Source organism: Fusarium coffeatum, assembly GCF_003316985.1.
Source record: "Fusarium coffeatum strain FIESC_28 chromosome Unknown BRIP53273_contig_276, whole genome shotgun sequence".
NCBI lineage: Eukaryota > Fungi > Ascomycota > Sordariomycetes > Hypocreales > Nectriaceae > Fusarium > Fusarium coffeatum.
The window spans coordinates 1-56,246 of NW_022158067.1; the positions used below are offsets into that span (position 1 = coordinate 1).

General features: G+C 49.1%; 16 protein-coding genes across 16 annotated transcripts; 8 read left to right on the plus strand and 8 right to left on the minus strand.

The window, feature by feature from the left end:
• Positions 1-1,147: 1,147 nt before the first annotated feature.
• FIESC28_09990 (uncharacterized protein) lies at positions 1,148-2,093 on the minus strand (the record flags this gene model as incomplete). Its single annotated transcript, XM_031164125.1, has 2 exons — positions 1,148-1,473; positions 1,529-2,093. The coding sequence occupies 2 exons, from the start codon at positions 2,091-2,093 to the stop codon at positions 1,148-1,150; spliced, it is 891 nt and encodes a 296-aa protein (XP_031011801.1).
• Positions 2,094-5,275: 3,182 nt separating this feature from the next.
• FIESC28_09991 (uncharacterized protein) lies at positions 5,276-7,271 on the plus strand (the record flags this gene model as incomplete). Its single annotated transcript, XM_031164126.1, has 5 exons — positions 5,276-5,501; positions 6,039-6,449; positions 6,500-6,860; positions 6,909-7,166; positions 7,223-7,271. The coding sequence occupies 5 exons, from the start codon at positions 5,276-5,278 to the stop codon at positions 7,269-7,271; spliced, it is 1,305 nt and encodes a 434-aa protein (XP_031011802.1).
• Positions 7,272-14,326: 7,055 nt separating this feature from the next.
• FIESC28_09992 (uncharacterized protein) lies at positions 14,327-16,438 on the plus strand (the record flags this gene model as incomplete). The annotated part of the gene is made up of 2 exons (XM_031164127.1): positions 14,327-14,702; positions 14,760-16,438. 2 exons carry the CDS (start codon positions 14,327-14,329, stop codon positions 16,436-16,438), a joined length of 2,055 nt encoding a protein of 684 aa, XP_031011803.1.
• Positions 16,439-18,567: 2,129 nt separating this feature from the next.
• Positions 18,568-19,677, minus strand: FIESC28_09993 (uncharacterized protein; the record flags this gene model as incomplete). Its single annotated transcript, XM_031164128.1, has 2 exons — positions 18,568-19,209; positions 19,276-19,677. The coding sequence occupies 2 exons, from the start codon at positions 19,675-19,677 to the stop codon at positions 18,568-18,570; spliced, it is 1,044 nt and encodes a 347-aa protein (XP_031011804.1).
• Positions 19,678-20,396: 719 nt separating this feature from the next.
• On the plus strand, positions 20,397-22,117 carry FIESC28_09994 (uncharacterized protein; the record flags this gene model as incomplete). The annotated part of the gene is made up of 3 exons (XM_031164129.1): positions 20,397-20,987; positions 21,044-21,672; positions 21,721-22,117. The coding sequence occupies 3 exons, from the start codon at positions 20,397-20,399 to the stop codon at positions 22,115-22,117; spliced, it is 1,617 nt and encodes a 538-aa protein (XP_031011805.1).
• Positions 22,118-23,149: 1,032 nt separating this feature from the next.
• On the plus strand, positions 23,150-23,428 carry FIESC28_09995 (uncharacterized protein; the record flags this gene model as incomplete). Its single annotated transcript, XM_031164130.1, has 2 exons — positions 23,150-23,170; positions 23,228-23,428. 2 exons carry the CDS (start codon positions 23,150-23,152, stop codon positions 23,426-23,428), a joined length of 222 nt encoding a protein of 73 aa, XP_031011806.1.
• A 380-nt stretch (positions 23,429-23,808) lies between these two features.
• On the minus strand, positions 23,809-26,826 carry FIESC28_09996 (uncharacterized protein; the record flags this gene model as incomplete). The annotated part of the gene is made up of 3 exons (XM_031164131.1): positions 23,809-26,574; positions 26,624-26,729; positions 26,810-26,826. The coding sequence occupies 3 exons, from the start codon at positions 26,824-26,826 to the stop codon at positions 23,809-23,811; spliced, it is 2,889 nt and encodes a 962-aa protein (XP_031011807.1).
• A 766-nt stretch (positions 26,827-27,592) lies between these two features.
• On the plus strand, positions 27,593-27,848 carry FIESC28_09997 (uncharacterized protein; the record flags this gene model as incomplete). The annotated part of the gene is made up of 2 exons (XM_031164132.1): positions 27,593-27,619; positions 27,687-27,848. The coding sequence occupies 2 exons, from the start codon at positions 27,593-27,595 to the stop codon at positions 27,846-27,848; spliced, it is 189 nt and encodes a 62-aa protein (XP_031011808.1).
• Positions 27,849-29,224: 1,376 nt separating this feature from the next.
• Positions 29,225-31,190, plus strand: FIESC28_09998 (uncharacterized protein; the record flags this gene model as incomplete). Its single annotated transcript, XM_031164133.1, has 3 exons — positions 29,225-29,434; positions 29,503-31,096; positions 31,162-31,190. 3 exons carry the CDS (start codon positions 29,225-29,227, stop codon positions 31,188-31,190), a joined length of 1,833 nt encoding a protein of 610 aa, XP_031011809.1.
• Positions 31,191-31,955: 765 nt separating this feature from the next.
• FIESC28_09999 (uncharacterized protein) lies at positions 31,956-32,694 on the minus strand (the record flags this gene model as incomplete). The annotated part of the gene is made up of 3 exons (XM_031164134.1): positions 31,956-32,249; positions 32,351-32,509; positions 32,674-32,694. The coding sequence occupies 3 exons, from the start codon at positions 32,692-32,694 to the stop codon at positions 31,956-31,958; spliced, it is 474 nt and encodes a 157-aa protein (XP_031011810.1).
• A 2,406-nt stretch (positions 32,695-35,100) lies between these two features.
• Positions 35,101-36,382, plus strand: FIESC28_10000 (uncharacterized protein; the record flags this gene model as incomplete). Its single annotated transcript, XM_031164135.1, has 2 exons — positions 35,101-35,172; positions 35,240-36,382. 2 exons carry the CDS (start codon positions 35,101-35,103, stop codon positions 36,380-36,382), a joined length of 1,215 nt encoding a protein of 404 aa, XP_031011811.1.
• A 247-nt stretch (positions 36,383-36,629) lies between these two features.
• FIESC28_10001 (uncharacterized protein) lies at positions 36,630-37,448 on the minus strand (the record flags this gene model as incomplete). The annotated part of the gene is made up of 1 exon (XM_031164136.1): positions 36,630-37,448. The coding sequence occupies one exon, from the start codon at positions 37,446-37,448 to the stop codon at positions 36,630-36,632; it is 819 nt and encodes a 272-aa protein (XP_031011812.1).
• Positions 37,449-38,318: 870 nt separating this feature from the next.
• FIESC28_10002 (uncharacterized protein) lies at positions 38,319-40,790 on the minus strand (the record flags this gene model as incomplete). The annotated part of the gene is made up of 1 exon (XM_031164137.1): positions 38,319-40,790. One exon carries the CDS (start codon positions 40,788-40,790, stop codon positions 38,319-38,321), a length of 2,472 nt encoding a protein of 823 aa, XP_031011813.1.
• Positions 40,791-43,650: 2,860 nt separating this feature from the next.
• FIESC28_10003 (uncharacterized protein) lies at positions 43,651-50,051 on the minus strand (the record flags this gene model as incomplete). Its single annotated transcript, XM_031164138.1, has 4 exons — positions 43,651-43,731; positions 43,786-44,034; positions 44,092-45,934; positions 45,979-50,051. 4 exons carry the CDS (start codon positions 50,049-50,051, stop codon positions 43,651-43,653), a joined length of 6,246 nt encoding a protein of 2,081 aa, XP_031011814.1.
• An 878-nt stretch (positions 50,052-50,929) lies between these two features.
• On the minus strand, positions 50,930-52,393 carry FIESC28_10004 (uncharacterized protein; the record flags this gene model as incomplete). The annotated part of the gene is made up of 1 exon (XM_031164139.1): positions 50,930-52,393. The coding sequence occupies one exon, from the start codon at positions 52,391-52,393 to the stop codon at positions 50,930-50,932; it is 1,464 nt and encodes a 487-aa protein (XP_031011815.1).
• Positions 52,394-54,043: 1,650 nt separating this feature from the next.
• FIESC28_10005 (uncharacterized protein) lies at positions 54,044-55,969 on the plus strand (the record flags this gene model as incomplete). Its single annotated transcript, XM_031164140.1, has 2 exons — positions 54,044-54,502; positions 54,656-55,969. The coding sequence occupies 2 exons, from the start codon at positions 54,044-54,046 to the stop codon at positions 55,967-55,969; spliced, it is 1,773 nt and encodes a 590-aa protein (XP_031011816.1).
• Positions 55,970-56,246: the final 277 nt, after the last annotated feature.

The following is a 56,246-nucleotide window of genomic DNA, read 5'->3' on the forward strand; positions in this document are numbered from 1 at the left end:
TTTTTTTTTTTTTTTTTGTTTGTTTTTATTATACGCCTCAGCTCCATCGAGAAAAACGCAACGACACGACAAAGGTCACAGTCACTTTGGACTATTCTCAGACTCAACGTCTTTAATTATTCCGTTCCCAACAAACCCCGTACATACACATTGAACGATCAAACAGAAGTAGCCTATCTTTGGTAATACCGCATTGGAATCAGGGATCATATTCTGGTGCCTTTTCAGCATATAATCGACTTTCCGTTGTTGCCAGCCCTGTTGATAACCCTTCCGGGTGTAGGGACACCACAGGGCAAAGCTTGTATCAACGGATTGGAATATTAAAGAAGGCCGAAGCCCATCTTTGGGAGGGCGATTTGGGAATAAGTAATGGAAGGGCCGGTAGCGGGTGAGGAGGTAGATGGACAGAACCAAGGCATTGCATAAGCCAAGCAAGTCTTTGTTTTTCCCCATCGATTATCGGAGCGCCCTCCTAGATGTTTGCGTGGGTATGTCATGAAAAAAAAGTCGGATGGAGGCAGCAAACGGGAGGGGCTACGATAAGCATTGTTTTCTTGGTGGGATTACACAAGTAAATTAGACTATGGATGGTTGTTTCTTTTCTGGTTAATCTGTTCATTGCGAGAAGTCATGGAATGTCAGCAGGAAACTTGTCCATAAGGCTTGCGTGTGTTCTGTTGGAAACATACATAGATACTCAACAGTGGTAGGAAAGAGACCAGTGATGAAATACATTGAGACGTTCTATTTTGACCTTTGGCCGCTCTATACCTTCTTATTCAGCATGCTTGTGAATGAAGTCCTGTGTCTATAGACGTCCGTTCATTGACATGTGCCCAAGTAATGGGAGTCGATTGAGTTAAGAACATGAGCCCTGACTGATAATTTGCTTAGGGCCCTATTTCGACCCTATGATGGAACTTTATATCACACAGCTATTAAAATACGTGAAGAGAACAGAGAAGTGCAGGCTTAGTATTTGTGGTAGAGGACCATGGTTATCATTGCTGTATCGGATTTTGTAAACCCAACGGAGGTTTCAGGAAATCTTCAATCTAAGCCCTAAACTCCTACATATATATACATTGTGTTAGTCAATGAGGACCTATTGTGAATGTTTCATCTATCTCCGTGTCCAGAAGACTTAGTACACCAGCAGAACTGCAGCTAACATGGACATACCCAGCGCCATGGGTGCATGAACCGCTGCTCTTGTACCAGTATTGGGATCCTCACTTCCTTCTGTGATGTTCCTTGTACGTAAGCACAATAGTGTAGGCTGCAAGATATCATCTGAGCTCCAAGAAAACGAATTACGTCGGCCCCAGTTGATCATAACCGTATAAACACTACGAATCGCCTCACTATAAGCTTCCTCCTCGGTCTGCACGCGTTCGCTGTCTCCTACCAGCAGCGGACGCCCACTGAACATAGTGCTGCCGTTGAATATACTGCTGAAATTTCCACTGACTGTATCAAGGTTAAGATGGTATTACGAGAACAGATTCTGAAAGACTAGACTTACTGGTGCCACTAGGTACGTCGCCTGACTCCCCATACCACTTCTTGCATACTTCAGGGATGGAAGGGACAGTGGTACATCTCTCGCCATCGAAGTGAAAGCCAGCTGCTGAAGCTTTAATGGCATCAATACATTCATCCGAAAGAAACGAGCTACAGTCTCCATCGTCGTGTTGAGCATCGCTAGTAGCCCCGGAAGTTAGGATTCCAGGAGTCCAGACTGCCATGCAGGCCTGCCACTCGGTAGAGTTGGACTCTGGCATCTTCATCCCATCCGGAGCTTTGATACTGATGTCGGTACCTGGGTACGGGACGCTCCCTTCTTCGGGGTCGTCGGTGATGTTGGCTACTCGAATGGTAGCCGACCAGCCACTGACAGTCTTGTTGGGTGGGAAGCTTTCCGAGACATTGTAGGCGTCGAAATAGTATATTCCTGTTGCGTTGGCATCCTCGAAGCGAGCCTGCCATTCTGTCGTAGAGAAGTCGCCAGGAGACCCGTCGAAGCCCCAACCGCCACGAAATGCGACGGCCGAGGAAGCCAAGGCTGTCAGGGAAAAGACTTTCTTCATGCTGAAGTGCGACAACAAAAGATAAGAGTTGAGTAGTATCACGATTAAGTGCTGAACTGATCAATGACCTTTTGGGGAGCCCTCAAAGCCTTGTTATATAGGCGACATTGACATCTTGATCAACACCTGTCAGTCTGTGTCTCCAGGAGGATATTCACTGCCAAGGCTTGGCACCAAGACACTATCCAAGTTGATTTGATCACTCAGAAGGCCAGGTGCCCCGCTGGTGCTACATCCGCATCCTTCGTGTCTGGGCCAAGTTGGGCTGAATGAGATGCCGCCCGCTGCTGAAAGCTGTTGGTGCACCTTGGATATATTGTGACGTGAACCATTGGCATAACAGGGATGTATTATTCCGATTTCGTCATCCCGCATACCAAGCATAAGAATTTAAGTATTCTTTTTCTTCTGTCCGTTCCTTTATATATCTTGGTAGTGGAGGTTGACTTCTTCTATGGACTACCGACCATGGTAGAGATGCGTCTTTGGTCCTGCAGCGGACGAGGATCTAGAGCGTCCATCTACAACCTAACAAAGGATATATTATCCTCTTAGCTACCTATTCAACTTGTATTGCCGCAACTTCTGTATAATAACCGATGGAGGCATACTTTACAAAGTTCAACGTTGCCTATAGTCGGACGAGAGAGACACAGCTACAAAATCCCATCTCATTCTCCACGACAGTAGTAAGATGTTCTGTCTGACACCGTTTTGGGGCCAAGAGAGCATGAGATTGCTTTAGTTCGAATTGTGTGGTTGTAAATGAATGTTGATAACAGTCACCTCATCTGATCACTTATACCAAGGCTGACTCCTGTTTCTTTGGTGGTAGTGATCCGGCGATTACTAGATCCAAAAAGCAAGCACATGGATATCATGATTGGTGCTATAGAGCGCTTACATACTGTACTGTCCAAACTGTTAGATTGGTGTGCACAATGGTTTCAAGGGTATTGAAATATGGATGTTGTTTGTGAAGCCGTGACCAGTGATCAACTCTGGTGAAGGCCCAATGGCTATTGAGTGCATGCATGCATGGGTCAGCTCAAGCGGCCCCACCTTGGATATGTAGGTAAACAAACCACTACCAATGTCAATCACCCATCAGGTACAATACAATACAGCACCATTCAGCGTACAAGCACTTTGAAGATTCCAGAGCTGAAGACCACTTCTTATTCAATTCTCGTCCTCAGTCTTTTCTAACTAAGGCGCAACCTATTCTCTCGCGCTATTTACCAAGCTTAGCTAATGCCCAGTCGTAACAACGCACCAAATCCTACCGCTACGTCTTTATATCGTCCATAAACACCCAGGCAAGGGATTAGATAGACTTACTATGGCTACACGCAACGTGACCGGTGCTCATGTGCGACAGAGCATGGTGTCGAGTGGGAGCGCTGTCAAAACCAGGCAACTTGTGAGTTTCCCATTGCCTTGTTCTGAAGTATCTTGTTTCCGGTTATAGCTTTGCCGTGTACTTAAATCCCATCATTTCTTCTAACATCTGCGTCCTCTTAATAGGCACAACTCAACTCACAGCTTGCTCAACTATCATCCAATCTTTCCGATACTGAAAATTTATTACGCATGACGAGCGTCCAGGCGGAAGCCATGCGGGGACTGGGCAGCTGGCACGGCGGATTGTAAGTATTGCTCAATATTGTCCACTCGAGGAGAACACATTAGCTTACAGAAGACAGGTTCATGGCGGCAAGTAAGGTTTTAGGGGAGGAGAGTGTCAAAGAAGCCGGGCAGCCAGGAAAATAAGCACTGGAGTGCTGATCACACAGGATAGCAACGAAATGTTTATTAACGGAAGGAAGAGAAGATACAGCGTGGGCCGTGTTCTATCAACAGTCCCGGTTCTCTCTAATAGTTTTAACTGCAACAGTTGGGCTGTTCGTTGGTTGGCGTGAGCGCCAACTCAGCTATTGTATGACAGCGGTCATGCCCGGCTATGCTGCAACATACCTTCACATACAAATGATCCCAGACATACAGTGCTTTTGATGACCGTATGATATTGTTCTTCTGGCAGATGAGGATCAAGCGTGACCCGTGAGTAGAGTGATTTCTCAACCACGCACTTCTCATGGAGTGTTCGGTGCGGACCTGTGTGTTTGGCCGTTAAGACCACTTCTGCTTTCATCTCATGGGCCTGGCGTTTGAACTGGTGTCTCATTCGGCGTCGTCTGTGTTGTAGATTTGTATTCCCTGATTTCGTTGCTGCTTTCTTCTGTGCCTTCTTGCCGATCCAACTTGCGCAGAGTTTTCCTCTTTTGTCTCGGGGCACTGACAGGGTATCTCTTAACATTGCCGCAGGTTCTGCACTCGATGGTCAGGACGTCGGCCCAGGATTTTCTGCCTCCTCTGCTAGCATTCTCCACGGATGATGTGCAGGTGTCACCGTCAATCTGCAGAGTATTGCAAAACTTGCACATAGTTTGTTTCATCGCCGGGCTTTGTCGAATTTGCGCTTTCTGTGTTACAGCACGCAAGTCTGCCACGGCTTGTCGAGACATGTTCAGTAGCGCTTTCTGTTCGTTCTTTGTTGGCGCAGGAACACTGTTGCCTTGGTCTACGGTTGAGAATTTCGATAGACCATCTTGCCCGACTGAAGATTGCTGCTTAGCAAGATATGAAGCTGCTTGGTAGAGATATGATGCTCTGGAGTATATGATGCGGTTCTGGACGCTCTTATTCTCTTTTCCTTTCGCCATCAAATTTTCTCTAGACTCGATGTCTTGGACGGCCAGAATGATGGTTCAGGTTGAAGCTACAGTTCAGTTCATATGTTAGTGCATCCTGTAGATTTAGCACTGTGTTGAGCTGACTCACGTGATACGGTGCGCACGGGCCTCCTAGCCAGCAGCGACCTTGCACTGCTCCTGCCTCTTTCTAGCACCTCCCTTCTCAGCCTCAACAAAGACTCCTTCAAGTCACTCTTGGAACGAGACTGGGTTCGATTCATCTCCTTCCTCCTCACACTTCTCGAAATTGCTTCATCCATCGTTTTTTCCTATTCCAGCGGCACATCTACGCCACTTTCAACTTTCCACGGCGACGCGACTCGGTTCGTAACCGCGTCAGACTCGTCATCACAGCTCCGCTGCAAAGAACAGCTTCAGCGACAGCTTCCGCATCAACAATCTAACAGCTCGTGAATCACAACCAGCATGTCTCACGAGGAAGATCTCATTGATTACTCCGACGAGGAGATCGGTGGCAACGATACCGCCGCGACCACCTCCAACGGCAAGAAGGGCGAGCTCGCCGCCGGTAACAATGTCGACAAGAAGGGCAGCTACGTCGGTATTCATTCGACCGGTTTCCGCGATTTCCTCCTCAAGGCCGAGTTGCTCCGCGCTATTGCCGACTGCGGTTTCGAGCATCCATCGGAGGGTCAGTCCTGATATTCTAATACCCTAAGTCATCATATCCCCTTCCTTCAAGCGTCCGTCCATCTCGCAAGCAAAACCAAATGGCCAATTCTTTCCGCAATCGTTATCATCGTCGTCGTCAGAGGTGGTTCAGGATAGATTTTGAGGTGGTCCGAGCATCCGGGCGGAATAAGCCCACGGTTGAGAGACGTGGCTCTCCGCAGAACCGCAACTTCGTTGTCAGACTTATCTCGCGAAAGCGGATAAGACATTATTTGTTGTTGCGGGCGGATTTCTGGCGAAAAAGCCAGGGCGAAACGAGGAAAACTTCAAAGAACATCGAGGAGCTCTTGATACTTCTCTGCCACGGTTGCTTGCGCAATCATTTGGCTTTCAAAAGTTGACCTTCGGGTTGCTATCACGCCCTTCTGTATCACCACGTCGGTGGAAAGTGCGAGAAATCATTATGGCTAAGCTGCGACGATGGACGGACATTTGACATTACACCCGTCGTTCGTTTGCTTCTTAGAACCCGCTCTAACATCGATTCGATCGACAGTCCAACAAACCTGTATCCCCCAGGCCCTCCTCGGTGGTGACATTATCTGCCAGGCCAAGTCCGGTCTAGGAAAGACTGCTGTCTTTGTTCTTGCTACCCTACAGCAAGTCGAACCAGTGAACGGGGAGGTCTCTGTGGTCGTTATGTGCCACACTCGTGAGCTCGCCTACCAGATTCGCGACGAGTACAACCGTTTCAGCAAGTACATGCCTGACATCAAGACCGGCGTCTTCTATGGCGGTACCCCCATCAAGACCGATATGGAGACCCTTAAGAACAAGGAGACTTGCCCTCACATCATCGTCGGTACTCCCGGTCGTCTTAAGGCTCTTGTTCGTGACAAGGCTCTGCGTCTTGGTAGCGTCCGTATCTTCGTGCTGGACGAGTGTGACAAGATGCTTGACCAGCCTGGTGAGTTCTGCTTCCAAATTTTCCCCAACAATAGATACTAATCAAACCAGACATGCGCACCGATGTCCAGGACGTCTTCCGTGCTACCCCTCAGCAGAAGCAGGTCATGATGTTTTCGGCCACCCTCTCCGAGGAGGTTAAGCCCATCTGCCGAAAGTTCATGCAGAATCCCACTGAGCACTACGTCGATGAGGACACCAAGCTCACTCTTCACGGCCTTCAGCAGTACTACATCAAGCTAGAAGAGAAGGAGAAGAACCGTAAGCTCAACGAACTCTTGGACGATCTCCAGTTCAACCAGGTCATCATCTTTGTGCGCAGCACTGTCCGCGCTACTGAGCTTGACAAGCTCCTGCGAGAGTGCAACTTTCCTTCGATCGCTGTTCACTCCGGTGTCAGTCAGGAAGAACGGTAAGTGACCGATCTGATAAGTGTCTAATAATGTCTAATATCACATAGTATCCGCCGTTACAAGGAGTTCAAGGAGTTCAAGAAGAGAATCTGTGTTGCCACAGATGTTTTCGGACGAGGTATCGATATCGAGCGTATTAACCTGGCGATCAATTACGATCTATCCAACGATGCTAGCTCCTACCTTCACCGAGTGGGTCGTGCTGGACGATTCGGTACCAAGGGTCTGGCCATCTCATTCGTCAGCACCGACCAAGACCAGGAGGTGCTCAAGGAGATCGAGAAGCGATTTGAGGTCGCTCTTCCGTAAGTCAAACTGCCATATATTTGTGTCGTTTCCGTCGACTAATGTCCCTTGATAGTGAATTCCCTAAGGAGGGTGTCGATGCCAGCACTTACATGGCTTCCTAAAGTGTCTGACACAGCGGTGATGGTCATCACCACGACAAGAGCCAACTCCTTTCGCTGCTACAGGCCGATATTAAGAAGCTGGGAAATTGGAATTGAGATATTAAGCCAGCGAAGGGCAAAAGTTGCAACCGTTTTAGTCTTGGTCACTTGTATTGATTATGTATTCAAGATTCGTACTACACTTTGGTGTATTCACTGTTTGACAAGTATGTGACGTATCCGCCAACTCCCGGGCCTTGAACCATTCGCGTAGTGTCAACAATACATCGATGGACCTGCCCGTATTACCCTCGATGTCTTGTTCTGTGTCTGATGATGCTGTTCACGGCTGATCTGCCGGGCTGCTATCGCAATATTGCAAGTCACTGAGTGACGAATAAGATGAGTTCGGAAAATTCCTCCTGTCATCCGAAATGCGATGCTCTCGTCAGCCCGAGTAATACTCTGGTTAATAGTATGCATCGTTGGTGGCGTGTTTGTCCCTGACATGGAGTCAACCTTCTGCTTTGCAAGTGCTTATGTTGCCCAGGCTATTCCAAGGCAGATGAGTTGCTCAGCTCAAGACACTAAACGTAAGCTTCCGAGGTGACTGGCGTTTGCTTATGTATTTGCCTGAATGGTATGGTTCATATCGAACGTGCACTCGCCGGGATCATGACATGGAATCAACGATCGTGGCAAGACTGCCGATTGTGTGAGTGAAAGGCTGTCGTTGGACATGAGTATGTCACATCGATGGCCTTCTACGTCTGACTACTTCAGACACGGCTGTATCGTTGGTGCGTGACTGTTCTGTCCCTGTTTTCTTTGTTTCTCTGTCTGTGTTGGAGAGGACATAGTACCCAGAAGGTTCTAGCATTCATACTTGATTCAGCCTTTCATGATCATCTTTTTTTGGTGCAAAGCCTCTCCACCTGATCAACACTTGGAGTTGCCTGACAGGGTGACATCCCCTCCTTTGAATATTCACTCTTTCAGGGAACCTTCAACATGTTTCTGAAGAGCCTTCTGTGTCTTTTACCGTGGAGTATCTCAGTATACCCGCTGTTCCCCATGACTTCTCGAACGGTGCCTAATTTGACAAGGTTTTGTTTTACACTTCACGATTCGGTACGGCGATGACGATTATCTGAGCAATTACAGTAGGCAAAAGGCAAGATCTGATTTGATTCGATGCCCGCTTCATGTGGCAGGAATATGAGAGCCAGGATGATGCATGTGCAAGGCATGAACAGGGTTAGGCAACCACGTTTTCGTAGGTGGGCAGATGTCCTAAGATCTGACGGTGAAGAGGTCGAGAGCCAGGGTAGGGATAGAGATCCATCTGGATGGAACTTTGGAACCCGGAAGGCCATCTCGGATAAGATAGCTGCAGTTTAATCAAGTTCGTTGCTGGACTGTCTGTACAGTAGTTCTGACAAACCCTACATACGTAAGCAAGTGGTTGGCGAAACACGGCATAGAGAATCGTAACCTCGTACCGCATGACGAACTACCAGGGAGAGAAACCTATGTACAGTAACATAACCTTGTGAGAGCGGTCGGGGCACCGAAGCAGCCGGCCGGGGTCCGGAATGTGGGGGCAGCTTGGCAAAGGGTTCACCGGAAGTTCGAGTAAGGCTCGAACATAATGGATCCAATACAACTCGTGGGTGACAACGCACTCGGTTAAGCAGTATGTAAATGGATGAATGATTGGTAGCTCTCGTGAGTTGTTTCGACTCTCCCAGGTCCCGTGAGAAGCAGCAATGCGGTGCGTCATAAGGTCCCTCAATGAACTCTATGCTCAGCCATTCACTCGTAGCTGAGGTCAAGGTGGGCGGTGCAACAGGCAACCTAGCAGCGAAGATGGACAACACCGCCTTACACAAGAATAGAAATTATTTGCACATAGCATAACGCTGTAATGTAGTAGGTAGTTCTGGCGATCAGAATACCCTACTATCACTGGAGAACCTAAGCGGTGTTGTGACAGCTATTGTGTTTATCTAGGGTAGGCTGGCGAAGTCGTACTTGCTGTGACTCAGATCTCAACTGTAGTCGTGTCCCAATCCATATCTGGTTCTATTCTATACGTTACTCTGAATATGTGAGCTTGCGCTCCAGAGGGGCCCGTGGTAGAACAACATGCTGCGCTTGACCTTAACCCATATATTGCGACAAGCTCAAGCGCGGACGTGAAAAAAACAATAGTATTCCACTGACTCATCCAACATTTGTATGAACCAACCGGAGTACACGCTCTCAAGCGGGGTTTCGGCTACGGAAGTAACACCATCAGCGCACAAAGAAGGTCGAGAAAGATACATCTACATCAAATATATTGGCCTTTTGCTTAAAGACACAGATTGCTGCGTTGATAGAGGGAGACTGAACAACCCTCAAGCTATCATATCGTACACGCGGACAAGAGCATGAACTGGCAGGTTACTTGGAAACGCTGCGAGTCACACCCAGGTCTGTTAAGGGTCTGCCAGTTGACCGGGGCCCCATCTCTAAGCCGAAATAAATGGTCACGGCTGAGGTAATGGTTTGTACAGGCTGGACGATGCGTAATGAGACGGAACAGCACAACAGGCTACATACAGTAGTACATGGTAGCGGAGGTTGGTACGGCGGACCATAGCGAAAGATACATGCAGTCAAGCACAAAGAAATTGGACTCTGTTAAGGGGCTGGAAACTGGAAGCGCTGCCGCCACAGATGGTGGGCGCACGAGCCAGATGAAGGAGTGTCTATCATGTCTACGAAATTGAGATGCGTGATGAAGAAAGCGCTCATGTTTCACCATCAATCAAATATAGATGCCTACAGCACGGAGGGCAAAAGTGGAAGAGACCAAGCTCAGGCAGAAGACAACAGAGTGTTCGCACATCGTGCACAACTAAGAGAAACAGTGTGTGTAAGTAAGCATAGTGGGACCAAAGTCATGATGGCGCCTGTAATATTGTTATTCTCATGACACCAGGCTGAAGAGGGATTATTCATCATCACACAAGTGCGACGAGAATCGTTTGTTGATCTGGCAAACTATGAAGAAGAGACACTATAGAGGAAGTTTGTGTATTTGTTGAGGATCAAGCCCAACCAAGTAAAGTCATGTTCAGTATTGACCCAGTGAGCAAGGGATCAAAATATTACAGCCACAAAGATTCAGTGAAAGCGAGTGTGTAATGAGCAGTAACGGGTAACTAATAGCATCATCTCAAATGTAAACAGACTTGATGCTCTTAGACAGACATTGTCTATGCTCAAGGCTACCACAAAGGCATAAAATATGCGCATGACTGCAGCACTCGATACACCTTTAAAGCCTGAAGGCATTTGAGACGCAACACTGTTTATGTGTTGATTATTAGACGGGCCGGATCGGAACCGTTGAATTGCAGTGAGGTCATTGTGGGACGCCTGTAATATACTGTAGACATTAGATTAAGATCATTCGAGGGAGAAATGGTGACATTTTCCAGGTATGTCTCTGAGGTGATGAGAGTGTTGAATGGCTTGTGAGGGAAAATCACAGCACAGTGTAGCGGCATCAGTTTGGAAAGTGCCTGATAATTTCTTACAAGCTTCCGTAAATACCTCGAAAACTCTAACGAGACCAGTACGATGCAACTTAATAAGGGGGTTGTGGTGTTATTGGAGAGAGGTTGAGCGAGTCACTGTCTGATACTATGTACGAGTCTACGACAAAACTAAACCCCCAAAAAGCCATTCCATCATATCCACATAGTTCAAGACCATTGGATGGTCGGATATTAGTGTGAAGCATCATTGGATGGTTTGTTTGTACATACTGTACTGTACTGTCAGTACAGGGCGAGGAGAGGTGAGTGACAGTGAGGTTTCAAAATGCTGAGACGACACAAAGCCAGTAAGACGTGGGCGATCATGTACGGAGCCAACACCGGCCATAATAAGGATCTTCTTCTGAGTTATCATGAACATGTTGTCATGTTCGAAATCCACGAAACGATGGCGGACAAGGTGAAGGTGGAGGTGGAGAATTGAACAATGCACTACACTACCAAAGAGCTGAAAAAGAGTCATCGTACATCAGCAGCCAAGTTTTGGAGGGCTATGCTGACCCCGAAATGGTCAAGTCTGGAGAATAGTACCAGTTGAAGTTTCTTTCTCTGGCAGTTTGTTACTGGGTTTTGTTGTGCATGAAGCTCTCAGTGCTTTCAGGGTTGCACCAGAGCTTAGAGTCTCAAACTTTTACGATCTATATCATCCATCTTAAACCAGATCACGCACCAAACCCTGCCTCGAGCATCAGCTATTATGGGTAAGCCAGGAGCAACGAGCAACCTGGAAGCAAGGAGCTGATTATGAGAACCTAAAACGAGCCCACGAGGGCGGCTTCATCTCAAGAACAGACAACTCACAGTGAAGCCAGAAAGGGTTGGGTGGGTGACCAGGGTGATCGGGACGGCAGGGATACGCGAGATGCACGAACCAAGCCAGGTTTGGGTTGGCGTTCCAGTAACAGTAGCCAGCGGCCAGCCAAGTGAGGTGTTCAACGATGAGTCGAACGGAGTTGTTGGTCATCGTCACTCATTTCACTCATCCGTTCAGGAAAACACCAGTTTCATTCATGATGCATGCATAGTATGAATGAATCCAAGGCAGTTCATCTTCAGCACGAAAGCCTCCAGTATAGAAAAAGCTCCTTCAAGACTTTCATATCTGCCTAGGTACTGTATTCATTCAAGTCTGTCAGGCTCCTGATGCGTTAATCACGCATAATTTGACTCAACCTTATCCATTCCCTCACCGTAATCTACAGCACAGAGCAGAACAAAACAGAACAGAAGAACAGCAAAGCAAGTCACTCTTGGATGCCTTGAGGCCTTGATAGAGGTCAGGTTGGGAAGTGGAAGGGCAAAGGAAGGTGGAGGTGGAGGCGGCCTGGAAAGGGTGGAGGGGAGGGGAGGGGAGGGGGAGGGACAGGAAGAAACACGCGCTGTCGAGATTGGAGAACCAATAGGGAGATGCCAAAAGGCAGACACGCTTCAAGGTCCATCGAGGAGGGCCACAACCTTGTACAGAATGCGCGATCTAGACACGGTATCGCACGGAGCTTGAAAAGAGGGGCAACACGTAGTCCAGTGGGAGACAGCAGCGCGAGATCCAGCAGTTCACTGACTGGTTAAGCTTCCTACAAGGGTTCGACAAGACAGTGTGATTAGATGGTGCGTTTACTGTAATTAGGTACAGTACCTCGCGTCCTGGGCACTCTTTGCAGCGCGCCGTAGGTACCTGCGTTCAACTCGTCTCTCGTCGTGGTCTTGCTCACGCTGTCGCTGTCCAAAGCATTCAAAACTATGCCATAGCCCGCCACTGCCATCTCCCGCCTTTTCCCCCTCCCCCCATCGAACAGACATCGTCGCCATCATGTTCGATTTCACCCTTTAAATCCGTCCCAAGCGACTCACTGAAGTCTGCTCTGGATCGTGTACATCTCCACTCTCCACGGCGTCTTGTCTTGAACTTTCTTGAACTTTGTTGTTTTCACCTTGGTAATATCCCTTCCCTGAACAAAAAGAACAAATCAACCACGACCCTCAGTCAGGCCGCAGCGGCATTCACTTGCACCTTGCGACTTTTGGCTTAAAAAAAAAAAAAAGCAGACTCATTCTCTTTGCCGCCCGACGGTGCAAAGAGTCACAGTTTGAACTCTCCTACCGATTCCCACCACAGCGCAGCACTGCCTGGGTCCAGTCCAGCCCAGTCCAGCCCAGCCAAGCCGAGACGAGCCCAAGCCCGAAGGTACCAACCTTGCCTCCCCCCGGCCTTTGCCCGCCCGTCCTTGGCCTTGAACCAGAAAGATCGCCTTCTCAGTGAGGTGACTTTACGGAAAAGTGTCCTGTCCTTTCTACTTGAGTGACTCTTCGTGTCAGTCAGTCAATCAGTCTACCAGTCTCCGGACTTCGCTGTATTGCTCACTTACTCCCCCATCATTCTCACTCATACTTCCTTCTTATCATCAACATTACCCATCTCCTTACCGTCTGATTCATTTCCTTTTTCACGTTTCTTCTATCTATATTACACTTTTACTATATACGAATTCTATTTCCGTCAACGTTGTTGTACCTACTACACCCTACCATCTGTATACACTTTCATTGTCACTGTTTCCCCTGTCAGTCCAGGCTACAGCCCGCTATTAGCTCCTTCGCCACACTCACTCACTCACTGTGTGTGCCTGTGACGAACCGGTTGTTAGTCATCCTTGCTTTGCCTCGCACTGCAATTGCACGCACCAAATCAGGCACAGGCTACCGCCGCGCACACACTCTCTCACGCTCTCTCCGAGATCGCCAACTGGCTACCACCTGCCACACGCCCCCGCCGACGTTGCTCGGGCTCGCCACCGTGCAAAACGAGAAGAGTCACATCCCACCACGCCAGGCTGTCACTCACCTCAACGCCTCACGCCTCGCCCCTTAGGCCACTTTAAACAAGAGTCACCCTCTTTCGGTCATCTAATAAATCCTCCCATCACCTCTTTCAGGTCGTCTCATCACCTTTCAGCCACACCTTCAAATCTCGCCAAACGTTGTACCTTGCATATCAACTCGACAGAACAACACCGGCTTGATCCCCGTCACTAATCTTCGATCTCGACCTCCGACTTCCGACCCCGAACCCCATCTACTATCCGCTCACCCGCTCCGATGGTAGCCTTGTTCTAAGACTACCATTCGCTTCTAACCTCAACTTCGAGATTTGAAGCATTGTCGCAATGCCTGTTGAAAAAACACATCTTATTTCAGTCGCCGTCTCCGCCTCGTCTTCCGGTCTTATCGCTTGTGTTTCTGAGTCGCTTCTTGGCTTCCTTGTCTAGACGCCCCTTGTAATCACACCTACGGATTTACTTTGAAACAGCACTTACACGCTGTTACGAAGTATAGCTACTCGATCTCGACCCCGCGAACTACTGCCGGTAAACCACGATTTGATTGGTTGACATAGCCCTTGACGGCGACTGGATAATCATCCTGGCTTGAATATAGTATTCGGGCCTGTTACAACTACCACCCAAGATGAAGTGCGACGCGATTATTTCGCCCGCCTCTATACACACCACTCGATATGCTCCCTACAACACATCTTTAGCTTCTTCCGCCTCAAGCTCCCTCTCCTCTGTTTGGTCCGACACCACCTCTCAGACCTCCGACGATACCTCTATTTCCACCCTCTCTTGCGACTCCGATTCTTGCGATTCTTATTTTTCGAGAAAGGCTGCTATCGTTGAGAGCGCTGTCAACTTTCGATGCCGCGCTCAAAAGACACAGACGGACACGCTCCCTACCGAGCTGCGCCAAAATCCTCGAAGAACATCTGGTGCACGCGCTGCATGCCCTCCTGCTCTGGTCCGACAGTCTGAGCGAAAAGTCAACTTTGTCGATAGCCTCGTCGGTATGTTTTGACCGGATCTTGATTTACTGTTCAATCGCTTAACGTTTAACCCTCTAGATTCGTCGACACAGATTGTTGAAGCCATTTGGCCTCTGTCATCTGTCGCCTGTCGAAATGTGTCCTCAGACAACCCCGTCCTGCCATTGCGCAACTTCATCCAGGAAACCTTGCGCCGCTCGCGGACAAGCTACTCGACTCTCCAGGTTGCTCTGTATTACTTGATTCTCATCAAGCCTCATGTGCCCAAACACAATTTCACAATGGAACAGCCCGTGGACCGACATGCTGACCGCGCACTTCAGTGCGGCCGTCGCATGTTTCTGGCTGCTCTGATCCTTGCCTCCAAGTATCTTCAGGACAGAAATTATTCTGCGCGCGCCTGGAGCAAGATCTCGGGACTCAGAACTGAAGAGATTAACCAGAACGAAATTGCTTTCCTGCTTGCCGTCAACTGGAAGATGCACATTGCCGATGAGGTCTTCCAGCGATGGACCGATATCGTTCTCAAGTACACACCACCGCCGTCTGGTCCCTCCTCCCCTGGGGGAGTTGCTCAGACTGTATCTCAACAGGTCTTGGACTGGAAACGCATTATTTTGGGCCTCAACCCTGAGTTGACCAACCTCGCAACCTTAATTCCTGCTGCTCCCGTCATGCCTCGGTCAAGTGACCTCTGCGCATTATCGCCTCGCAGCATTCTCAACCTTCCCCAAGAAGCCCAGCCTACAACTGGTTACGAGTCGGCTGAGGCCACCCCTACTCCTAAGTCGTACAACACTCCCATGGTTATGGAGCCTGTGCATATAGGATATACTTCTGGCCGTTTGGCTCCTGCTTTGGGAAAGCTGCCAACTCCCCGACTTACTCCTCAGAGCACTGGACTCTGCACTCCTGCCGCGAGTGCCGCCTCCCACATGCTCAGCAAGAGTTCTATGGGTCTGGCCATGGCTCAGGCCAGCAACACGGCAACTGCCCAGTATCTCGATCGTCTTCCTTCGTCCATGACCTCGTCACCACAGAACTACTGCCCTGTTCGCCGATCTTCTCTTGCCAACTCAGTGTCCACTGCCTCCTCACCCGAATCAATGATATCGGATACCTCGCGCTCCTCGCGCTCATCCTCCATTTCTTCGACTTCAACGCTTGCTAGCGCGACCCTTGGCCCTTCCAGGCTGGGTGTTCCGTCGCGATTCCGAGCGCAGAAGCTTTGCAATGAGAGACTGAGCCAGAAGCCGACCGTCTCTTCGGTTCCCGAGAATTATGATGTGCACTGCTACACTTCGTCCCCTGAAGCTTGCGCCGGCCCGGCTGGCAAGCTTGGCGATCTGTCGTTGGATACTCCGTTGGCGAGAAGACAGCAGGAGCTTGATGACATGGCTCGTGATTCTGACGCCGCCCGCGCTCTGCAGGAACTTCAGAATTACCGTGCTACGGCCCCTAGAAGTGGCACAAAGCGAAGTCGAACTGCTTCTATGGACAACTGCCTCCAGGAGAACGTTCGCGAGATGCTTGGTGGTCGCTACTCTACTCAGCGACCTGCCTGGCCTGATACGTTGGTTCGGACTCGGGGCATTACTTCCGAGTCGAACCTCCAGGTCCCCGTCCGACCCAGCCTGCCCGGCACTGGCAAACGCGTTTGCTGTTCTGCTGAGGCAGCACAGGGCTACGAATTCTCGTCTGTCCATCCTGCACTTGGTATCAGGGGACCTGGTATGTGGGAGGGTATCTTGAACTAAACCCATTACAAGTCGTTGGTCACACTTCCTCCTTGACCAACTTGATACCCTGTCGAATACCGACAAACTATATCCATCACTACAATGCGAAGAATTAATGTCGAATCAATAACATTTTCTATGTCAACTATTGAACTGGGTTGCTGGCAAGCAAGGAGTCTTTTGCTAAAAGGCCTTTGATACCACAGATTTTGGCGAATTGGGTAATGTGCCGAGGAAGTACTCTGCTCTTCGTCAAGACTGGGCCGAAAAGCGTGTTCATTTGCGTGCATCTCTAGGATTGGACATCGGGGAAAGGGAGCGGGTGGCGAACGTCATTTTCTGTTATGGGATGTAAGAGACGATCTGCAAATCTTGTATGACTAAGACGTCGCTGCATTTTGATTTACTTGTACATGCTGTTTTTCAAAGCGTTGCTTGGTGGCAAGGAGAATGGATAGTATAAGGGGAGTAATAGGTTTCATTTTCTATCTAAACCGAGCAGGGAAACGCCACCGATGGACAACAACTCGCGTCCAACATGGTATCCGTGAGGCAGCGGGGGATTCGCATCAAAGCGAGTCCAATCTGCCTTTCTTTTGCAACCAAGACAACTGAAGCACAAAATAGTGTCCTTGAGGACACAGCCAAAGTTTGATTCCACTCGACCTCGTCAAAGGCAGACTTTTGAAACTTCGATGGCAAATAACCAGTCGATTTCGGAAACGGATTCGAGCAGCGAAGCCTCAAACATGAGCTGCATTGACGAGAGCGATAACGCTATGGCGAAATCTAATAGCTAGCTTGAAACAGTCCTCGCGATAGTGGACTCGTGGCAGTCATTTCTGATCCCTTATGGAGCCAATTCATGGTTAGGAAAAAGACGCACGAGCAAAGCAAGACAAGCACCAAATTTAAAAAAAGAAGCTTTACGCTGGAACACTTAATCATTCTCGTTTACGCTGACTTCTTTACATGCAACTGAAGCGAATACCTTCACCCTAAGTGACTACGTGATACGCCAGAACCGAAGTTGAGCATATCACCTTAAACCACGAGTCCAAACCCATGACAAACCCGACCTGTGTTGTGTCCAACAAAAGTTTCTTCACGAGATACAATCGTGTGATATGATGCATAACCGGACAATATGCATAGTACACACCTCCGCAAAAAGGCCTTCCTTTTTCGGAAATACCAGGAGAGGTCTACAAAATCAAGGCCGTGAAATCCCGTTATCGCGTGGTTCGCTGGGTAGGTATGGTGTGCTCACGGTGTGTGAGTCATCCTTCTCTCCCTCTGACCCCCGTCCGCTTGGCGCAAACTTGACAGGATGATAGCTTAATCCCTCTTGAAATCTTTGTTCCGGGAAGTCGGAAACTATTTTCATTGGGTAACGAATGGCAAGGTCACCAAGCTGTGTGTGTGGGCTTTGGGAAAGCTCAAGTCCTGGTTGGTGTTGCTTTGTGAACATCGTGAAGATGAATGGTGCTGTGGCAGGATGTTGGTCTGGGTGTAGATGAAGGAATTTTGAATGGTAAGCGAGAACAGAGGTGAGTCAAAGGACTAGGATCTCTTCATTCATGATACTGGCGTCTGTAAGAGTTGCAGTACTGCCCCAGCTGCATGTGGCCTTGCTAAAGGGGTTCCTCTGTTATGCTGAGGCACACAATGCTCGCACTCCATAAAAACATTACTTAGATCTTGCATGATGTTATTAAAAAGCTACCCACTGCCTACCGTAGGCAGAAGTCTATAAGAAAGAAGAATAGTATACCTCTAATCGTTATGAGTATTGTTTCTTGTCTGTACATAAGATGTGACATACTGTAAATAGGAGGCCTGAGCTACCAGACGGTCATTCATGCAAGTAATGTGATACATGATGAGCCATGACGATTCAGAATGAACTTCCACGAAGGCATCCGTACTCATCACTCACCCCTAGGAGTAGACTGAGCTCTTGAAAATCCTTGAGCTGTTCGTGATCCTTTGTTCTGTGCTCGGATCCTTTTGATAGGACCGGCGAGCTGAATTCGGTAGGCCGAGAGAGAGAGTGTGTGCTTATTTCTCATGTATCAACCCATAACGACAGTAGAGACGAAGTGACTAATTGAAGGGCGACAACAGGGCACCCGGCATCACTTTGGTCAGCCTGGGGCATCAAACCCATCGTGGAACATTCCGATCCTGCTGTGGACTTCCCGAAGAATCTCTTTGGCGACAATACCATCTCCGCCCCATTTTAGCCGCTGGTCGATTCGGCGCCTCTCTTCCCGGGCAACGTCCCGGGGCAAGCCACGACAGAGCGAAGTGAGGTCAAACAGATTCGTGATGAGAACGCTCGGCTCAGAAGCATCGATGAATGCATTTCGAAGACAATCCACCTGCAACTCCCAAGATGCTTCACTTTCCTCAACCCCGTATACTCTTCCAGCTCGCCGGAGCCAAAATAGAAGTCGCAATCCCTTCTCATCCCATGGCCCGGTGATGAGGGTTGTGGGTATGCGTACTCTTGGGTGAATATCACATCCACCCCATTCCCCGACCTTCTCAAACGGTTTCCAGGATAGAATCTCCTTATAATCAGCTTCGAAGCATTCTTTGGACTTGAAGTGTCCGACACCGCCTTCGAACTGGTGGTCATGACTATACATGAAGGGGTCACCTTCTGCGTCCAACCGGGGAAGATAATGGCCGTAATGACGGTTCCTGGCATAAGTGTCTGCCCAAGCCTGTTGCGCTTGGACGATAAAGTCAGCACTGATCCATGGCAGATCTAATATCGTCGACTATAAATAATATCATGTTAGGTATCTTGCGTGAAAACCGCAGCAAATTCGAAGGTGCCACCGTACCTGAAGCTGCCGATCACCGCTTACATCACTCTTGTCCTTCTCCGCGCTGGTCGAAATATTTCCAAATGATTGATCCCAGGTCTCGTGAAAAGCCCAAATAAGGAATCTTATGAGAGTCGCACGTCCAGATAACTTGGCGCCCATGAGCAATGAGGCGCCAGGCAAAGCGACGTTGGCGCTGTAAAGGAATATGCTCTCGAGAATCTCTGCGGGAAGAGCTTGAAGAGTTGGTCTCCATCGTGTTGCCCGGGAAGCGAGAACATTGGATAGCGAGCGTCTCATCTTTTTGAGAGGACGGATGTCGTGGGTGCCAGGCGTAGATGCTGAAATGGCTAGAGGCAATGGCTTGTTTATAGATGGATATTTTCGCTTGCCCCGAATGCGAATGGGTGTGAGACCCATCGTATGAAGCTTACGGCCTGGTTGGAGAAGTTATGTTCTCTCGAAAAATGCGACTCCTGCGACGAGTATGCAGAGATAAGCCTTCACGCCAAGTCAATAGCAATGGGTCTGAGGCTCATACAGATGTGCAGAAATAACGTAGCTTTCAGTGCCTAGCACAGTCATGCCTCGACAAGTCCCACTTTGTCGTATGAAGACCCATTGACGTCGTTATTGAGAGTGCGTGCGTGAGGTGTCTTTGGCAAAGCTTGGATCCAATGTTTTGGTAGAGGGGAAAGTTTATACCTAGGTAATTAATTGGTGAGTGAGTGAGGATATGAAATGGATGCTAACTTTGATGAGTAAAGTTTCAGGTATTGAGCAAAGATTCATGTATAAAAAAATCTATATGCAAGATTCTAGGTCTATGTATACTGATATCCTAAATATTCTATCGGAATTCTTCATAGTAGCTATAAACCATATGCACGTTTGCGTTCCATACCCAGATATCTTATTATTGATATCGAGTCTGGTGTTCCCCGAGATCCGCCGCAGCGCAGCGCAGAACCGGGCTCTTGGGCCTGATGACTAAGGCATTTTTTTGTGACATCGACTTTTCCTAGGGTACCTACTATATCGTCAACGATTGATAAGAGCTTATTATTACCTACCTAATTTCCTTGAGTGGTCTCGAATCAAAGCCAAGTCCAATGCCGGCGTAATATCAATACTTAGTGATGCAGTCAACTCTGTGTCTTCCGGTCCCGTCCCGAAGCCTTTTACGATTCCTTCGGTATCAGTCCAAGAGGGCCTTCGCGAGCGCAAATCATGGTCGAGACACAATAACTACTCCAGCTTTATGCTGCCGCGCTCGATCATTGACCACTCTGGCGACACGAAAGCAATCCTTAGCATTGACTACGATATGCGAAAGACGAGTCACAAGACTAGAACCATCACCACTCTTCGACACAGACCCTGTTACTCCAAGGTTTCAAAACCGAAACCAACCTTGGACACCACAAAGCTGCTTCAGCACGAGCCGCAATGCGCGTGGTTTCTGGAGAGGCCGGAATTCGAACTCAAGTTACACGCCGACATGGAATAGCTTTTTCAGGTTCGCAGGAAAGAAGGACGACAAGGCTCTGAAGCCAGACGACCTCCCAAACCATGACGAGTATGGCGACAACTCGTCTATTTTCAATAATCGACGAACACTTGCAGCCAAGGCGGCATCCGAACCCCGCCTGCGTTGCACGGAAGTTGACGAGAATGGAAGAGTGATTCTTGTCGACGGGGAGTTCAAGAAGACTGAGCTCATTGCCAAGGTATGGACGAATATACCAGCTTGCATCCTACAATACTGACAATGCTTGTCTTCTAGTTTGGCCTGCTGCCCCGGGATTTGCGAAAAATCGATTCTTCCAACCTACCTCACATCCTCATTCGCCCTTCGGCCATCTTGCTCAATTTGCTTCATCTCAAAGTGTTAATCAAACATGACCGAGTCCTCCTCTTCGATATCTACGGTTCCAAGACGTCATATCCCCAATCGGCCTTCATGTACGACTTGCAAGGAAAGCTGCAACAAAAGAATGCTCCGGGATCAGCCTCTCTTCCCTACGAGTTCCGTGCGCTAGAAGCAGTGCTGACTTCGGTAACGTCCGAGCTTGAGGCTGACTTTGAGGCGGTACGTGAGCCCGTCATGCACATTCTCAGCGAACTTGAAGACGACATTGATAGACACAAGCTGCGCATGCTTCTTATCTTGTCTAAACGAGTGAGCACTTTCGAACAGAAGGCCAAGCTCGTCAGAGATGCAATTGAGGATCTCCTTGAAGCTGATGACGATCTTGCCGACATGTATTTGACTGAGAAGACCCATGACTTGTATCGAGGAGAGGATGACCATACGGAGGTCGAAATGCTCTTGGAGTCATACCACAAACTGACGGACGAAATTGTGCAAGAAGCCGGCAACCTTGTCTCTGGCATCCGAAACACGGAAGAAATGTAAGGTTACCCTTGACTTAGTACTGATCATATGGCTGACACTCGCAGCGTTCGTGCTATTCTAGATGCCAATCGTAACGCTCTCATGTTGCTCGACCTCAAGTTCAGCGTTGGGACCTTGGGCTTGGCAATGGGAACATTTTTGGCTGGCCTCTACGGCATGAACCTGGAAAACTTTATCGAGGAGACCAACTGGGGCTTCGCTGGCGTCACCGGAGTTTCAGTCGTCTTCTCGCTTATCGTGTGCTGGTACGGCCTTACCAAGCTCCGCCGTGTACAGCGTATCAAGATGATGGACGACGAGCGACCGGCGATCGCCCGCGGACAGGCCTATTTCCCCGATGATCGATCAGCGTTGGGACTTCTTGATAACAGGAACCGCGAGATGCTACGTCGAATCAACATGCAGAAGGCCGTATCTCAGCAGAAGAAGAAGTGGCTGTGATGAGCTGTTGACACATGTACAAACACGTGTTGAAGCATGAGCATTTCCAACAATAGATTTGGATGTCCCTGACTTTTCCGTGGCACAACAAGCCACCTGTACTGTATGAACTAGAGCATTTTCTGGAAACTACATAGATACCTACTTATCTCAATGAGGCTGGAGTTGAAGCGAAAGATACCCAAATACGGACAGCAGACACATCATGACAGGCATCATCCATCGTGCAATTCTAGAGCTTAATGCTACCCAAGAATGACGGCCAACGAAATTGCCTCTGTTGAATCCTGTGAGCATCCTGTTTTCTCTCCGATGTCCAGCTTCGGGGTTGATCGTCGCGGTGACACATACTCTCCTATGAATTGATCTCATCATGACACCGTGACGTCAGAAGTATTTCCTTTTTCGAACCCTGCTTCAAGGTTGTTTAATCAAATTCACCACGCCAATTGATGTGACAGACAAGGTGGTGTCGCACAATCTGTAGGGGTAAGGGCGGGAAAATCAGCGGAGTCATGATTGCAGGGAATCATCACGAAAGATCGATTTCCCTGACGTCGCGGCTGTAACCTCAATCAGAGCCGCAAAGGCTACAGCGGCAGCAAATATTACAGACCTTGTTTTTCGTTGTAGATCAGCCACATCTTGTACGTCATGATCCGGGCCATGGCCAATCAATGACCAGCTTTCCTTTAGCCACAGCGTTTAGTGTGGCTGGAGTATGGGTCATGAGGAAATCCGAGATAGCAAACTGACGTCAGGAAATAACATGATGAAAGGGAATAGGCATGGCAGGTATGATCAAGAAAACCATCCCTGCACAGTCCCGATTGACAAGCAACGGTTTTTTTTCTCAGATATATAAGGCTGCGAAGAGGCTGTTAGGAGACAGAACTTTATTCCATCACAACAACAAGAACAAAATCAACAACTCTTCCTACAACTTCCTACGATAATCTACTAGTCTTGACCAAGACTATCTACACCTAAACACAAACCACCTGAATCTCGACACTAAACAAATCATCCAAAATGGGCGGTGTTGTATCTTGCGTAAGCCACCACAGCCACAACTTTATCTTCAACTTCCACTGACAAACGGTTCAACAGATCAAATCTTGCCTCCAAACCATTGGAGATGCAATCATGGCTGTTATTGGCGGTATCGGCCGCATCCTCCAGGCCATTATCAGTGCCGTCGTCCGCTTCTGCGGCATCATCGTCAGCTTCCTCACCTGCGGCTACTGCGGTAGCAAGGGCGGACGCACCAAGCGACGAACGGGCAACCATATGAGGTCGACGAGAGTATAGAAGCTCCAACACTCCCTCTGAACGCCAAAGAATCAAGAAGCGCTTTGTGATACCAATTTGAGAGAGAAGGAAGGGGAAAGGAGGATGGATAATGATACACCGGTACATGATGGAGGAGTTTTGCGACTGTCACGATAACGGCCGTATTTGGTTTCTTTTGTGATTCCCTTTGTATTCCTGCGATAGCATTAGGATACCCAATCCGAAAATCTTTCTACGAACATTTGCTACCGTTGTGAAAGTGACTGTTACCTACTAGCATGAATTAACTCCCCAGCCGACCCAGTTAATTAAGTTAAGCATGAGGCTAAAGTCCTGTCAAGACATGCACGAGCGTTATCTATCAAATTCCGCCACAATTTAGTAGAGCTGACATTAATTTAATCGTCCTCTTCCATTACATTGCGGGTGAAGAACCCGTGAATCTGCCGCCCAGCTGCTGCGCCTACCAGGGGCGTCAATTCTTGCACCGACATATTAGCAACCTCGCGAATACTCTCTGTTTTGAGCACCAAGTTCTTGATGTTCTGTGGTGTAACACCTGGCACAATGGCAAGCATATCCTGCGGCTCCTGGTTGAAAGCCTGCTCCTCGGCCCGGGTGTCCTTATCAAGACCCGCTCTGACAGCAGCAACCGGGTCCGGCTCCTCTTCCTGCGTTTTGAGAGACTCGAAGATCTCAGCTGTTTGGTAGGGCGAAGATGACCAGATAATGCGTAATTTGGGAAATGCCAAAGTAAGTAGCACTAATTTGGATTGGAGGTCGGATGACATGTTTGTTGGTGCGACACTATTCAGACTCCCCGAGAGATCGGCAAAGGGCTCGAGCGTGAAGGACCTATTTTGGTCAAACTCGATCAGAAGCATCGCACTCTTGTAGTACTGAAACATAGTCTCGGCCTGGCTGTAGAGTCGACCATCTTTGAACGACGAGATCAAATCACTAATGGACTTGCGTTCCACACAAATGTTTGGCGACAGGATGTAATCGCCAACCGTGAGCATGCATGGAACGATAACCATGGAGCGACCATGAAGAAGGGAAGGTAAGGAGGACCTAAATTCTCGTACATCTACCACCACGCGTGGTGGCTCAGCTGTTGCTGCCAACCTTCCACCGCCAGCAATTCGAGTGTTGACAGTGCGGAGGAACGCTTCTTCAGGATCCTCTGTTGGGTCGACCGTCATAACGAGTGACATGCTTGCCCTTTCTTTAATGAGTTTAGTAAATGCATCTTTCTCTCGGCGGACGGACGATAAATATCTCTGTTCTTCCACCGAGCCTCCGTAGTACATAAAGTATACTCTCACATTCCTGTCGTTATGCGAGGACCTGTATACTTCGACTCGACGGATGAAAGCTGCGTCGGGCTCATACATGATGATATATCGCGGCTTGGTTTCTTCTAGAACATGCTCGTCCTGGTCTCCGTCGTATGCATGGACAACAACGAGGTCTTGCATGTCGTACATCTTGAAGTACTCTTCCATGTTGTCGAGCGGGTCCGATACAACTTCTTCTTTCTGTTGAGCTTCCTCTTCCGTGATTTGAACCTCAGCCATAAGATCGGCAACTTCTCCTGGCTTCTCGATATACTGCATGATGCTACCATTCTCAGCGCGGCCCATACTTGTACCGGCGTTACCCCCACCACGCACTCGTCGCCTCTTGTTCGCAGGAGCCTTTCCACCCCTCAATCCTCCAAAGCCTGGGCGGGTGTCGGTAGCACCATTGAGAGCCCTTTGATTTTCAGAAAAGAGGGTTGCGCTGACTTGAGCAAATTGTCTCTTCCATTTCAGGTAGTTTCGCAGCCGCCTTCGCATCATGAAAGCCGCAGAAGGCTTATGTTCGTCTTCCTCGTCTTCACTAGCACGCTTCTCTGCCTTGGGCTTAACGTGCATTGTCTGCAAGAAGTCTCGTAGTTGGCGGCATGTATCAGTGTTTGAACACATCACGAGAATGGTGCCATTGGAGTCGTCTCGAACGGGGGGCTCGAAGTATAAATCGCGATCGATCTCCTCCAGGACCTCAGCCAATAGTGCCCATTTGGGTAGTTCTTCAAGGACAGGCCTTAGGGAATCAATATTATCTTCCCGAGCGGCATCCCTGGCACTAGCGGAATATACTCGTCGTCTTGCAGTATCGAATATAGTTTGAGCAGCATCAAGGAAGAGCCATGGCGATTGGTTTTGTCGCGTCGATCCTGGAGGTGGAGAATGAGCTGCATGAATGGTGTCGAGATGTTGGAGAAAGGAAACAGCATCGTAAGATAGAATTGAGTTAAGCATGCCCCGTAGAACAGTCAAATCATTGACAATCTGTTTAGTCTTCCAGCTCACACGATGCCAGTTGGGATCCAGTTGTCGTCGTACAATGACGTCAAAATTTTTGAGAAGAGCACTGTCGAGGTTCCAATCGTCCATTTCCAGGCCGCTGTTACCTTTCTTGAGCTCGTGGATGCTGACTTCAACGCACTCCATAATTGCGGTCTGAATGTCTCGCATCGAGTCCGTCATAGGGACTTCGAGTTCGATGACCTCGGCCTTCTTCTTTCCTTCCAAGGATTGTGCGACTGTGACATGGAACCGGGGCCATAAGGAGGCTTTTCGAAGAAAGAGGTTCCTCATCATAGTAGCTAGAGGCGAGAAACCGGTTGTGAAAGGGTCCGGGTTATCAGAGAAGGCTTTCAGGAACCCAATCTTGTTCTTCTGGCGGTAAACCCTGAGAATGAACGCCTCAAGCGATGTTGCGATGACACGGTCAGCGTGGAGTACAACGAGACCAGTGATGGACTCAGGATTGAGCAGACTTGTGAGAAGATCGACGACTAAGATTCGCGACGTGATGCTGAATATCCCACCTCCGGCGTACATCTTTTCTCTTGCGCCAACGCTCTGGAAATCGGTGTTGACCACTGTCAAGCCACGCGCTTTGGGGGACATGCTGATGGCCGCATGCTCGGCCAGTGCTTCTCCGATCCATCCATTTTCTCGGTCGTCAGCACCGACTATTACAATCAAATTGTTACCAGCCGCGTCGTAGGAGTGGAGGAGATTGTTGACAAGGCGCATGAGCCCAAGTCCGCGGGCAATCACGACAAGCTCATCTTCGGCGCGAAGCTCCTGGAATAAGCTCTGCTGATATTCCTGCAAAAATTAGACGAGTCCGATGAGCCGGATTCTTCAACTGACGTACAAGCGGGAGTGAAAGCTTCACTGGTTGGGGAGCATTATTTTCAGACATGCGGGCCACCCAAGTGTTGGTGCTGGTAGGGAAGGTGTTGTAAAGGAAGGGATGGTCACTGTGAATGATGCATCGAAGATCTTAGTGGGGAGCCCCAAGCGATGGCGGGGACTATCTAAGTAGGTAGGTCTCAGTTACCTATGCAGAGTAACCATGATATAGTCTAAATGAATAATGGCGGTCATGATACTCATACCGGACATGAAGGGATCTCATTCAATAGCCAGGAAACTCTACATGGTAATAGTGCAATACGTAGAACTTGGAGGATTTCTCATAAAAGTGACGGAATGGGTCAGGTACTGGTGCAGTAGCTGGAGGTAGTAGCTACTAACCTACCAGTACTAATGTACGTATTGCTATTTGGGCTTGATTAACCATGCTCGGTAGTATTACATCTGGATATCATGCCAACAAGACTACTGCAAATCATCTTGTATAGTATAATGTCGTGCAGCTTGTTATTGTGTGGATTGTTACTAAAACCGCGACTGCCGGCAGCCTTGATTTCATGATGGAAGGTTGTCAACGGATGTCTAGGACATGCCCACTTATACGTTGTGCACACCTCCAATTGCTATCCACGTCATTTCCAAGATCATGCAGAGCCCTAGATAATCGTGGTCAACATCGGCGGTTCTTAGACTCAGAAGGGCCAATGAGAAACTGAATTTGACCTCTTGTGACACTTCTCCAAAGAGCTTGCGTTTTTGCCCGTCGCCCTCGCGCCACAGAAAGCGTAGGTACTACCTGTCTTACGTAGGGTGACGACGTCATCGGTCATGATAGAGCCAGTGACTACAAAAAGACGTTGATAACCCAGACTCGCTTCTCGATACGACCTGAGATCAAATCAACCAAAAAAGCTCAAGTGAAATATAATCCTTTCTCTTTTTTCAAGAACAGAAACAAACCACCAAAATGCCTGGTAGCGAGCAACAGAACGAGGTAAGCTAGCTACGCTCGAGCTCCATTCTTTGTCATGCAATACGGTACTGACCGTCACTCTTAACAGGGCGAGAAGCAATTCTCCATTCAGCCCATCAAGGACGAAGCCAAGGACAAGGTCTCTGCCTTTAACGCTCACCCCGGACCCGCAGTGCCCAAGGACATGCCCCAAGAAGAGGGTACCAAGGAGGAGCGCAAGGCCAAGATGGAGGCTCTGAACAAGAAATAAGCAGGTGACTTCTGCAATGGAAGCTACTCCGCCGACATGACTATGACTGCATGACTAGATATGGGAACGGGATAACTACGATTAATATTACATACAAATCAACTATACTATTTGTAACTCGCATTTGAACGTGTCTGAGTACATCCGACTATTCCTCGGGCAGTTTCATGCTCGCATCATGACACTGACCTGCTGTCTACTGAGTCCGACAGCCTGACACGCAGCTAGCTGATATCCATCCGTTCCGGGCTGCTAGCGGCCTATACCCCTCTTATGGACCCCCTCGGACCCGAAACCATACTCTGATCTGAATACGTTAATCAGACATGAGACACGATTCGAACTTAGATGAGTTCTGGAACAAGCCGGTCACTCTTCTCAAGTACAATTTATCAGATACACCCGGACTATTCTCAGTTCCTGCATTCGTAATAACTGAGGTCTCTCCATAAGTGAATAGCCAACTATCTCTTCCCACGCACCCATCAGCTGTGCCCCCTTAAAGAGCTCCACCAAAAGACAGCGATTATCTACCTACTAGGTTGCCAAACTCTGGCTGCCCAACAGTCGACTGCTGCCCTGCGAAATTTCTAGAACCCAGTAAGGTGGCTGAAGCGGTGAACATTTCGATACCTGAAGTTTGGAGAGTTGACCGCTGCATCACACAAGCCATTTTGTTAGGTACCTAGTGAGAGCATGTCACAAGCACAGTCACAGGCATAATCGTGAATTGTCACCATAAAGCCAACGTTGCCCATTCCCACCACGAAGACAACCCAAACCTGTCGTCTTTGGCATCTGCATAAAGACGTAGTTTACCCCACTTTGATTTGTGGCTGTGATCAGGTCAGCGTCTGCAAGTGCTCTGTATCTAGGTACCTAGCCTCCACTGTGAACCACCTGTGTGTGGCTGGTGCTCATCTGTCTTAGACTGGTCTGGCCTGGTCTTCACACATCATCCTAATCGACCGACCGCTGGCCCAGTCTGTTCCGTTCCCCACGGACGAACACCTTTTGACGTGCGTGCGACGACTATCCGTGCTCACTTCGCCTACGCCATCTGGGAGGGATCTCTTACCACTCAAGCCCGAAAGCTCGGGCGTACATACACTCTCTTGGTCAACTACCTACATAACCTCTTAAGGATTGCGCTGCCTTCGCCCAGAATTCGGCTACCTCACGCGAGCGCCAAGCGGTTCTGAAGAGACGCTGAAAGAGGAGAGACTTAATTGACAAGCGCCACTCCACGCGTCCAGCCGAGGCGACAACTGACAAATTCGTCTTACCTTTCGTCCATAGCCTTCGTTAAGGCGTCTCCAAGAGACTTGAATTTACGATACCGATCCGGTTTACCTCTTCTCGATTGCGACGTAACGATGCCGTCCATTCTCAACGACGACGATAAGGATACCGTCAAACGGTTTATCCCTAAGCAATCCAACAAGATCCAGGCCGTCGCTGTGGCCAGACTCTACGTCGCCTACCCCAATCGTTCAAAATGGACTTATACCGGGATACAAGGAGCCGTTGCGCTCGTAAATGATTTAGTTGGAAACACCTACTGGATCAAGATGGTCGATATCTCGGTATGCTCATGATGCGGCCCCCTTGTGGCTCCTTGCCACGCCTGACTATTGCTTGCTAATTCACCCAGCCTACCAATCGAGGAGTCATTTGGGACCAGGAGATCTTCGACACATGGAATTACAACCAGGACCGAACTTTTTTTCATACATTCGAACTCGAGGAATGCCTGGCTGGCCTGAGCTTCGTCGACGAAAAGGAGGCCAAACAATTCAAAAAGAAGATGGACGAGCGAGAAAAGAACGCAAGCCGAGCTACCAAGGCGACACCCTTTGGAGGCGGAGCTCAACCGTCCCACAAGCATGGCTTATTGGGAGGTCTATTCAGCCATCGTCATTCCACTCACCATCCTTCAGGCCCAACGCCTCCAGAGTCCCCACGAATGCCTGCAAACTCCATCCAACACCATATTATCAACTCGACGCCTAACCTCAATGGCCACAAACATTCCGAATTCTCTCTTTTAGATGCCTTCGATCCTCTTTGGCGTGAACACTTCGGAGCAGACCTTCAAGACAAAGGTTTGACAGACGATTTCATTAAGGAGAACCAGGAGTTCATTGTAGACTTCTTGAGGGAAGAGCAGCAGAAGGCGTCTCGACCTCAATCCACACCACCACCTCCCCCAGCGTCAGCACTATCCGCCAATGGTAACGATGGACGAAGCTCTCGAGCACCCCCGCCGCCGCCTCCGCCATCTGGTGGCCGGTCCCAAGCGGACGGACCTCCCGCGCCACCGGCTCCGAGAAAGGGCGGCCCCCCACCCCCTCCGGCGCCGAGACGATCCGGCAAGGCCGACGCAGTACCCGAGCGACAGCCGTCACCTCCTCGACCGAAGTTTGGTGTGCCTCCTCCACTGGCAGATGCAGGCAAATTCGCTCATTCTGAGCCTCCAAGAGCTGTTCCGGCAGCACCTAATCCTGGACCTCCTCCTCCCCCACGACCAGCAAAGACACCAGTTGACTCGACGAAAAACGAGAGCCACAAGTTCGGAGTCCCTCCTCCTTTCTCTGGCTCAAGAGTGCCTCCACCAACACCGAGCCGTGGATCGGTTCCTCCTCCACCTCCGCCGCGCAACGAACCCCCTGCAGCTCTTCCTCCGCCCCTACCCCCGAAGGTGCCAACAAGTTCAGCTCCACCACTGCCGCCTCCGAGCACACGGCCGGTACCCCCTCCTCCGGCCGTCAGTTCCCATCCTCCAGCTCCTCCTCCACTGCCGCCAACTACAAACGGCGGACCTCCACCGCCACCACCTCCACCCCCTGGAGGTCTTGGTGCTCCTCCTCCTCCACCTCCTCCTATGCCACCAAGCGGTGGTGCTCCCCCCCCTCCCCCACCACCACCCCCAGGAGGTCCTGGTGCACCCCCACCTCCTCCGCCTCCTATGCCCTCTGGCAGCGGTGGTGCTCCTTCTCTTCCTGCTGGCGGAGATACTAGTCGTTCAGCTGTGCTGGCGGGCATTCAACAAGCTGGCGGCATCGGTGCTCTCAAGAAGGTTGACCGCTCACAAATTCGTGACCGCAGCGGCGCTCAAGTTGGTGGCAGCGACGTTGGTGGCAACAGTGCGACAGCTTCAGCTGTAAGTGCTTCAGGAGGCGGTGGAGGTATGGCTGATGCTCTGGCTGCTGCACTACAGAAGAGAAAGGAAAAGGTTTCCAAGAGCGGTAAGTCTTGATGTCTGCTTGATACTGGACAAGAAATCTGTGCTAACATTTTTTTCTTTTTTTAGATGACGAGAGCGATAACGACGATTGGTGAGGCGGGATAAAAGATACAAAACTCAAGAGAAGGAAGGAAAGGATTGGCAAACAAAGCCGACAAAAAGCTCCTCGACTCGATGGTCGCCAAACGTGCACGCTCGAGCCATGGCGACGGTGATTTCAGATCATTCAGTTGCAGATGCTTCTCGGCCGCGGATTGGCGCAGCAATTCAAGACACTCTATGTATTCAAGCGGTTCGCGTGTGTCTATACCCATCGTAAATACTGGCATAGCAAGATGTGGTTACGTTTCAAGGGAAAACTTGTTTGGTGTTGAGGAGTTGCTCGAGATCATCAGATTGAGAGAACAAAGAGTCCAGCAGACAGTGTTAGTCTTTACTTTGACCACAACTTGAATGTAGCGAAAAAATGAAAAATATGTATAAGAGAATTGCATGCATTTTCTTGTCTTGTCTAAGTAACCCTGTGCTTTTGAGACGAATGCGATGATCATGACGCGTTAAGAAAAAAACCATGTTCGTCCAGTAAACTACCTTAATAACAGACCAAGACTGAAAACCCAAACGTTGTATTGTAAATCGACAAGAGAGCGACAAGCCATGACGTCCCTCCCACCACGGCTGTCTATGACTCCACAGCAACTACTGTCGTGGGACCCGACGCACCAAGTTTTAATGCTCGGCTCCGGGTTTGAGAGAGAAGACAGTATCAACAACGCCAGACAAGGAATACACGCAGTATCCCAGACCGGGTCGGGGGCTCAGCGGAGAGAGAAGGGGATTTGATGGTTGCTTAGAGGAGCTTAGATGTCGTCAATGTCGACCTCCTTCTTGTTGGCAGCGCCATCATCAGACTCGTCGTCCGAGTCAGCATCGCCGAACTCGAAGTAGGCCTCGCCATCCTCGCCCTGTCCGAAAGAGTCGGTCTCGTTGATCTTGGCGTTCTCGGGAAGCTCGCCGTAGGATTTGAGGGTACGGGCTTCATCGGCAGTGTACTTGAGAATAACATCACCCTTGTTGTCTTGGAAGTCTCGGAGAGAAAGGAGGATAATATCACCCTGGTTAATCCAGACCTTCTTGCGCATCTTTCCGCGAATCTGGAACAGGAGTTAGTTATGTACTGTAGAGAAGGACTGCCTGTCATGATTCCGTTGCGGAACATATCTGCGAGGCAGGTAGGTATTCGAGGGCTACTCACGTTGGCAAGACGCTTGCTGCCGTCAAAGCAAAGAGCCTCGAGACGACCGTTTCCGAGCATCTTAATCACCTGAGCGTATTCCTGGCCATCCTCCTTGAAGGTCAGCTCTCGGCGCTGGTCGTCGTTCTCCTTGGTACCACGTCTGCGGTTCTTTCCACCCTATAGGACTGTTAGTGATACTCCCTTTGTCACTTGCGGTAGAACTTGGGCAACGATAGTGGGGGCGGGGCAGCGATCGCACGCGTGAAAATGCGACTTGAGAGGGGGAAAAAAAAAGGAAGGAAAGGACGATAGGAGAGTTGATGGGGGTCCGAACGGCTTACCTTTCCCTTGTTCTTAGGCATGTTGGCGGTTTGTTATTCTTTTAAATGTTTGTTGAAAGAGAGAGGTTTGGTGGGGGAAGAAAGTTGGTGATGATGTTGTGGTGTCGTTGACGGCCTTGGACAGAAAGTGGATTTTTCCTCAAGTTGCTCTGCTGACTGAGGAATCTAGAATGAGTGGTTGGGCGCAATGGAAAATGGGGCGACTGGCCTGTGATTTCCTAATATACTAGCCCACTATGAGTCAAAGTGTGGCGGCTGAGTGATCCAAACTCTCCAAAGGTGCCCCGTAGATACTTTGAAATCCTAATTTTTCAGCGCAAAAGGTTATATCTCGCTAGCATTTAATGTGACCCAACGGGACAAAGAACTGGACAGTATGGGAAAAATGAACACTGATTATCAGTACAGGTGCCCGTAGCTCACCTGCGTAGTGCACTGCCACATGTGGCGCTGCTGGTGGGTATCATTGGTAATAGGAAAGCCAAACTTCCAAGCATCCATCATGTAGACTTGCGATGAATTATGAAAATTTCCATTTCCCAGCGCATTAACTTCCAGCTCGATCTTGTCGCCATCACGAGACCTATAGCTCCGAACTCAACTCCGACATAACACGCATGTACAAGAGTCTTGCGGTTCCTCAGTCGTCATGTCGATAGCACGAAATCCATCATGCTGTAGCCTCATACGCTCGATACGGTCCCCCGTCTGCCGCTTCTACAATTCTTCCGCGAAACATATACAAAAGACGAGAAATCCGAATCCTCGACACACTGAGCCAAATATCAACAAATCCTCACAACCGCAGACGCGCGAGCGAGCAAAGAAACAGAAACAGAAACCATACAAACTGTTTGTACCACTAGCACACCCATGCTCCCATATCTCGTCATCGGGGCGATTATACACTTCACCAGAGATATGGGCGTTTCTCCAGGAGACGGGCATCGAATGGGACAACTCTAAAGCCGAGCGCCTGGACTTGGGCGCTGATGACCGACAAGTCAACGCCCTCTTCGGCTGCCAAATTCAATACGGACCCCAGTATATATTAAATCCATTTGACCTACATCATCTAAGACCTGGGGGGTCGTCAATGCTACCGGCAGTTATGTACAAGTATCGACAAAAGTTGGAAGAAGAACCACTGTGGGTGTTTACCACAGGCCAAGGGGGCTCGGCTGTTGTGCGAAGCTTAATGGTGAAGAGGATATCGGGGGCTGTTTGGTCAGCCGCAAGAGACTTGGGATTCTCAATGGATGGTCCACGGGGGACAGTCACGATAAGAATATTTGACCCGCTGAAAGTTAGTCGAGCTCCAGCTCATATTCTCGGGGAGGCGGTAGCAAAGGCAGTGCAGAGAAAATGGCGGCAACACTTGCGCGAAACCGCTGCGACGACAAAACCAAGAATGGCATCGAGTATCCAGTGGTAGACGTTGGCGTTGAGAGGTACACTCTACCTGGGGCTTGCTGAAATCAAAATGAGCCCTTGTATAAGACACTGGAGGATCAAAGGACACTGCGACTGTTATGGGTTTCGAATTAGGCCGTGGGTGTACAGTACTCATGATGTGTATACGTACTGGGAATTTTAATATCAATGGCTTTCGCTGAACCGCGTTTCTCTCAACAGACCTTGCTTCTAGCTCGTTTGGAACCCTCTAAATGAATTTCATTCCTTCGATATTCAGGGATACACTAATGACTCTTTTCTTCTTTTTTCAAGCAACAACGCACGTATGAGCTAAATTAAGAACATACTGCAATTTAAAAGATGGAGCAGTTGACGCAAACCCTTTTTCATGTGAATACTACGTACCTAGTAGACAGTAATGGATGCGTAACAAGCTTTGGTCTTCAACTGGGGTAGCGCGAGGGAGTCAGAAGAATTATGTAGCTGCGGAAAGCAAGAGCGAAATTGTCCATGGTTCCATCCAATACTACCAATTATGAGGGTAGCTTGGCCCCTAGGGACCTTGGTACCTACCTAGGGAGCCTCACTAGGGGGTTGATCTTAGTAGGGACCTATCCGTAAAATACAGGGGCTTTTCACCCCCCAGGAGTCGGGTCGTCCCTGTTTAGCCACGCGCGGTTCCGTGCCTAAGCCGACGCCAAAACTTGAGCTCTATGTCCTTGGTTTGAGTGGCTTGCATTGGATGCAACTGCTGTATCAATACAACTGCCCCAAAGACTCCACGTCAACGTTCCTATCCCTATCGCATTCCCGCAAGCTACCTACATACTAACTACATATTATCGCCAACCTCCCTTCGACCAGCTACATCATCTTGCTCAGCGCAGACGTTACAGTTAACCGCATCTGCAGTTTTCTCCAATTGAAGATACCCTCGTTTCGCTTTCCATTGTGGTCGCGTGTTCCCCCGTCATCGCTCTCCTTTGTCCACTGCGACTCTAGCTACCTACGATGCTGGTCTCTCTCACTGTCGGCAAGGTTGATGCCGGCGTCACTGTCCTTTTAACACCGGACAAGCGCTTGGTAAGTTAGAGACCTTACGAGTTCTTCGCTCGTTTATTTGCTAATACGAGGTGTCTTTGACTTTCAGATCGAGTTTCCTTCTATCCTCCTGCCTCCCAACATCTCCTCAGGCAGCATCGTTGACATCAACGTCTCGCAAAATGCGACCAAAGAAGCCGCCGCCGATCGCGCATTCCGTGCCCTCCAAGACAGTATTTACAATTCCTTTGGAGCTTCCGAGCCTACAACCCCCGTTCTGCGTTGTCGCAATGCCACTCAGACTTCGGTCGTACTAGAGTGGGATCCTATTGAGCTTGCTACTGCCGACCTGATCTCTCTAAGCCTCTACCGAAATGGCCAGAAGGCCGGAAATATTCCTCGCCCATTGCAAATGCACAGCACAAAGATCAGTGGTCTTGCTGTTGACACCGAGTACACCTTCCATCTGGTTCTACGCACAAGCGCGGGTACCTATGTCAGTGAGCGGGTACCAGTACGCACACATAAGATGACAGACTTGAGAGGTATCACCATTACCACAGGTATAATGCCAAGCTCTGTCAAGGACAACCTGACAAAGGCTGTTGAGCGCATTGGGGCCAAACTTGTGGATGGGGTCCGTATTGATACGACGCATTTCGTTACAACAGAAGGTCGTGGGCAGCAATGGGAGAAGGCCGTCGAGAGCAACATTCCTGTCGTGCGTCCTGAATGGGTTGAGGCTTGTGAGAAAAGTGGCCGTATTCTTGGTGTCACGAAGTTCTATCTCGATGCAATGAAGCCTGGCCCCCCAGTCGAGGAATCTACACCCCCACCGCCCCCAGAGAAGGCGGAGAAGAGCCTACCAGTACCGCCCTCTCAGAACGGCGAATCGGCCTCACGATCGGAGGAGAAGCTGGATGAGAAGACACGAGAGGAGGAAGAGAAAGAAAAGAAAGAAACGCAGGAGAACGGCGGGAAGAGAAGCTCAAGTGACAGCAGCAGCGGTGATGACGAAGATGTAGAGGTCGAACAGAAGGCCAAGACGTCGCCACAAGAAGAACAAAAAGTGCGGTTCGAAGACAAAGAGGAACAGAAGGTTGCCCTGCGGCCAGCCAGTAACGGGGAGTCGAGTAAACTTGAACAGGATGACAAGGAAGAAAAGTCAGAGGATGACGGAGCAGAGGACGAATCGACCGCGAAAGCTACGCCAACACCTGACGGGGCATCTTTTCAAGAGGTAGAACTATAGATGGACATGCTTGATGATGTGTTTGATGCGACTTGGCTTGGTACGAAGACCTCGATCAGACAGCGCACAGCTGTGCCTGGCTGTTAATAGTCTCATATATGACTATGTACGGCTATGTAGGTCGGCCGGGCTAAGGGGTAACGGTATGGCAGATATTGGTTTAATCAATCTTAGTTACGCGACTACCATACGTCTTTAGTGTTCGCTTACTCGACTGAGGTTTTCATAGAATGCCGCCATGTCTCATCTATGGGAGGATCTCCTTATGATCCCAGTCCCAGCATTTTCCACGGCCTTCCAACGCCATGCCTGTTGCAACACTAACAAGCCTGTCCGCAGCAAATTCAGGGCTGAATAGCTTATCTTCCTTTGTACTGCTCCAGAAGTCCTTACTCAGGTCCGTCTTGACCGTTCCTGGGTGATAGCTAATTGAAATAGCTTTGTCACCGCTTCGCCCGTTCAGAAAAATGTCGTAACTCTTGCCGATACTGATGACACCCGCTTTGGTTGCTCTGTATGAGAACCACCCACCAGCCCTGTTGTCAGATATGGAACCCACGCGAGCGGCCATGCTTAGCCATACAGAATGCGAAGGCATTTTGACTTGGTCACTCTCTGGGCTGTCCTCCAACTTGGTCGTCCGTCTAGGAAGGAACTGGTCAAAGTGCTTGATGAGAAGAAGAGGGCCAACAGTGTTGATGCGGAACTGCTCTAAACTGGCATCTGCATCGATTTGGCTCGGGTTCTTCTCAGGCCTCAAAATACCAGGAATAGCACACGCAAGACGAAGATGGTTTTTATCGGTAGGGAACATTTCCGCGGCTCTAGATGCAGCGTCACTTAGAGATTTGTCATCTGTGACATCTGCGTGGACTATAGAGAGGCGTTTGGCGAGAGCGTCTTTCTCGGGGAGACCTTGCAGGAGTGACTTTTTCACATCTTCTGGATCATGGCGGAGGCGTGCTGTTGCGAGAATAGGAAGTGATGTTTTTTGAAGGAGGTGGCGGGTGAGAGCATAACCAATTCCTCTGGTTGAGGGTAAAACGAAGATCCAGGGTTTGCTCATTATGAAAGTTTCGGGGTCTTTACCGAATAGGTAGCGGTGTTTGAACGAATTGACTAGAACTTGTTGATAGAGAAGAGTGATCCAAGGCACGCAATGGACAGATAATCATCTATTAAATGGACGAATATTGACTTCGATTCCGACTAGGTATTCAGGAAATTTCACGATGGGTATAGCATACTTGTCAATCATACTGGTTCTTGGCAACTAAATATCGTCAATGATGCATAGACTAGACCTTACGAGACGACGTCCCTGAAAGTTTAAGAATATCGACGAATACGTCATGCAAGATCAATGGACCCCGATCGATGTGCAGATGCTTGATACCCAATTGGGCATAACCGAAAGGGTCCCGATGAAACCCCTTTCCTCTAAACCAACCTTCAGTATCCCTATCGTCCAGTAAGATAAAATCGAAGCCTAGAAAAAGGGATGACTTGAGGCGTCAAGATCTTGAACTTGAAAGAAATGAGCTTGGTATTTCTTGGCGGCTGCAATATCTTCTAGTAGTTGAATCAAGGCTCCATGCCAATATCAGGTACTGATCACTTGGCTAACTCAACGTGTGAGACGAGACAGTAGCTAGATTAATTAAATAGATTAGATACATGGTAGAAATAATGCTCTAGAGTAGTTCGTAACAGGCGTTAGCTAAGAAAATGCACGTCGGGTGCAGGACTATACTATATATACTATACTATAAAAGTGTTGTTGAAATAAGGTACCCAAGTCAAACGCTTCGCTCAATCTCCGCTGAACACCAACCCGACAATCCCATATCCAAAACCAAATGCATGATAACCTCCCCCCTGAAATCTTTTCGTTCAATCAAATAACAATCCTCCGTGTTCCTTCTCCAAGTGATTACTAGGAAAGCGACTGTAGTAGCCCCTCGTCATCCATTCCCAGTGATCGTGCTTCAAAGCTGAGTCGAGATCGTCCAGCCAATTCCCTCATGAGAGGTTCGATGGTGTCAAATCCACTCATGTCATCACTGGTGCTTCCAGCTTCCAGCTCTTCGCGCGTTCTCACAAGCTGCTCCAGAAATTCCCGCTCAGATGTGCCTGTCCTGGTCATCATCCGGCCTCGACTCGATGGCCGAATCGGGGTTGGCTTTTCCAACTGCGACAGGTCTTCATCAGAGACCCAGCCCTGTGCTTTGCTGGGTTTGTCATCGTTTGAGTTGGCGAGTGTACGGTTGAGGTTGTCCAGTACTGGCACTAGGGCCCGCAACCATACGTCTCCGTTTCGTTCAAGTCGACGGACACGGCGCTCCATCTCCCTGATGCGGTACTCCCTGTATGCCTCGTATCGTCGAAGAACCTCCTTTTCCATACCGGCTGCCTTCTCATCATTCTCGTCTCTTGTAGTGGCTGCTTTCCTTGCTCTGGGCTGAGGGCTAATGCTTGATGCCGCTTCTTTGCGTTTGCGCTCGTTGTCTCGCGCAGCGTTCCATTCACGGCGTCGAGAGAGAGATGTTCGATCTTGAGACACTTGCCTGTGGGTGGGTGATGATCGAGCTGACTGAGGCGGTGTTGGAGACCCATTCATGTAAGAAGTGGGAGATGGTGAAATCTGTCGAGTTGCCGTATATTCATCGGTCCGGAAGGTGACTCCAACCGGTTTGGGCCTTGAGAGAGGTTTGATCGTTTCTGAATCTGCGCTACCCCTTTTCTCAGGCGACATGTCGATGGTAGTTGACGGAAGAGGCGATGGCTTGACATTTGCGACGACCATGATGGGGCACATACTCTGTCGTTGAGGTGACCTGAGGGGAACAGGTGGCGGCTCATCCGTGTCATGCTCCGATGCTTCCTTAATGGTATCTTGGTCAGATTCCTGCTTTGGCCCTGACGTATTAAGGACCATGCTACGTCGCTTCGCGGAAGCAGCTTCCATATCCCTCTTTTTCTTATCTTTAACTTTGTCGCGACGATTTTGTGGTGACTTGGTTGAGGACGTGGAGGTTTCTCTGCCACTTTGGTTTTTGCAATAGTTGCGAGACGTGCGCAGCGGGCTTTTGGTAACAACAGTAACATCAGGCTCGCTAGTCTGTTTGGCTGGTGACTGTATGCGCGACTCTCTAGCTGCAACAGATCTGGCCTCTACAGGCCTAGCCTCTGCAACTACAGGGTCATTGTCGCTTGTAGTCATGATGCTTTTGGAGAGTGAGTGTTGATAAGATCCGTCGCGGGAGACGGGGCGAGCAGATGAAGTAGATTCTGGATTGATCTCATTTGTGACTGGCTGAGACATCATGGTATCAATTGATAGGTCGCCGAGATGCACGAAGCGACCCCCGGCCGAGCTGGAGTTTCGTGAGGGAACTCGTTCATGCTGGACCGGGTTCGATGCAGATGAGTTCCCCCGGTCATGGTTCTGAAATTCTCGGGACTGCTCATTAGCTTGTCTGACTTGGTCCGGAGACACGACCCTTGGCGGAGGCGTTGCGAGAAGGTTCAATTGCTCCGGTGCCCTGTTCTGGTTGCTGCTATTAATAGCCCTCGGGTGATATTGTCCCTCGACCATGGTATTTGGAGATCTTTTGGGTACTGAGGGTAGGAGAAGCTGAGAGTTTGCTGGGCTCACTGAAGGACTTGTTTCTCTATCCTCCTTGACAGTACGTAGCACCGTAACGACACCCTTGTCGTTTAAGACCGCCCTTGTAGGAGCGTACTGGGAACTGAGGGGTCTAATATTCCGTTGCTGATAAACAGGATATTGAGACCTAGGTGTTTGCCCAAATGGCGAGGCGTCTAATGGGATAGAAATTGCAATGTGCCTGTGTCCCCCAATCGTAGTGCCTGAGACAGCCGAGTCTGGGAGGCGAATTGTTTGAGGCCACTTGGAAAGCGATTTGCTTCTCTTGCCCAGCTTTCGTAACCTGTACCATCGCCCCCTGTCTTCGGGAGAGATATCATCAGGGATAGACATGAAGTTGCCAGATGGTGGGCTGTTGTTCCTCAAGAAGTCAATGAGCTCAGCAATGCCATCATGCGATTCGCCGTCGTCGTCCTGTTGGCCGATAAAAGTGTCGTCGTGAAATTGTAAACACTGTTCCTTGTCCTCGTCCTGTTCTTGCTCCTGCTCCTGGATGGGACGGCCAGACAAGTTTGATGCAGACTTTGCCCTGGGCCGGGTACGTGCTTGTGTTTGAAACTGGGAGCTTGACCGCGGTAGGTTTTGGTACGAACGTCGGTTCAGCCTCTTGGAGCCAGATGCAGATGCAAAAGCAGATGCAGAGGGAGAAGTAAAAGCTGGAGGGACTGTGCGAGGATAGGAAGCGCCATTGCCCGACGTGACAGAGGCCTCAGGATCAAGGCCAGTAACTTGAGCCATGTCGGGCCAACGATTAACGATACATGGGTTTGATTGCTTGATTGCCTGCTTGCTTGCCTGCTTGTCTCGTCTCGTCTCGTTTTGTTTGTCTAGACGCTTCTGCACAACGGTACACTTGCATCCATGGATAGAGCCTATAGCATCGTGTTAGCAAGCGGTATGTATAACATGCGTAAAAGCAGGAAGAAAGGGAAAAGAAAAAAAGAAAAGAGATCCCCGTTCAGCCGATCCTATACTTACCCTGCTATACTGTATCGTACCGAATTGTCTCTTCTGTCGGGACTTTTCCTCGTGTCCTCTGTGGTGAAGGATAAGGAGGCGGGTAGTTGCAGATGGATGGATGATTGTGTGATAGTGGAGATGAGCAGTCTGTGTCACTCGCTTCAGATGACGGACCGCAAAGTAGGTCGATAGCCAAGAATGTGACAAAGATGAAGAAACCCGATAAGTGATGGCGTCAATGGGAAAAGAGAAAAAAAGAAAAGAAGAGGCCAATGGATTAATTGATTGATTATTTAACGTTAAGATGGAGGTGGACTAGGTAACATTATAAGACAGATTGGCCTGGGGGAGTGACGCCTCATCCATGCTCATACCCTTGTCCTGTTCATAATTAACTCAACCAATCCACTCTTTGATCCAGCCTAAAACAGAAATCAGGGCCCTTCTTCTTTTTTTCCTTTCCTTTCCTTTCTCTTAGGTATCCGTAGCCTTGGGGGGATCCTCTCTCAGGCTGAGAAAGACTCACAAGACAAGCAGAAAATGCCGTCACTCGTCACTCCCTCTCCATAAAACCCTGGACCACTACTAGAACTAAAACTAAGGCCAAGGCCAAGATGCCGCTATTACCTCTACCGTAGCTAGCTATCAGATGGAAGGGAGATCATCCATCTCTCCTTTGTTCCAGTCTCAACTGAGTAATTGTCCACTGTCCTTTGTAACGAAGCGGTAAAGCAAAGTCACCCGGCTATTCGGGTTGCGACCATGATCGGCGTGCATCTACGTACATACAATTTAGGTGCATATGTACGAATATAATCCCACCCAACGTTGAGGTACTGCACCTAGTAGTGGAGGTAATTAATTAGTCACATTTGGCCTGGAGATCTCATTTTCCTGCCTGCCCCGTATTTATCTCCATTCCCGTCAGTCACGTACGTCTGTTTTCCTTTTTATTTTACTCAATGAATTGTTTATAATATGCAATAGTTTGATAGGTATACGTACTAGGTTATCAATTAAGAATTGTCTCTCAATTCTCCCGCCACTGCGAGCTATGGACAATGGATGTCTTAGACCCCAGCCTTTCACTCCAAGTTTATGCATGCAGTCAGTACGTAGGTACGTACGGATACAGATACAGTACAGCATTCTTCAATGATCCTGGGTCAATGCTTGCAGGTGGCTGTCGTCACCACTGGGCCACTATGTGTGTGTACAGTAAAGCAAAGTAAATGGAGGTGTAACTGCCGGGTGGTCTGGTCTTGTGGACAAAGACAGAGTCACAATATGACAAGATAAATCAAGCCAACATTGGTCTGTGCCCATAGACACAACAGCTTGGATCATTATATCATTGTTGTCTCATTTTGTCCGATACTCATGGCGTTCGTATTATTTGTTACACCACCTGAATCTGTGTCCCAAGTCCCGAGAAAAGAGGAGGGAGGGAGAGGGATGGAGGGAGCCATTTTCTTTTCAGCTCTCATCTCATCATGCTCCTTTAAACTCTGGCCCTCAACCGCCAAACGAAAGCCACCGCCGATCTCATCTGCGGGAGACCGTTAGCGCCTCTACTGTGCCAAGTTGCCGAGAAAGAGGGAGCGATTGTGTCAGTGTGCCTGGGTGATCTTTCTCTACAGTACAGTAGCGTCATGACCACTACGTACATACGTTATAGTCTTGGCATTGGATACGTTCTGATATGACCTAAACTGAGCTGAGCTGAGCTGAGTTGAGTGCCCTTTCTATCAAAAGCCCAAAGCCACCAAGAGACTAGAGGCTAGAGGAGCCCACACACTGTCGTCAGCGCATCAAGTTACAACGGGCCCTTTACATCATCATGCTGTTGTATCCGTACGCCTCAAATTCGTTGTCGCGTTGCACCGACCATGATAGTGTAAGTGCACAACTTTGTTGTTGTGCTTTGGGCTTTGAGCCATGACTGGGATCGGATATTACATTACCTGACCCTGCCCATTACTGGGGATCCCTGCCACTCCCCCCTGACAATTGAGATGCTAGAGCCCTGGCACTTGGTGATCGTCTTTACTACCGGATGGTTAGGCGAGCTGGCCCTTGTTCATATGCGTCGGCATCCATCTCATCTGATCTGGGCACCTGGCTCTTCGTATTTTAGGTATTCAACATCACGTGACACAAAGCAACTTCATCGGGGTTGAGAAACATTGGGTTGGTTCAGGTCTCAAAATCGTGCAGACGTTCTCTGCGCATAAACTTGATGCATGTGATGGAAAATGGCAATCCCAAGTGCTGCTGTAGTTTATCGTCAAGCCGCGTGACGATATGCGCCTTGACCTTGGCATGAGAGGAGCCTGCATCCTCCCTTGCATATCACTATCACCGCAACTCACCCGCGTATGCTGATGCTCACCACGCTGATTTTGGAGCTTAGCTTCTTACCATGCTCCCCAGCCAAGAATATGCGACTGTCTATGCATATCTAACAAGCCTCCGAGAACTGCGACCTTTGTACCCTTTACCCGTACTAATTGTGAATGGCCTTCACAAAGGAAAATGATGCAGTCCCCCCCTCCAACGCCTGCAAAATACTTGGGACTATATATACCCTCTCTATCTTAATAATACAGTATCACATGCCGCCGTTCCGTATGCGGCTCTATCGCTTCTTTGGTACAAAGAGACTTGGCTTGCCCTTCTTGCGAGATGGAGGCGGTGGACCAGGTGGACGTCTGGTTTGCTAAGTCTGGTGTAAGTAAAATATATGACTTAATTGTGTGGCCGTTCAACCTACCTGATTGTTCCCCTCATGAGGCTGGCGAGGTCCTGGATTCGAAGGTCCAGTCGGTATCGCTGGGCCAGTCGGTATAGGGAGACTAGTCGATATAGGGAGACTAGCCGGTATCGAAGCGGGTGGCCTTTCTGGAGGCGCCAATCCCATTACCGACATCGCTGAAGGATCTGTAGGCGCCTTCAGTGGCCGGGGCTTTTGTCCAAATTTGCCCATGAGACCACCGCCTCGAGGTTTATTATCACTCGCTATCTATATCACTGTTAGCTGATGAATGTGTTGCCAGGCCTTCTGATAATGTTGACGCACCTTTTTGGTCACTGGCTGGTTCGTTTCCTGCCCATCATGTGGCCTCTTTCTCACTTCTCCCGGATGTTTGCTTGAAGAGGTATGAATAACGGGAGGTCCAGCAGATCGTGGTACGATCCCTAATTCTTCGTTTCCTCCAATACCGGGTAGTTGGGGCGATGCCGTTAACTTCTGAGCTGCCATGCTGTTTGGCGAATTTGAACGGGAGGAAGCCAGCGAAGACGTTGTATGTGGTGCGTCTCGCATCGAGACCTCTCGATCTTGGCTTTTAGGTGGCGGCGGAAGGTAGGCTCCAGGTTTAGCTTTCTCCAGAGGTTTCCTGAACATTGACAAGATGTCACCCTTGGTGTAACGGTCTCTGGACTGGGCATCTTCGATAAGCTTTTTCCAGAACTCACCCTGAACAAGAGCTCTCGAGTCACCAAGAATCCAGAGGGATGACTTCGCACGAGTCAGACCGACGTTCATACGTCGAATGTCAGTCATGAAACCGATACCGCCAGTAGAGCTAGCACGAACGCAAGAGAAAATAATGATCTCACATTCGCGACCCTGAAAAGCATCTGTCGTGTTGAACTCGATGATGTCCGTGATACTCTCGCCGTATCGCGATCGGAAGCGGTTCCTCAACTCATAAAGCTGAGCTTTGTAAGGCGTAATGATACCAATCTTGCCTGTCAAGTCACACTCGCGGTATTCGTTGCTGAAACGGTCATACATCTGCAAAGCAACATCTAACTCCTTGGCGTTGACTAGGGACTGTCCTCTGTGACCTCGCTCCTGGACGCCTTGGACATCGAAGAAGCGGTAAGGTCCAAGCAGCGCGCTCTGATGCCAGGGCTGTTGCCGGAGTTCGTGCATATTTTGGCCATCAGCAAGTTGCCCTTCATAGAACTCACGACTTGGGAACATGCTAATTTCGGGGTGCATACGATACTGCATGTCGAGCAGGTGAACCCAGTCAGGGTGGTTTTGCTGCATACGGACGAACAAGCTTTGATCATAACCAAATTTCGCTGCTGATTGCGACAGAACTGTCGGGGGAAGTTGTTTGGGGTCCCCAACAAGAATACACTTGTAGCAACCATACTTGAGGGGGATCAAGGCACTCAACTCCACACACTGAGCAGCTTCGTCGATGATGACGGTTTCGAACTCGACATCCAAGTTTCGGAACATCTCATGGCCACTACCACTCAGAGTCGCGCATAGGACCTGGGCGCTGTTCAAAATCTCTTGCTGGACTTGACGGCGGCGTAGTTCCATCTCTCGGGCTACGGAATTACCGCTGCTCTTGTCAGCATCGATTTGTTTGCCAATATCTATCTGGCGTTGTTTCAACACATTGTATTCCCGGGAATGTTTGTTGTAGAGTGTTCGATCCTCTTGGGTTTTAGATGCTTCCATGAGTGGTCGAAGAGCGGTCAGTTGCTCTTTGATCTTTCCGGCATCCTCATGAAGCTTCTCGCGGTTGGCCTTTGCCTTGTCCTTGGTTTGGTCGCCCTCCATGCGGGCCTTGACAAGTTCATCCAAAGTCACGTCTCTTACGGCGGCGTTGATAGCGTCGCTGCGGCCAAGTCGTAGCACATTGATACTCTTGGTCTTTCCCGAAATTGTCTTAACTCCAGCTTTCAGTCGTAGTACCAGTTCGTCTACAGCAGCGTTGCTAGGTGCGCAAACGAGAAGCTTTTTCGATCGTTTTTGGTTGCTTGCCGACGGTAGGCCTGTCTGGCGTAAGGGAACGCCCACAGGGATACCTTGATTCGCCGCTTGGCTAAGTTGTTCCGAGAGCAAAGTGCCAACCATGGCAACAATAGTCTTGGTTTTTCCAGTACCAGGTGGACTACTCGTGTTAGCTTTGCAAACAATTGTACCCAAGTTACTTACCCCTGAATAAGAGTGAAACCGTCATTATCATGTGCACCAAGAACAGCCATAGCTTGTCCGTGGTTCAGAGAATAATTCTGCATGCAGTTGCCCACTTTCTCCTCATCATATCGAAGAATAGGAGACGGCTTTGCGTTCAAAATTTCGTCCATCAAGTCGTAGTACTGCAGACTTTCCAAAGCAGCATACTCTCGCTCGATTGTAGTCATGTTGGTAATTTTTACCCCGAACACGGTTGCGTTGGGAATCAACACATTGGTCATAAGGTTGTTTCGAGAAGCCACACGATACGTGACCTCAATCAACTCTTTTTTATAGGTGATTCGATGCACTCTTGCCAGGCAATGTCGAGCTTCTTGATCTCCTAGTGGGTTTTCTGACTCAGAAACCAGAAGAATGTCACCTTCGGAAACGCCACGCTCCCTGTTTTGCATCACGGGCATGGTGAATGTCGCTTCCAGATAACTGTCAACACTGGCACGACTGGCAATCTTCATGCCAAAGGCTTGAGAAGTAATTTCATCTTTAGCTGTGACAAATGACCGCCAGGCTTCCGAAGCTAGCAGGGGAAAGAAGGTGTCTTGGTAGAGTTTGGGGTTTGAATACTTGGTGGCAACCTCGGATGCAGCTGGACCGTTAGGAGGGTCGTTGCCACCGTGGAAGATATCCCAAGACAAGATAGTGTTATGTAGCCGATCCATAGGTGGAATCAACCTCGCTCTCATCTCTTTGACTGAGCGCTGTTGTCTAACCTTCTTGACGGGCCTACGAATCATGTCTTGCATTGCTTTCGAAAGACGCTTCTCGGCCTCGTCCATGGTTTTCTGTCCTCCCGTGCTCAGGGCAGCAAGTTCGTTATCGGCGTCTTCTTCATCCTCTTCGTCCTCTTCAGATTCTTCTTCCGAACTGTTCACCATTATCTCGCTCCTGCCATGATCTTTTCCACTGAGGCCGAGACCAAGTAAGCCCGAACCCTCACCAGGCACGGTCTCTCCTCTGAGAGCTTTGGCCTTTGCGATAGCTGCAGCATCCCGCTTCGCCTTTTCGAGCTTCTCCTTTTGTCTACTCTCTTTCAACGCAGAGATAGCTTTTTGATCAGGTGCCTTGGGCTTAGACCTAAGCATAGCGTTGGCCTTTGCTTTTGACCTTGCCTCCCCTTTGGCTTTCTGGGCATCGAGTTGCTTAAGAATAGGGCTGTCAATAGATCTACTAAGGTCGAATACATCGTCGCGGTTGGACCTGGAAGACGGTGTTGTAATTGTACCGTGGGATGAGGTGCCGGATTTTGACCAAGCATCGATCTTGCTCTGTTTCTTGGCAGCATCCTTGGATTTGGCTGAGGGGGGTCCTCTCTGGGCAATTCCCAGCTGGAAGATCTGTATCTCATCGTCCGTTTGTCCAAGAGCTTGAACAAGTTCTGCGCGTTGTTGGTCGGTCATATTTGTGGATCTGACGTACTTGCCGGGTACACTCGTAGGCAAGCAAGCATCCGTAATCAGCTTGCGTGAGGCAGGGGCTATCTCGAGTTTGTTTTCTCGGAGACGGGTCAGAATTTTGCAGATGACTCGGACAGTGACATCGACAAGCCACTTATCCTTCAGGCGGATCATGATCTCCATGCCAGAAAAGTACTGCTTCGGGGCACTAAGGATTGAAGTCATAGTGTCCTCTTCGCTTTTATTCAAGGCTTTGGAGATAGCTGAAGTGATCAACCCATCTTCCGCCACTAGAGCTTCAGCTAGTTCCATGATTTCCCGACAGAACTCGGTCATCACGGCGTTCTGTATGTACCGAGACCATCCATCGATGTTTCTGCATGCAGTAGACACAAATCGCCATTGTTCGTTCCACCAACGCAATACTTTGGCGGCTGACATGGATCCAAGGGTTTTGACTCGCAAAACTCCGGTGCTGCGATCAGTCAGCCCACGAAGGATGTCTCTGCTCATGTTGAGGATCGGACGAATAGGGCCCCAAGGGTAAGGGGGTTTCAGGACTCGTTCCAGAGCCCATACTATGGATGATAGCGTTTGATCGGGATGAAGCTGGGACATCTGCTCAAAAGCGCCACTCTGAGATAACTCCCCAGTCCAGTTCTTGAGCAGTTCCACGGCTGCTTCAGCAAGCGCTGATTCTCCATGGGTCGATAGTGTTATAGTGCCCTGGAATGCGAGGCGATCGTTGAAAAGGGTGTTCAGATCCGTTGCATCCAGATCTGATACTCGGCCCAGGAGGTTTCCAAGGATTTCGACCGTTTCACCCAGGGTCTTGTTGAAGCTTTTGCTCGAATCGCTCAGTTGATCGTTGCCCTTCAGAGCTCTGACTTGCTCAACACCAACCAGGGGTTCTAACGATAGGATGATGTCTCTGGCAAGGTCAATCTTCTCATTTGACACATCAAACATCTCAACAACGCCTTGCCAAAAAACCTTGGAGTCCCTGGTGACAGCGGACTGAAGCTGTTTGCCATCAAGACAAGCCGAATATTCCTCTGCAAATATCTTCATATCCAGTTTCATGGCGGTTTGCATGGCCTTCCTAGCTGCGCTTGCAACTTGAAAGGTTTGCCAACCCTCCTTTTCTTGTCCGGGCTCGCGCAAGTTTCGGAGTATAAGGTCTTTGTACGTCATGACCAGGTTGAATGCACAGCAGGCGTAGAGGTGAGTGGTTCCTGCACCAATCTTGGTCTCTTGGTCTACAAACGTTGACATGGTGAGCTGCAAAGCATCGAACCCAGCTCGAACACAAGCCGCACGACCCGGTTCTCCGATAGCCTGGTCCTTGGCAAGGGTCTCGAGTAGAGTATGCATTAGGCCATCGCAAGCATCATATCTATGATCACGCTGGATGGATTGTAGCCATGGGTCAACCCAAGAGGTAGGGAATGGAACATGAGATGAGCCACTGTCAAAGCCAGTCCAGCAATTATCCAGTGATTGGCGAAGCAAGTTCTTGTAAACCCGACTCTTCAAGACTAGATCCGGAATCACAGTAGGACGAGCATCGCCAATTACATCCCAAAAGGCCCTGGGCGCTTTTTTAAAGAAGTTTGTCAGAACAATGATGTTCGAGACCAAGACGCCTTCTGCGGGGCAGTCTTGGATGTGACGAAAGAGAAGATCGTATATACCAAAACTCCCGGGCTTGAGCTCTAGATTCCGCAGACGTTGAAGGATGACATCTGCGCTTAGGGTTCTCATTATTTCGTTAAAGCTTTGCCAGAATTGCTCGATATCAGGCCATGACTCTGGGGTGTTAGGGTCTCTTCTACTGATATCGTCAATGGCTCTCGAAAGACCACCACTTACAGCCCAGTCGAACTGGTCCAGGGTCATGGCGTTACTGTCGAGGTTCTGGTAGTTATTTGTTGCCCAAATGCGTCTGTCTTGATTTCTGAGATCAAAAATGAAGTATGTCATTCCAGGAAGGGGTTCCTTTGTTCCAAGTTTAAGGCCAGTCTTTCCTTGAAGACGTTGAAAAACAAACTGAAATGTGGTTCGTCGCTCTGGATCCTCCATATAAGGCATGCAGCACAATGCCTCGTAAACGGAGATGTGAACCTCTGGTAGATGTTCACCAAGTTGCGATTTCTTGAAGACAGTGCCCGCTGACAATATCTTTTCAATAAACGCCTTGGCCCATTGTAGACTCAGATCGATGCGTTCGATATCTTTGCGTTCAAGCATGGACTGGATATCGGCGACCACTTCTTCGTTCCAACGATCTTGAAATTGTTGCAACAGGGCCCGGCGCTTCATGTGCCAATTGTAAACACAGTCTGAGCAATGCTTTAGGCAAGCATTGAGCCGCTCCTCAAGCTGTTCACCCCATTTTCCTTGGCTGGATCGATCATACCCAAAAATCAAACAGTTCCAGTATGTAATCTCCAAGCGTTCACGTCCCTGTTCGATTCGCTTCGTCTTTTCTTCCGATGTGATTGTCGAGTCGGGGTCGTCTTGGATTCTGTAGATTTCGCCGTCTTCATCGGAGACACGAGGACATAGCAGATGACATTCATCATCAAAGGTTTGAATCTTGTCGTACCACTGGCTGAGTTCTTCGTTGAGAGCCATTATGAGATTCTGAATTTACTGGTGCGTTTGCGCATCTCACGAGATCGTGTCTGGGTAAGCTAAGGTCTTGAGGGTTAAACGGAATGCTGGTTTTGCATCAGAGGGACAGCAAAGGTTGTCTCGGGCGAGAAGGGCGCAATGCGACGTGAAGTATTTATGAAAAGGTTACCAGATCGATTCTGGGCGCTGAAACCTGCGAGGTCGTAGATTTTTCGGTATTAGGTGTGGTAGTCGAATTATGGTTGAGAATAAAAATCGATGTCGGCATCAAAAGCCCGTTGCTAGGGGCACTTTCAATTTTGAAATCAAACAATCCGTTCAAGGGTTTGTCGATGGCAGTGGGAAGTAAAGGAGTGATGTAGGTAGCTAGGAGAAAATAAGTTAATGTAAGCGGATGAGAACTCTCGTGCCCTACCAAAGCCTTTGTTGACCAGCAAGTGATGAGCATGCGACATGCGATGCAGGAGAACGAATGGGATTGATCGGAAAATAGTTGGGTAGATGAAGCTTGGAGTTCGATGGAGACGGCCTTGGTTCCAGTTTCTAGGTATGGATGCTTTGACGCGCCTGACTTGCCGCGCTCTGCAGGGGGTTTAATGAGTAAGGTGGGGGGTGCCTTTGTCGCTGGGTAGCCGGGCCACTAGGCTCCTATCTATGGTGTGGGTGGTTGAATTCTTTGTTCGATGCCTAGGTTAATAGAGCCCGAGGTTGTTCACGTTTCGATGTTACCTAGATTGTATTGTGCGCTTATTCAACCCTATCACATAGTATATAGCAGAGAAAGTTTGCAAAAAAGAAGAAGAAAAAAAGACACAATAGCACTCTTTATACACAACCTAACCTAAATGGAACCTAAGTCATCCACTGCAGTGATTCAGTTAATCACTGTCCTCTTCCTTCAAAGCTTTCTTTGACCCTCCTTTACCTCCATACTGCCGTTTACCTGTTCTCTCCATAAGCCCATCAAGAGGACACTCTGATTTTTTCCACTCCTCACTTCCCTCGCTCGTGTTTGCTCTGCAGCGGATGCAACTTCGCCCATGCTGAACAAACAGTTTATGGAGCCCATACTTCAGGTGGTCAGGTATACGAACTTCCAAATGGCTGAACGTTTGATCTCGTGTGGCTTTGGGTGGTATCCATTTCAACCATCCACTGATGCGGTGTACATGTGTATCAACTGCGAAGCTGGGCTGCTGTAAACAAAAGAGAATAACACAGGACGCTGTTTTAACACCAATCCCAGGAAACTTGGTGAGGGTCTGCATCGCTTCGTCCGGGGCCATCCCATGTATATGGTCTAATGAGAGAATCTCCTGATCTGTCTTCAGGATCTCTAGGTCCTTTTGACCTTGTGTTTTTCCATCTGCCCCAGACATCCCCGATGATTTGCCTCCCTTCTTCTCTTCTAAGAATGCCTCTCGTCGCTTCGTGTTCTCTTCATAGACCAACTCCAGGATTGCTTTGATATCTTTGCCTTTTACCTGAGCCAGGCCACCGGTTTTGATAGACTCGACAATAGTAGGTAGAGGAGAAATTCTGACTTTGTTCCAATCCACACTGCCTTTGCCAATCCCTTTATCGACAGTTCCAAATGTGCTCACCAGTCCCCGAAATGCTGCGCTTGAGTTGCGGTTGGACGTGTTTGCGCTCAGACGAGTTCTGATCAACGCATCTAGGACAGACGGAACCTCCCCGCAGCCTGAGACTTCAAGAGACGGTGCGGGTATCTTTTCGGGGGCTTGGGCTTCTCCGTGGATTTTGGCCAGTCGGCGATAGACTTCTTCACAATCTCCGGCCGATGGAGCTTTCCATTCGGCGAAAGGTGTGATACCAGGGGTCAGACCATATGGGTTCTCCTTCGTCTTCTTGGCCGTCTTTCGGACTGGCGTTTCCATCGCCTCATTGACGTCTTCGTCCTCATCTTTGGCCTCCTGCTTAATCGATGAAGACTTGCCTGAAATCTTTGCTATGACTTCCGCGCCGTTCCCCTCATCTGACTCGAGATACGAAGATTTAGCGGCAGCTTGCCGTGGTCGCAATAACCTCCGAGTCGTTGACTTTGTCTCTTCAGGTGCCTGTGGATTCAGAACTTCGGTCTGTGGTTGGTTTTCAGGAGAAGCCTCCTCTTCCTTAACTTTCTCGGCTGATTCTGTCAAATCCTTTGGTGGGGTCGGGATCTTCCCAGCATTCTTTTGACGTGGGCGAACAGGTCCAAGATTATGTGGAAGTTCGTCAGGAGACTCCTCTTTTATCTGCTTTTGGGTACTTGTCTTCTGCTTCTTTTCTGGGACATCCTTAGAGCCTGTGGCTCCACGTTTCCGTAAGACCCGCGCAGCCATCGTCAACTGTGCTGAATGAATATATACGCAAGAAGGATAAGAGGCTTGACGTGGTGTATGTTGGTAACAAAGATTATGCGGCAATCTAGAAAGTCTAGCGATGGATAACAAACAAGCTCTTTTCATCACCCGAGATAAATAAGCAATAAGACAGAGTACCTCATTTTGACATTTTCGGCATTTGTAGCACCTTTTTAGTTGGCTTCGCAATCATGGTTGATCGCATCAATGACCTCAACAGTCGAAACAAGGATCGCTGATATGAATCCACTATCAGGTAGGTACTACCTTAGTACCTACCTCATAATACGCCATAGATCGGAGCTGCCCTGACTAACCCGATTAGGCACAGCTCAATCCATCCCAACATCCGTCATCTAAGCCAGGCCACTTTACCCTATAGTCTACGAGGTCATATCAATATTAGAGAATACCACCAAGTAATAGGCCATGTAGAATTGTCTTAGATAGGCCTCCCAGGTGATCGCATACTTGGTAGAAGTCCTGCTGAGCTTGAGGTAAGCTATCAAGCTTTTCGATGACTGTTGGTTATTCCGTCATCGGATTCAGTGCGTTTGTGACGAGATTATTAAAAAGCAAGGAGAATATTACGAGGAAAAAGAAAAGTACAGGAAAGAAGAGAAAGGAAAGGTAATAACAAGGCCAAGGCCAACACAAGATAAGTTCATCTTATATCTCTTGTCATTTATATAAACCGTTTCCTCTTCTCAAAGGCAAAGATATTTACTACAATAAGTCGTTGGTCGCCTTTCCCTTGGCAAATGAATGACAGTATTCAAGCCGAATGCCCCAGATAACCCATAAGGTATTAGCAAACCGAAGGTATGCATGGAAAGTCTTTAACCGTGGCACTTATCATGGGGGTCGAAATAATAGCAATGCCATCGCTAGTCTTATCGTTGGATGGCAGACCCAGGTAGCCTCCTTTCAAATTCACTACCTTATGGAGATTCTAGGTAACACCTAGGTATCTACCTACTCAGGTAATCGGTAAGCTAGTAGGTATGGGTGTGACAACAGCCAGTCTCTCGTTAGATCCTTGTGCTCAGATCTGTATAAAATAGCCCGTGTTGCACCTGTAGCGGACACTTGCAAGTGGCAGGATCTGTTTTTGCAGTGCCCGGCGGTGTTGGTAGATTTAAACCTGGCTTGACTTCTACTATTGGTGACGTATAAAGATATCTGGATGGCCTATAGAGGGATTGGACCAGGTCTCCTAAGTGCAAAGAGAATGCATCTGAGTTACTGCTTGCTCTGCCAACACAAACCAGTGTTTGAACTGCAGTGGTTGCCTTCAGATTTTATAACTGATTCCACAAGACAAACAGCCCAATTCACACTGCACGGACCATACAATCCGAGGTAAGATTTACGCTGCCTTGCGTGTGGAGGAGCCTGAATGCAAGCAAGGTCTCTCTAGGGTCTCTCCGGTAACCTCTTCGACCGGACCTCCCTACCCTCAACTCCGCGCAAACACGGGGTTTCCTTGAACCTTTTCTCACCTTTTCCCTCCTAACCCCCTCCCCGAGAAAATGTACGAAACCTTTGCCTCTTTCACCCGGAAATATACAGGCGGCTCACAGCATAACACAGTCCTTTTCGCCTCAGGCTTAGCCCACCTCGCATAACATGTCGGTAACATGTATCGACCTCGAGCGACAAGAGGAAGTCGAAGATGTGATCTTTTTGGCAGAGAAGCCAAAAGAGGTTCCAAGACTTAGAAGACGCCTTTCCTCATGCACACTGGATGACGATCACAACGTCGGAGGTGACGAGAGCATTGATCTCACCTTGGATGCTCCAGTCTTCGGTTTTCTTCGCCAGGGGGAACTGCCTTTGGAGCGGATACGGATAAAAAACACTGCGGTGCAAGCATCATCATTCATACAGGTTCGGAGATTCTCCTCTGGAAAATATCACGTTGATTATGTCCTGGTCAAAGCGGTGATCCGCTGCCAGCTCACGAATATGATCAAGATCCGTGGCACACCCTTCATTAGAGCCCGCTCAGCTTGTGCAAAGCTACCCAAGAAGAAGAACGAATTGAGTATGCTCATTTACCTAGACGAAGGAAAGAGTGAAGAATACGTTGATATTGCTCCAGCCGATGTTATCCAGTTGTGCTGTCTAATCATCACCAACGCACTCTATCCTAAATTTAATGGACGCTTTTATAACCCTCATTACCCAAGAGAGGGAGACCACCCGCGGGAGCAGTCTACACACCTGACCTGCCGCTAGAAGCTTGAGGTCTGTTTCACTGGACAAGGCAGTCGCCGGAAAAGAACTGAAGAGGCCCTTATTCACATCCATTCGACGGAAGCCCAGACACAATTCAAAGTTTTCGACGAAGTGCTTCGCAACCGCTGGCGAGGAAACACTACTAGAGGAGGGTCTTGGCTTCCTTCAGCCCCAAATAACAGTATCGATCTAGAGTCAAACGCTACAGACACAAAAGTCCGGAGCCGTGGCCAGAAGTATACTATGTTTGACTCATGTTCAGGCGCCGGAGGAGTATCTCGAGGTGCTCTCATCGCTGGGTTCAAAGTCCAGTATGCTATTGACAAGGCACCAGAAGTTTGGAATACCTACCAGACTAATTTTCCTAATACCGAACTGTTTCGAATGCCTCTTGACCAGTTACTCCTGGACCCTTACATCGGCCACATGAGAGTAGATGTGCTGCATTTCTCCCCGCCATGTCAATTCTTTTCGCCGGCACACACTCATGCGTCTGTACATGACGATGAGAACATCTTTGCTCTCTACGGATGCAACCAACTGCTACGGAAGCTCCGACCACGTATTATCACGGTTGAGCAAACCTTTGGCCTTGCCCATGACCGCCATGAAGAGCATTTCCATGCCTTCATCCAAGACTTCACCCAGCACAATTACTCAATTCGTTGGAAGGTTGTCAGACTATGTACTTGGGGTGCCGCACAAGACCGCAAGAGATTGATCTTGATCGCTGCTGCGCCCGGTGAAAGACTGCCACCTTTTCCAGCGCCGACACACGGCAACGGAGACGGTTTGATGCCGTACAACACCATCGGGAAAGTCCTCAGGGGACTTCGGCCTGGAGATGATCTTCATGACCTTGATAACGTCCAGTACTATAACCCCGAGAGAGCACCCTACGATCCAGAGCGCCTTGCAGGGACGATCACCACTAGAGGAGGAGATCTTTACTATCCTGATGGCTCGAGAAAGCTGACCCTTCGCGAGCTTGCAAGCATGCAAGGGTTTCCTAAATCCCATCGTTTCCTGGGAAATATGACTTCCATCAAGCGACAGATTGGGAACGCCTTCCCACCGACAGCAGTGCGTGTTTTGTATAAACACATCGAAACGTGGTTGTTGAAGGAAGACGGTATGATTTCTGACGATAGCTCCGACACCATTGTTATTGAAGACGATACCGAGGCACCAACTCGAGTAGGTGAACCATCAGATCACCGAGGATACCCATTCGAGATGATGGAGGTGGACATGGTGCAGAGAAGTAGTCAGGGTCGCTGGCAAGCTGAGGACATGGTGATTGACTTGACCTGAATATCAGGAAGCCGGGTGTATGGGGAAGGGATAGGAGGAGATTTGAATGAGTGACTGTATCTATGAAAACTTGGAAAGGGTTTTCATGAAAGAACGGAGCTTGGTGATATCAGAGGGCCAAGTATTGTAGCGAGCGCGAGCTTACTCGGATAACTGAGTGTAGGGTGTTGGCTTATACACATTCGTCCATAGTCGTTGTCATAAATTCAAGTCTTGATTGTATCAACGCTCCTAATTGAATGTGAGAACTCTAGTATTTCGTAAAAAAAAAAAAAAA